Genomic DNA, 60,948 nt, shown 5'->3' with positions numbered 1-60,948 from the left:
TTGTTCCAGTTTGCAAACAGTTATCCTGTTCACCGTAGCAGAGGAAGTCTCTGTCCCTAAAGCACCACTGTTTCCATTCAGCGGACCACTAACAACCCATCCTAGCACTGTCCTGATAGCGTACGGGCCATTTCCACAGCTGTTGATGACCTCCCAAGGTTCCAATATCTTGGGAGCATCAGTTCCAATCAAAAGGTCCACGCTTGCCTTTATGCTTGGGATGTGTATTTTTGACAAATACGGCCAGTTAGTGAGTTCTTCAGGACTCACCATGTTATCAGCAGTGACTGGCATGTTCCTCTGGGTTAGAACATCTGGTAAAGTATAAAAATCATCACTGTCCAGACCAGATATCCCCAAACCACTCAAGGTGTACGCTGGAACAACCGCTTCCTGCCCCATTGTCTGTAGAAAGAAGTTGGTTCTTTTGCCTGTAATATTCAGCTTCTGCATTAGATGTTCTGAGCAGAATGTAGCTGAACTACCAGGATCCAGGAAGGCATACGTTTTGATAATGTGATTTCCTTTTGCAGATTTCACCTTTACAGGGAGAATCGATAGAACACAATGGTCCTTACCAGCCCCTGTATGTCCACATGTTTTCAGTGAAGTTGGCTGGTCAGTAGATGGTTCCTTTAACTGTTCCAAAGCTGTTATTTGCCTTTTGATATGAAGCACGGTGGGATGATTTTTACCACAAACTTCGCAAGACAAGCGCCTTTCGCAGTCCCGGCTCATGTGACCAACACACAAGCATGCAAAGCAAGCTCCCTGTTCCTTCAGAAAGTCAATTTTTTCCTTGTGCTTCCTTCCTTTGAACTGTTTTGCACTCCTCCAATGGGTGATTATGGGCACAGCACAGGCATCCAGCCTTTTCGGCCTTCCCTGTATCTGATGTTGGTTCCCTAGCTGCCTCAGGCCAGTCCATAGAGGTTACTGTAGTGGCAACAATATTTCCCCTCACTCTGTTGCTGGGCTGGGATTTAAACCTGTCATAAGTCCTTGCACCGGTTGATGGGTCCTGTATGTCACCAAACAGAGGGTCAGAAAGAATTCTGACACGACGCTCAATGAATGTGACCAGATCCATGAAGTGAGCTCTGTGGTCAGTTGTCTCTATAATGCCATGAGCTATGGTCCTCCATTGCTCCCTCATTTTGAATGGTAACTTTGATATAATGGCTCTCATGTGTACAGGCATATCCAGTTCCTGCATGTACTGGAGCTCCTCCATGACGTTGCAGCAGCCACGCAAGAACAAAGCATAGGCTTGAAGCGCTTTGCCATCCTCAGATTTTGTTGTTTGCCATGCCAAAGCCTTTTCCATGTATGCAGCTGCAATTTTATACTGATTTCCAAAGTGTTCCTGTAGAAGTCCCTTAGCCACTGCATAGCCACGCTCCGGAGCCATATGCTGGCAGCTGCGCACCAGTTCTTTTGGCTGTCCTCCTGTAAATTGTTCCAAATAGTAGGAAAAAATTGACTTCCGGGGTCAGGTGTTTGACCCCGGAAGGGCAAAAGGTTTTGACCGTGATACGCTAGTGTGGTGCATTTACTGTTGGTGGAAATAATGGTTTTTTTATACGTTGTTCCACAACCAGGAGAATAAATGGGATATATATATTTAAACAAACGTCTCTGTGATGTATCGAATGCACCACACCTCACAGATAGTTTAGCATAGCCTACAACGAGCGCGTCAACCAGTTTACTCCAGAGGGAACAACACCTCAGGAGCTTACAGCCAACGGACTGGGCTTCTTTAACATTAGTCAAAACCTTTTGGTTTGAATAGAAATACAGTTGTATTTATAATACCATTTTTGGCACCTTCTTTCACAGTTCTTATCGCTCAGGTCAATACAAAGATGTAAAGATTACCGTTCTTCACCTCCTTTTCTTTGCTTTTATTTGTTTCTTCAAGTGAACTCTCAGTTGATCTGCGTCAGTCCTCTGCCCTTTCTCCCTTCATTGTCTGGCATTCATAAGCTATTATATCCTGCTCAGCAAAAAGGCTCAAATCAAAGAGCTGAAAAGGTCAGAATGCAAAATCTTTATTGAAAGAGTAAGATGGTGATTGTGGCTCAAGCTTGGCATGGAAGCACATTCTGGATCCCATTCTCCACCACGTTCTCTGTTCCGCAGAAGAAGACGCTGGGAAAGAAAATATAGAAGACAATATGAGTTAATACTTTGGTTTAAGTACCAATTTTAATCTAGTGCATACGAGGATGTTTAAACAGCAGTCTCCTCTAACTTACTCACATTAATATTGAGGAATACATTTGCACTGATTGTTGGAAATCTGTTTGGGTCGATAAGCCAAAAAAATATTAGCATAAATAATTCCTATTCTATTGATGGATGCATCATAATGATATGAAAGTAAAACTCACAAGGAGATGTACTGTACCCCACCCCCTTAAAGAGCACTATGGCAGTCTCCTGCTGCCCTCTAGTGGCTACAGTCTGTCTATGACATGTGCTCCAGTTTGACAACAGAGACACAGCCGGGCTCTGTTCAGACCCTAATGCTCTGTTAGTGGCTCTCTTAACCACCCCTCAGAAACATACTTAATTGCTAATAAAGTGGCCACTGAGAGCATATTTGTTCATGCATACTCTGTGTAACATATAAAATATATTAAAATATGTCCTTATTTGGTGTAATTACAATGATGTATGCAGTTTGGGGGAAAGGGAAGGGTTAACACTTTCTACATATTGGCTTTTAATGAGATAAGAAGGTATTTTAAAGGGAAAATGGTTCATTTTGCAATTATTATCATTGTTATTGTTACAGATACAGTGGTGGGGGCTGACTGAGGGATCCCAAACAACTAAAGATTGACAAAACACCGGGGTCAAAAGAAGAAGGCCCCCCCCCCCATCCTGTGGCTCTTCATGAAACCACTAGTTGTATTGCCAACATCGACTTAATGATCTGAGACTCTCATCCGATCCAATGACACATACAGGCAAAGTAAATAGAAGGGCAGAGACAGAAATGACAGTGACAAGCTGCAAAGTTAAGAGTGAGAAATTAACAGCCGTCAAAATCATTTTATCATCCCAAATAATAATGTAATCTATTCTAATCCACTTCAGTGATATGTTTACCAGCAGTTGTGTTGTGTGAGACTTCTTTAGGGGAGCAGTAAACGTTGGCTGGATTCATTTACATACACTAGTTGGTAACTCTGTTAATATTATAACATAACATAAACACAGAAACATTTTCAAAGATGAAACTAACTCATGCTCATATACTGTAAATAAGGAAAAGCAGTGCATTGTTGTTGGGCGATGGATTCTTGTGGTGTTCTACCAACAGCTGACAGTTTACAGTACGAACCTACAATATACACTATTTACTGTTGACTTATTATTACCAGCATCATTTAGCATAATCATGCTGACTTTACCTAATTGTCACTGTATGTTCAATGGAAAACATCTAAAGAATGTCCAAACAATTAAACGGATATAATAATTTCAACAGAATAATGTTAGATGTATTATACTGACAGCAGTTCCTTATCATGAAACTTTATATTCTCAACTGAGCTGCTTTGAAAATAAGAAAGCCACATGCTAAGAGCATTTTTTTGAAAACCTCAGAGCACCCTGGGAATAACTTCATCAGAGTAGCAGAGATAGCCGAACAAGTACGGAAGTACACCAATTTGTCTTTTCCACCAAAGAGCATAGTGAACATGGCTGATAATTGACATTATATCACCGTGTAGATTTGCTTGATTTGAACTCTTTGCCATCTCACATTAAAGAGTGAGAGGTGGCACCTACCAGTCACTACAGAAACATCTAACTTACATCTTCTTGTCTTTTCCTCTGTGCAGCTCTACCTTGGCTGCCCCGTACTTGGGTTTCAAGGGGTTCAGGATGTGGTTGTTCCACCGAAACTTCACCTCTTTCACATCCCCAACGTCCACATCAGCGTCCATAAGCATCTCGTAGGTCCTTCCAGAAGTCATCATGCCCCTGTCACAACAGATCACAGTCAAAATTACACAGACTCATTCCACATGTTGCAGTAATATAATACTATATACAATGAAATACTTTAAAGACTTTCATTGGAATAACAATATGCACAACTATGTTCTCCTGTGTGATCAACCACACCAGAACGTATCTCTGTGTCATATTAGATGTGTTTTTTATTGGTTTCTCTTACTGTGAAATGTGATCTGTGCGAACAAAAAGCCACAAGGCAAAAGTCATGTTGTGGAGTTTTCCATTCCTGGGATGTTCAAAGTGCTTCTCCGCGAATCACCACCTAATGTGGTGGAGGAGTTTGAGTGGCTCAGTGATCCTGGGAGCTATGTTGTCAATGGTGCAATGCAGACCGGGAGGCGGGCCGGGCCGGGGCCTGGGCGAGCCGATCGCCGGCAGCATAGACTAGCTCTAGGGACGTGGAATGTCACCTCGCTAGCGGGGAAAGAGCCGGAGCTGGTGCAGGAGGTGGAGCGGTACCAGCTAGATATAGTTGGACTCACCTCCACGCCCAGCACTGGCTCTGGCTCTGGGAGGGGTCCTGAAAGGTCCTGTTAGTGTCCTCGGAGCGTGACCTCCAGCATTTACTGGGGCGGTTTGCAGCCGAGTGTGAAGCGGCGGGGGAGAGTTAGCACCTCTAAATCTGAGGCCATGGTGCTCTCCCGGAAACTGGTGGATTGCTCCCTCCAGGTGGGGAAGGAGTGCCTAGGGTCTTGTTCACGAGTGAGGGTAAGATGGAGCGGGAGAGCAACAGGCGGATCGGTGCGGCTGCAGCAGTAAAGCAGGCGCTGCACCGGACCGTCTTGGGGAAGAGGGAGCTGAGCTGGAAGGCAAAGCTCTCAATTTACCACTCGGTCTACGTTCCTACCCTCACCTATGGTCACGAACTCTGGGTCGTGACCGAAAGGACAAGGTCACGGCTACAAGCGGCTGAAATGAGTTTCCTCCGTAGGGTGGCCGGGCTCAGCCTTAGACATAGGGTAAGGAGCTCGGTCATCAGGAGGGAACTTGGAGTCGAGCCGCTACTCCTTCGCGTCGAAAGTAGTCAGTTGAGGTGGTTAGGGCATCTAATTAAGATGCCTCCTGGGCGCCTCTCACTGGAGGTTTTCCGGGCACGTCCATCTGGTAGGAGACCCCGGGGAAGACCCAGAACACGCTGGAGGGATTACATCTCCCAGCTGGCCTGGGAACGCCTCGGGATCCCCCAGAATGAGCTGGAACATGTTGCCGGTGAGAGGGAGGTCTGGGTCGGCCTGCTTGGCCTGCTGCCACCGCAACTTGACCCCGGATAAGCGGAAGACAATGGATGGATGGATGTTCAAAGTTGATTTTAACAAAAACATCCTACTTCTGACTACTTTAACATTATTCTGTTTTATGTAAACACAAGGAGCAAACCATTGCATCAGAGCCCAGCTGCTTCCTCCCATATATTACATGGACAGTGCCATGTATAGGTTTTCAGTCCTCAGCTCTTATAGATAAGTTAGATAGGACATATAATAATATCATGCATACTGTATTTCTCTTCCAGACACAGACTGGTTTACAGGTCATCCCAGGATGGTGCCCATAGATATGCTGCTATAGGGCTAGACTGCCGAGGGACTTCCTAGGATACACTGAGCTCCTCTCTCCTCTTCTCTCTCTCCTTCTGTATTAATTCATATCTCATTAATGCACATTACTAACTTTTCTTCTTCCCCGGAGTCTTTGTGCCTCGCGGGTTTCCATGGATCGTGGTTATATCTGGACCCCGGTCCTGTCTCCTGCCATGGCCCTGCCTAAATTATTAGTAGTAGTAGTCGCATTTCTATTACTATTACCGATACTATTACTGCTTTCATTATCATTATACATATATATCCACTTCTACTAGTAGTTGTAATTTTACCATCATTATTCTGCTTACTACTCATTCATTATATGAATAATTTCTGTCATATGCATTGAATGTGTTGTAACTCTGTTATGCTGTTCATTCTGTACACATGACATCTATCACACTTCTGTCCATCCTGATAGAGGGATCCTCCTCTGTTGCTCTCTAAGGTCTCCTCCTCTTTTCTCCCCGTTAAAGGTTTTTTGGGGGAGTTCTTCCTGTTCCGATGTGAGGGTCCTGGGACAGAGGATGTCGTATGTGTACAGATTATAAAGCCCTCAGATCAATTTGTGATTTGGGGCTTTAAAAAATAAATTGAATTTTATGGAATTGTATTAAATTGTATTGAATTTTGAAGAATTGTATTGAATTTAAATTGAACTTTCACTTTTCCTCCCACCTTACTCTCCATTCCTCATCCACATAGAGGAACTCTTGAAGTTTATGACCAGCAGCCACATGATCAGATGTCCCTCTCTGGATGTCTGTACATATCTACAGAAGACTGCCAGGGATCCTGGTAGATAAATGTGTGTTACCTATTGTAAAAAAATAATAATAATAGTAAAAATTGTTATATTGACTGACTGTGCTCCTGCCCTGCCAAGGAGGGATACAGTAGAAGGTGCTCCTGTGGCTGAGCTGTACAATGCTGTGTTCCGTGAGTATCATTTAGGGAGCAGGGAGTCACGTGGTCTAATAGGAGACGGTACAGTTGTTCAAGCTCCCAGGCCTGGTCAACAACGAGAAGCACAACATCCAGACAACAAGCAGAAATGTTTCATGGACTAAACCCCCTTGGTGTGTTCCACAGAACAGTGTTATAATGTTCTTACGCATGAAGCTTGACCTCCTGGGTGCAGTCAGTGTTTCCAGCCAGTGCCACATACATGAAGCCTGGGTTAGGCCAGCTGGGACCATCCAGGGTTACCATCACTCTGTAGCTGTAACCTAGAGATGGAGAGAAATAGGACGTACTAACAGTTACATTATTTCACCATAGTGTCAGAACAACTTGATACATGCATCATTTTCCATGAGTGGGGATTATCAAAGAACACAGGGAAAAGACACCTGCAGTCTACCTGCTACCTTCAGATAGTGAACACCTTTAGTGCTGGTAAAATATGAACAAATAATCTTTCAACAGACAAATTAATTGGTATGAACTATGGGTGCACCGATCGGAATCTACAGCGATAACTGGGCTCTGGGTATCTAGAGTTTAATTAATAAGCTGTTTGTTTCACTGTGTGAAAGTGAATTGGATCATCTATGTGTATGGAAACATCAGGTTGACTTGACTTGACCTGCTTTCCTAACTTCAAAAAATATATAACAAATGAAAACATCGATACTTCACACTTTCTGCTGTCTCGTAATATCAGTGTAAAGCAAGGTAATGAAGGGTAGATTATTGAGAAATGATGTACTCCATTTAACACAATATCATAATAATAATAATAAGCGAAGCAATGGTAATTCTTTAACTGTCATCTTACGATAATAAAAAATACTTTTTTATTTTGGCCCTCTTTTCAACCGGCTAAAATGTGGTTACATCAACAAAACACCACACATGAACTAGCTAGACAATCCTCTGATTAAAGGACAACCCGCTCTACTACTGAGCCACAGTATAATAATTAAGATTAGTGTATATCATGGAATATTGCCAGAGGTCAACAAATTTGGGCTTTTACGGCCAAATTTCCCCCCCTGGAGGGCTACTCCATGTCCTTGTGGAAAGCCACTTGATAACACAGCCTGCCGGTATTCGTTGGGAGATAGCTTTAGATAAAAGCACCAGACAATGCACGTTAGCTGAAGAACACTGAAATGAACACTAGTCATTGGTGACCAACCAACGTCTCTGACTGCCCCCCCATTCAAAGCAGTCTAGAACCCTATGGGCTAATATTAAGACTTAATCCTCCATACTTCACATTATTCTTGTTTACTAACGCAGCCCTAATATTCTGTCGTAGTTGACAGACAAAAATTCTGCCTTATGGCCAACTGATTCTTAGTTTTGTGGCAGATTACAAACATTGATTGTGAGCTTGCATACTGCCTCCTACTTTACCAGGTCATCATTGTACGAGTGGTGTTCTATAGGTGTCCTAAATAAAAGTCCTCCCCTATTTAATGTCATTCACGTTTATTTGAGGGGACAAATGTTCTTCCTCTATATATTGAGGGGACATGTGTCCCCCCATTGTATATTATAATTATGGCCTTGCTTTACTTTCATTCAATATCGCAGCATTATAGTCTGCCTTGCGGTCTAAACATGTACAACGCCTCCTGAAAACCCTAAAAACTTGAAAGCTTGGCAAGGACTACTCTGGGATGTAAACTTTTTAGGACGTCATTTTCAGGACGGTTTTGTTTTCATAGATGACAAGGCACATTGTTCTATGCCTAGTGGAGTGGAAAATGATGCCATTTATCCTTACACTGAGCAGAATGAAAAATACCAAAACTGGAGACGTTTTTTTTCTCTGGATAGTATTTATATGAAAATGCTTCAGTGGCTCTTCCCAGTAAAATCTTTCAGCAAGTTCTTACAAACTGTGTGTAAGTCACGGTTACAAGGAAGGGCAGGGTACTTACGGCCAAAGGGCTCTGAACTGCCCGTGTTGAGGAAGTACTTCGTCTTTGAAATGCCATCAATCACAGTGAACCTGTCAGCAAAATGGCCCATCAGAGGACATTTGTCTGCACATGGGAAACACTTTCCCTGTGGGGACAAGGACATGGTGAGGTGTGAAGAATGAGCTCACGCTGTGATAGAGTGAGTCAATGAACAGTCAGGGAAAAGTGACAACCCTAAAACATTTTTCCCTACACTTCTTTTACCATGTTGCAGATTGCCACCTTATAAATATGAAGGTGGAGAATGTAGCTGGTTGTGACAGTGTGGGAACAGGCTGTTTTTGTTACTGTCAGCTATGGCTGCAGAAATAACACCGGAGAGCGTTTACGAGGTGAACAACAAGGAGGTGCTGTCATATGAGGTCATGCTCGGCGCTCCCCCGGCCTCCTTTGATCAGGACATGTGTCCAAAGCAGGAATAAACTGTCATTAACACCAACAGCTGCAGATACAAGCTCTCCCTATGGAAGACATGAGGGAAGCCCATTTACATCGCCCCTTCAGCTGCAACAAAAAATCCAATCTTGCCGAATCAACTTCTAAAACCAAAGAAATGGTTCACAGCCATATCAGTGTCATACAGCAACAGGTGGCAGTCCCATACACATGCTGGGATGGTGGAGATATGGCCCCCTTCTCCTTCTGAGTCACTTTCTGAATGGAGGCCATAAAATGCCTCCAAGATCCCTCGTCTGTGTGCCCGTACCACCAGAAGCTTTGCTGGGATCATTAAAGCTCCTCTAGACACTATTTTTATCTACAAATCCAAGTTCATACAACTTTTCATGTACTGTTACTGTAATGAATGTCTGTTCTACACTAACAGTTTGATTCCATTGACCCTAATTCATTTCAGGAGTTTAGTTAGTTCATTCAAAAATGAACTAACTAAATGTCTGTTATCAATCATTACAGTGGAATCGCTGCAATTAGTTGAGATATTTTACAGTTTCTAAACTTTAGCGAACTTTGACAAACCAAAGACCAAACTGACAGCTTTCATATTAGCTGTGTTGAACGATCCCATTTGATGTCACCCTGTTCTGTTCTGTTATGATGTGGCATGGTTCAACGTCAGTAATGAGACAGGATCTGGTGGTACAAAATACATCTCTTAAACAAACTAACTGACTAAGATAGTTAGCAAGCAAGCTAGTTATGCTTGCTGTTGTGACTGGCTAGTGCTGGCATGTTACCAGCTACGTAGCATGTAGCTTGCTAGCCACAGTAGCTCTGGAAGTACCGGTATGTAGCCAGTACCTAACCACGCAGCACCACTGATTTCACAAGGACACCAATGAGTTTCCCCGTGCCACTTTCTGCTCTGACCAGCCACTAAGGCTTCTAACCCAGTTTCTCACCTTTGAAGAAACATGTCATGTGTTGCTGTACGTAGGCTACATGAACTCAAATACTGTACAAGTTAGAAATACTAACTGTGTACTAAAAAGTGCTTTACTTAAGAATTTGTTTAACTCTACACAACGTTTTAGAAGTATATATTGTACTTCTTACACTACCATATTTATCTGACCGAATTTGCATAATTTTGTTAAATATAGTTAGTTAAGTACTTCTGTACTAAATAGAAGTAAAATTTGGATTGCAAAGGAGTGTTTTTACATTCAACATAGATTAATGCTATATGGCAGTAGTATTAAGCATGATTCTGTGTTTCTTATCAAGGGTTATTAAGGTTTTTTAGACTATAGGAGGCAGGAAAGGAAACTTTGAAGCTATGTATCGTAGCATTGATAGAACTCTACCTGATCCTACCGTGGCCACAACTTAAATAATTACTTAAAAATGTTTGAACATGCACCAACCACAGACAATATTTAAGTCTGTAGAATGTGTAATTTACTAATGTCTCATTAAGTACAGCTTGCAAAAAGAATAACCAGTTTGACAAGCACTATTTTAACACTAGCTGTACCAAAGACTTACTGCAGCAAAACTGTCCTTGTCAGAGCAGGGGAATCCTACAAAGCCTTTGCTTTTAACCATGCTCTCGCTGTAGTACTCGTAGGCCCGGGCATGGTTGCAGGCATCAAACTTCTTGGTACCTGGTAAAAAGATTGGAACAGGAGATGACAGGGAAGAAGAGAAGTAGTAAGATGGATGTGGCATTAAAAGAGGGTAATGTAATGAGGAATATGTGAAGAGATGTGAATGTAGATTTAAATCTTAGATTTCAGATAGCTTGGTATGATCTGATGAGAATGATTTGGGTGTTTGAATCTGTCAACTGAGAGAAAGACTTTCAAATATAATGGAATTTCCTGCTATAATTTTGAAGGCAATCAGAGGTGGATGATTCAAACAAACACAGGACTTTCACCTAGGATACCGCCGTTCATGTCCCATGTGGAAGCAAAAGTTGAGTTATTGCCACTGACGTTACTGAGTCTATGTTACGTCCTTAGATTAACTTACATAAGAGAAATACTTATTTTAACCCACACCACTATGTTTCTAACCCTAACCAAGTCATTTTGTTGTCTGAACCTAACCGTGACAGTTTCACAACTTTTTACCTTGTTTTACAATGTTAGCCACGCGTAAACCTTTCATGTCAAGATTATACGCAAAAGTCAACATGGATGCCGGCCGCTTCTGCTGAAGAGAATAGGGATAAGGTCACGTTGGAATCTAGAGTCAGAGTAAGAATGTGTGACAAAGAGACAGTGTCAGGAAGAGACAGACTGTTGTTTTCTCCTCCAGTGCAGGGCAAACACCAGACTATCCAAGACCTCCAGCTATGCAGCCCTGGCTCTCACTCTCCCTCTTTTATCTATAGGATCAAAAGTAGCAGATTCAGCTGTGCCAACAACACCCCCCTTCAGACCCAGACCCAGGCATGGCACCAATGCTGCTACTTGAGCTTGCTACTCAGCGGTACATGTCAAAGGAAGGCTGTCGTCATCCATATTAGAAAATATTTGCCAAAATAGATCCAGCAGGAATTACTCTGCCTGAGGTTTCTTTATGATTTTTCCATTGGGACAACTCCAACATTCCACAGGTGGCTCTGCATTGTAGGTTGCATGGCTGAGAAGATAGGATGCATGAGTCATTTTGTTATGTATAGGAAGTGTGCCTGTGATGAACCCTGTAGACTTGAGAACACTGGAAGTGTCATATGTAGAACATATCAAAATAGTATATCAAAGGTCACATAACCTGCAATACATCCTTCCTTCATGAAGGTTGTGTTCCGTTTCTGAAACAGTTTTAGCGAAGTGTTGATTCAACTGTATGATCATTTTGTGATGCTGTGTGTCCGCTGCCTTAAAATATTAGTCGAAAAATTCCATGCCTTGGGAAAATGCAAAACTAAGTTATGTTCACTAAACTTCAGATAATAACGTCTTTTTACTTAAGATATTCTGGGGAATCAACAGCACAACTAAACAACAATGGAAGGAAAGCTAAATAGCCAACATGACGTTGTGTGAAGGAAGTGTGAAGGACTGCATTCCTTGTTTGGATCGCAGAAAAAGTGATCATTGTATTTCCATTTCGTCTATTGAAATGTGTCAATGTGTCGTTCCATCTCACCCTCCCAGATGGCATCCAGGTCAGTGGGTTTGCCTCTGTTGGCGGAGCAGCCGGGCATCAGTTCTCCTCCGTTGGGGTAGAAGTCAATGTGGCCCATAGATTGTGACATCCCCAGACCTGAGAGGATGCAAACAGAAATCACTTTTTAGACAAAGACATACGATTTTTCAGATAAGACCAACATTTTATCAAGATGATAAAGCCTCAGTTCCCTTATTTTCAACTCAACTCAACAATTATACAACTTTTGAAATCAGCAAACAGATGGTGAAATATACAATACATGGATATTTGTTTTGAAGAGCACTTAATATCGTTTTTTTGCATTTTTTCTGTAAGCATTGTCACATTGTAAAACTACAACAATACATATTACTAATTTACTAAGTGTTTCAAAAAGTAGTAGAAGAAGTGAAGACATTGAGCGAATTCTGTCAAGTTTGATCCTATTTATTATGATAATCAGTGGTATATGTACCAAGTTTGGAGTTGAAAGGAAGTCCATCGGTGTGAATGACATCCACAAAGGCGGCGTCGCTGGTGTCTAGGTGTAGAGAGTCATTAGTGTCCTGGAAGTAAGGTTCAGCTGGGTCTAGTCCTGAGAAAAGAAAGGTAATAAATCACAGAGGGATTAAAGGAAGGAAGAAACATACGTGTATCTGCCTCAGCAATCTAAATCACATGATGGACTGCAACAGAGAAGAACATCCTCAGCCCAAAATCAAGATGCTGTAGATTGCCAAAATGAAAAAGTGGTGTCAAATAGGAATGCCCTTTGCCCCTTCAGAAATAACAATTCAAAATGAGCCAAGTCCAAACTGTCTTCTAACCAGAGGCTAATGTGATAAGCTGCAGACTACATTTTGCTTTCAGCACATTCTTTCTGAGTCCCTGGGGTATTATAAATATGTGAAGTGAGTACATTGTTGGCTAGTAATACAACATTATTAACAGTTTTTTAAACATGTTGCCGATGCCAACAGAAAGAGAATCAGTCTGCTGTAATGAATGTCATCATATTTTTACATCTTACTCTGTGAATTAACGATTTATTATGACCAAACCAGAGCTGCTGATTGTTGGAATATTGGAAAGATTAACGGATTTATGGTTTTGTTGAGTTTCATTTGGTTTCTGTCCAGTTTGAATGAAGATGAGTTAACCATACAGTTAAGCTTATTCTAAGTCTTAGTTTGGTGTAAAAGAGAAACTTGAATTCAGAAGTTTTACGGTTGTATTTTCTGGTTTAAGTGTAACAATATGTCCTTTGTTGACATTTTGAGAGTTTATTTATCGGACTAAAAGAGAGCTTGTGTAACATGGCAAACTCGCCGCTTACATGCAATGCATCTTCGTACATGTAGGCAAGAGTGATCATCTCAATATAGCAGCACTGGGGAATTTATTTCTTCAGTGGACAAATGATTAGTTCAAATACTGTTTCACAAAATGTTATGACAATTGTGACAAATATTGTGATTTTAAAATTCAAAAACAAAATTATAGAATGAAAAAAACAACCAGATTCTACTGTCACAAAAACTCCTGTTTTCAAGATCATTCTCATATAAACCAGAGTCCAAGACAATGCACAATAGTGGTTTCTTGTTTCTACACAGTGAGTGACATCAGACCACGATGGAGGCCGGGTTACCTGTGATGCGTGCGAGTCCAGTGATCCGGCTACCAACGTCTCCTGCAGCGTGAGCTCCAGGGCCGTGTCCGATAATATGGAACTTATCCGCCGTTTGCTTGTAGTTACCCTGCGTCATGCAACATGCATGTTAAAGTCAAAGATACTGTGTTTACTACAACATACATACAACATAGAGTATGTCCTTCTGCCGGGGTATGTGATATCCATCCTCTCTCTCCGCTTGTGTTCCATATATACACAAATAAAGGCAAGGCAAGGCAAGGCAAGTTTATTTGTATAGCACATTTCAACAAGGTAATTCAAAGTGCTTCACATAAAACCATTAAAAGCATCAAAACAAAAGGCAAAAGAAAAGGAGATTTAAAAACAATTAAGAACATTCATTGAAACAATAAAAACAGTCATTAAAACATTAAAAAAACAGTGTAAGAAATAAAATACAGTAGTAAAATGCAGAAATGCAGGAAATTGATTAATATATTAATTGAACCTGGTTCAATTAAAGGCAGCAGCAAACAGAAAAGTCTTCAATCTTGATTTAAAGGAGCTGAGGGTCTCAGCAGACCTGCAGCTTTCTGGGACTTTGTTCCAGATATGTGGAGCAGAAAAATATATGCTTTCCCTGCACGTCCATTCTGCCTGTCTGCATGTCTCAGCAGCGCTGGGGCCATCGAGAAATGGCCCACAGGAGGCGGGTCTATGAAGCAGTTTAGCCAATTGCTGATTAAAGACATAAATGAGTGACATACATTTTAGCCAATCAGCGCCCTCAAATAGATTCAGCTCGGGGCCCCGAGCTGCGTGTTCTCGTCAGGAGAAGTCTCTACAGGCGAGCGCGAGCACTACTCCTCCAAGACCCGTTTGAGAAGAGAACTTTGGCGGAGATTCTGCAGTTAAAGAGCTGATCCCAGATCAGCCTGACCTCACAATCAGACAGCAGACTAGCGGGAAAGGGAAGCAGTACATGCGAAGCTTCTCTACTAGCTGTACACCAGACAGGTTTGGCTAGCTGGATGACGTCATGCTAATAACGTATTTAGCTTTTTAAAACAACGGGGACAGATCCAGCATGGACAGTTAGGGAGTGAGGGACATGAAACACCTGTCTGAGGAAGTAAGGAAACATGAGAACACCAGGACACACATGGAGAACTCTGTCAAGCTACATATTAGATAAAGTGAACATCTTTTCTTCTACATAGTTGTCCTCAGTCTCATCTGCTTAACTTGGTCATGGAGGCATCAACATTTTATTGAGATGGTAAATTAACAGTGAAAACTCATCATAGTTTAATTTAACACCATTATTCCTAATTACACTTCATGTTTACTTCTCCTGATCGTTACCTCCCTATAACAAGGTCCATAGGGGCATCTCAATAAATAAACATGTTATATTATATTATCTTCTCCGCGAATCGCCACCTTAACGTGGTGGAGGAGTTTGAGTGGCTCAGTGATCCTGGGAGCTATGTTGTAGCAGTAGCCCCTGGTAGGGTCTCCCAAGGCAAACAGGTCTCACTAAGGCCCTGTCCACATTACTCCGTTTCTCCTTGGATGCAGATTTGTCAAATAGAAACGATCTCCGTCCACACGGGAGTTTCAGCATCATTCTCGAGTTGATCTGCGTCCATACGGCAGCCTTCGAAGGCGGACAGCACGTGACCATTAACGTACACTGGGCATGCGCGTGACGGTGTAAACAGGAAGTGGATTGCTTGCTTAGTTAAAAAATAATAATACGACAGAGTAATAAAGTAGTCTTTAATAATGAAAGGTTGTATTTGATACTTAAGATCTTCCTCTAAAATCTCCCTCTATAAACTCAAACAGACAGTTCGTGGAAAGTTTTAGAAGTTTTATTTTTCAGACGTAGTTACAGAGCTGCGGGTCTCTCGCTCTCTCTCTCTCACATCAAATTTACTTTAACATCAACACTTACACGTAAACGTTTACTAGATTATGGGTCCATCAATGTGGTCTCTCATTAGTTTCCTCCGTGTTGTTGATGTCTGTTCTCACTAGTAGCTCTGAACATCATGTCCGCCTAGCTAGCTTCTAAGCTAATTTTAACATTACCGCCAATGGAGAAATGCTAACCGCGATTAGCATTACAGCGGTGCGGGTCTATCTCTCTCTCTCTCACATCAAATTTACTTTAAAATCAACACTTACACGTAAACGTTTACTAGAATATGGGTCCATCAATGTAGTCAACACACGTCTCTCACTCTATTCTGCTCTTGCTTCGTGCAGGAAAGCTTAGCAGATCGCTAACAGTAGATCCGTGAAATAAAGACCATGGAATCCATAGAAGAGTTTCAAGACTTCAGTGTGAATCTTTCTTATTTGTAAAACTGTGGAAACACAATATGAAATATGGCTTTACAAACTGTCCCTATACATATTACATGAATACAAAACAACAATCCATGATATAGCCAGCATGTAACATGTCCGCCTAGCTAGCTTCTAAGCTAATTTTAACATTACTGCCAATGGAGAAATGCTAACCGCGATTAGCATTTAATACAACACAAATGTTATACTAAACACGCGAATAGAATATATCTACGTACATCTTTTCATGCTTCATGAATACATACTTACAGACTAAGGTCTCTCAAGGCTACCAAACGGAAGAAGTAAAACGTTAGTGCAGCGTGTCTTCTCATTAGAATCTAAAAACAACGAGCTGCTCCATAGGGCTGATGACGGTCACGCCGCTCGCTAATCACTCCAATAACAGCTGCTACCTCCACAGAAATGCAGACTTTTACTGCACAACAGCTGCTAGCTGCTGCTAGCTGTTGTGCTAGCAACAACATCATGTAGCTGTTGTGCTAGCAGCAACGCTTGCAATTAGCTATCCATGTTGAAATGAATCGCTGGTAGCCCAGTTTGTTTTCTTCCGGGTACGGGTCACGTGATAGTGAGTGTGACGAATCAGGGACGGAGACGTCATGGTTGCCAAGAACCAATCCAGTAGCGAACACGGGTGTGGGCGTAATTTTTTCTAAGCACATCCGTATACGACCGTCCACACGCAAACGCAACCCCGGAGTTCTCAAATACCTCCAACCTCAGCGGAGTTTTCAGATTCCTCCGTTTAGGGTGCTCCAAAACTCCGGCGTAGTGTGGCCGCTCAGTGTAAACATAGCAAATACGGAGTAAAAACGGAGTAATGTGGACAGGGCCTAAGAGACTAAGAGCGGTTCAAAATGACCCTAATGATAAGCAGCCCACGGTCTTCAGCCACCTCGCCCGGACCAGGGAAACCGGGGCACCCTCCCGGAGCCAGACCCAGGAGGGGAGCTCGTCGGCGAGCGTCTGATGGCCGGGCCTTCGCCCATGGGGCCCGGTCGGGCTCAGCCCGAAGAAACAACATGGAGCAGCCACCCTGTGGACCCACCACCCGCAGGGACAAGCATCGGGGTCGGGTGCAATGCAGACCGGGCGGCGGGTCAGGCCGGAGGCCTGGGCGAGCTGATCGCCGGCAGCATAGACTAGCTGTAGGGACGTGGAACGTCACCTTGCTAGCGGGGAAAGAGCCAGAGTTGGTGCAGGAGGTGGAGCGATACCAGCTAGATATAGTTGGAATCACCTCCACACACAGCACTGGCTCTGGAACCAAGCTCCTGGAGAGGGGTTGGACTTTGTCCTTTTCCAGAGTTGCCCAGGGTGAGAGGCGCCGGCAGGAGTGGGGATACTTACGAGCCCCCGGCTGAGCACCACTGTGTTGGAGTTCTCCCCGGAGAACGAGAGGGTCGCCTCCATGCTCAAGGAGGTTCTGGCATACCATCGGACGGCTCAGGAAGGGAAAGCAGGGCTTACCCCAGGCTGTTCTCAGCGGGGGGGGGGGGGGGGGGGAACTGCTGACCCGGACGGGGGACATCGTCGGAAAGAGCACTTTGAGGAACTCCTAAACCCGACCAACATGTCCTCTGCAGAGGAGGCAGCGCCTGAAGACCTAGGGGGGGCTCACCCATATCCCCGGCAGAGGCCGCTAAGGTAGTTAAAAAGCTCTTTGGTGGCAAGGCGCCGGGGGTGGATGAGATCCGCCCTGAGATGCTGAAGGCGCTGGACACGGTTGGGCTGTCTTGGCTGAAAAAAAGGGGGACTGGAGAGTGTGCTCGAATTACCGGGGTATCACACTACTCAGCCTCCTGGAGAAGGCTTATGCCAGGGTGCTGGAAAGGAGGGTCCGACCGTTTGTTGAACCTCAGATTCAAGAGGAGCAGTGTGGATTCCGTCCCGGCCGTGGAACAGTGGACCAGCTCTTTACCCTCGCAAGACTACTGGAGGGGTTCTGGGAGTTTGCCCAACCAGTCTACATGTGCTTTGTGGACTTGGAGAAGGCTTTCGGCCAGGTCCCTCGGGGGTGCTTGTGGGGGGTGCTGCGGGAGTATGGGGTGCCGGACCCATTACAATGGGCGATCCGGTCTCTGTACGACTGCAGTAGGAGCTGTGTCCACATTCTCGGCAATAAGTCAGACAGTGTTGGCCTCCGCCAGGGCTGCCCTTTGTCACCGATCCTGTTCGTGACTTTCATGGACAGGATATCTAGGCGCAGCCTGGGGGCGGAGAACGTCAAGTTCGGGGGTCTCGGGATCGCCTCTCTGCTGTTTGCAGATGATGTGGTCCTGTTAGCTTCCTCGGATCGTGACCTCCAGCATTCACTGGGGCGGTTTGCAGCCGAGTGTGAAGCGGCGGGGATTAGAGTTAGCACCTCCAAATCAGAGGCCATGGTGCTCTGCCGGAAACCGGTGGATTGCTCCCTCCAGGTGGGGACGGAGTGCCTACCGCAAGCGAAGGAGTTCAAGTATCTCAGGGGTGATAAGTGAGGGTAAGATGGAGTGGGAGATCGACAGGCGGATCGGTGCGGCTGCAGCAGTAAAGCAGGCGCTGCACCGGACCATCTTGGTGAAGAGGGAGCTGAGCCGGAAGGCAAAGCTCTCAATTTACTGGTCGGTCTACGTTCCTACCCTCACCTATGGTCACGAACTCTGGGTCGTGACCGAAAGGACAAGGTCGCGGCTACAAGCGGCCGAAATGAGTTTCCTCCGTAGGGTGGCCGGGCTCAGCCTTAGAGATAGGGTAAGGAGCTCGGTCATCAGGAGGGAACTTGGAGTCGAGCCGCTACTCCTTCGCATCGAGAGTCAGTTGAGGTCGTTCGGATATCTAATTAGGATGCCTCCTGGACGCCTCCCACTGGAGGTTTTCCAGGCACGTCCAACTGGGAAGAGACTCCAGGGAAGACCCAGAACACGCTGGAGGGATTATATCTCCCAGCTGGCCTGGGAACGCCTCGGGATCCCCCAGAATGAGCTGGAAAATGTTGCCGGGGAGAGAGTCTGGGTCAGCCTGCTTGGCCTGCTGCCACCGCGACCCGACCGAAGCGGAGGAAAATGGATGGATATTATATTATATTATATTTTATATTTATATATATATATTATACAGAATTCTCTGAGGGGGACAAAAATATGATGTCCTGACGTGTTTATCAAAGTGTTATTTACTGCTTTTTTTTCATGTTGGAATAAATGTTAAATATTTAACTGCAAAGTAGTAATGCGTGTTTGATACCTTAATTTGTTTTGCATTAAATCATACTGGGATGTTTGCCAAAATTGATTGGATGGCCCTACCTAGAAAATGTTTCACCAGCCGCCACTGCTTTAATCTATTTACAGACACGGCCGTCATTTTTTGCCGCCACTCTCGTCAAAGCCTTTTCTCCAACTCAATGCCGGTGATATTAGTCCGCTGGCAGCTGACGTCCTCTTCAGCAAGGGGCGTAGTGCGGTTCCTGCTCGGCTGCTTCTCCGAAACTCATCTATGGAGGTCGTCCTTCGTCACAGCCGCCCCCTAATTTGTCCCAACCAATTTGCAACTCTTAGAAGGACTGACCGGATCAGTGTCTGGGATGGTAGGCAGGGTGACAAGGCGAGCGACTGGTCTGGTATAGGTCTTGCCTTTGATCTGGACAACTGCCGTCCAGACTCTTCCGTCTGTTCCTGGGATGACTTCAGTAACATGACCTAGTGGCCACTGAGCTCTTGGCAACTGGGAATCCACCACCATGACTATGGTTCCCAGTTGCAGCTGTGCAGGGTCCTTATGCCGCTTAGACCGGGTCTGAAGAGTCAGAAGGTAGTGTCGGATGAAATGTGTCCAAAACTGGTCAGCTAACACCTGAGTGTATCTGCAACGTCGGCGACTGAGAAACTCGTATTCTGCATACACAGCCTGTGGTAGTGAGGGGTCCAGCCGCCCCATGAGTAGCAAATTGGGGGTGACTGGGTCAACATCCGCCACATCTGTTGACACATAATCCAGTGGTTTGGAGTTTAAAATCCCTTCTACTTCAATCAGTACTGTCCTTAGGACCTCTTCTGGGACAGCTTGGGTCTGAATGGTGGCGTACAGCACAACTGATCTCTCTTCTTTCTCCCAGACACCTCCGAAGTGTGGTGCACCTGGGGGATTGAATTTAAACTTGATCCGGTGTTTAGCCAGAGGAGCCTGGAGTGTAGGCTGGATAGTTTTAAATGCCTCCTCGAGTTCTCTCTGTCCTCCTTTGAAATTAGTGCCCTGGTCAGAGCGAAGCTCCGCTGGTTTGCCTCTTCGTGCAATAAAGTGGCGTAGAGCCATCAAAAAGGAGTCAGTGTCCAGGCTAGACAAAACATCTAGATGCACAGCCCGTGTTGTCAGGCACTTAAACAGTATGCCCCATCTCTTTGGTGACGGCCGACCTTCACTGTGAAGGGCCCAAACAGTCTGTGCCTGTGGAGTAAAATGGGGGCTTCAGCAGCCTCAGTCTGGATTGGGAGAGGTCTGCCATCCTGGGCACAACTTGAACGGCTGTCCACCTCTGGCTGTCCGGGCAGGAGTGCTGATGGCGTTTCACAGCTTCACGGCAATGCAGAATCCAGTATTTGCGGCGCAGCTCTGCAAAGAGGCACTCTGATTCTGAATGATGGAGGCCCTTGTCTAAGTCCTGAATGATGAGCTGGGTCACTTTATGCCGAGGGTCCAGTACGACTGGAGGGATGGCATCTGGCTCTAGCTGTTTGCTGCGGCGGAGCCTTCCTCCAACTCGGATGAGATCCACAGCCTCATCATACTCTGGGGCTAGGGAGAGCAGCCTACTGGTGGCAGATACTGGCTTACAGGCACACAAGAGGTTGAACTCCTCAGCAAAACTGTCTTGCTGGGCTTGTCTCAAGACTTCTCTCGCAAATAAACCAAGACAACCAGACTTAATGACTCCTGTCAAACTTGGCAAAGGCAGCCACTCCTTCCGTTCTTACCTTTCACATTAAAAGTCCTAGAAATATAATATTTGGCAAGTATTTTACATTTTCATGTTGTTTATTCATTACGTACCCGGTGTGTACAGGCCTTTACTTGGAGTCAGATGGAATATAGGTATCTGTTTTATCTTACTGTGTCCACGAAAGAGATACAGTAAGCCTTGCTTAGGACAAAGACTGGAAGCAGCGGGAAACCATTAGCCCAACATTATCAACAGTTTAAAAACCTACCTGCCGTATCTCTGTACAAGGAATCAGACTGCAACAAAGGGTATTTCCCAAAATGTCCCTCCCCTTGAGAAGGGATGCTGATGTATAGGAATACAGACATTATGCCAGTGACGGTTAATGAGGTGCTGTATTTACCATGAGGAATGTGATCATGGATGCCACCTGGGCAGCCACCACCCTGGCGTTATTGGCAGCCTGGGCATACTGAGTCTTCACACCTTTCTTCCACTCCGCAACAATGCAGTTCACATTATCCCACTTCAGCATAACCTAAAACAGTCAACACAAGATTTAAGGTTAATGGGTCACTTCACCCAATTTCCAAAAGCATATTTTATTTCTTACACCTAGTAAGTAAATGAGTAAAAGTTTTGGTCATATAGCACTTTTCAAAATAAAAGATACAAAGTGCTTCACAGTAAAAGCATTTAGCATTAAATATCAAACAGGCAGAACAGTAACAAAATAGAACAAAATAGAATTAACGATAAATAACATCAACAAAAAAAGCAAAAGCGTCAGTTACTAAAAGCAAAGGAATACAAGCGAGTGTTGAGAGTATTTGTAAAATGTCTATTCCAATAGGGCAAAGACAGACATGGTCTTTCTTCATCCAGTTAACACTGGTTAGGCTAGCTGTTCAACTTTAAGCTACACAACCATTTCCAATTTTAGCTGTGAAGTCACCAATGCTTAGATTAATTTCACAGAACATTCAAATGACTTTCAATGCCCTTAGAGGGTAAAGGTCCAACACACTGCTGCAGGGTCTTTTGATAATCTTTGGCTGATAATAAGGACCTCTATTTTATTCACAATTACTTTGAGAATCATTCAGACTCTAGTCCATAGAGGGGTAATAGAGGTAAGGCTATGCAGATAGTTTTGAGTTTTGACTTAACGGTTTCTTATTTTTCTGTTGTCAACCCAATACAATGCAAGTGAACACCATTGTGTTGTGGTGTTCATAACATGTCCTGGTTAGACTACAGACCTCACTGTGTTTGCAAATGGACCATTTCTGAGGCAGAGAGGAGTTCCAGGAGAACTGTTGTCACCACGCTATGTGGATTATCCACAGCAACAGAGACACTCATCCACGAAAGACGTGTTGTTGTTGAAAAAAATCTTTTATCAATGTTGTGAGACCCACAAACAAAATTGCTCCCCCATTCATTGTAGTGGTGTGGAAGCAGAAATGTCAGAGACGGAAATCTGAACAAATAAAATCAAACATATTTTCATGGATCAATACAACAGGGAAGTGATTAAATTTGTCTGCCTGTATGTTTTCGTGTTGTTTTGTTTGTAACTTGGGTGAACTGACCCACTAAGGGTTTAAGAAATTAACTAACATTGTGCTCATATACTGAAGGCAACGGCAAGGAAAATCCTTTTCATGATTATCCTTCTAAATAGACAGAATTGAATACGTTTCTCTGGATCAGTTCATTGTTTTCCTGCTCCGCACAGAAGATGGCTGCCCCAGGACCACAGACCTTCACTGAGTGGCAACCAGTTTGTGGCTAGTTCAGCGCAAATAAGATCCAGGTGCGCACGTGTGTAGAGGTACCGCGCGTGCAAATTAAACAGCCGTGTGCTGTCGAGCGCCTTAACGAGCGCTTTTAAGAAAAAAACATGCTTTGAGCGCGAGGGGCGTCCCCTAGCGCGCGACTAATATCACTGCTCTTCGAGTTTGTCTGCGAGTTTGCTCACTCGCGAATAGATTTTCTTTTTGAAACTAATGAATCATTTTTCATCCACTAATTACTTGTCAGTGTTTTAAGTTTGGCAAACAGTTAATATACAAACAGTGGTTCCTAACCTTGGCTCCAAAAAACATATTTTTAATTATTGTATTTCAAAACACTAATAACATACTTTGTATTTCATCAGCCGATCTACTGTCTGAACAGTTTAAAAAAGACAAATGTAGAACATTTACTTCTGTAGTGGAGTGAATAGTGGCGGATTGATAACCACCACCTTCAACACAGACCTAGCTCTGTTTCAGAGTGATGTCCGGCCACTCTAAAGACAAGGATTGTAACCAATTCAATTTAGTTATACAATGGTGACTGGGTCCGCCCACTTAGCGTCAAAAAGAAAATTTACTCGCAAGCAGTTGAAAAACTCGCGAGCGAGCAAGTAAAAGTTTTGCGAGCAGAAGAGCAGTGATAGTAGTCGCTCAAAGCATGGTTTTCTCCTCGCAATTTTGCTCGCGCGAGCAGAGTAATTCTGCGCAGAGTAATGTAAAAGCGCTCGTCAAAGTAAAATACGCGCACGGCTGTTTAATTTGCACGCACGGGACCTCTACACGCATGCTCGTGGATCTCATTTGCGCTCTCGGATTTTGACAGTGATTTGCCTTCATAGTTCATTAGGAAAAATGCAAAATAGTTTGTTATTACTATTTTGATGACCAGAGCTAAAATAGAGCGGCAGGCCTTTATTTGTATACACTTAGTTAGTAATCTGCCACCACAGAGTTTGACTGTGTCCAGTCAGATGTGTGAGAGGACTGTCTACGTCTGAATGATGCTTTTATCTGTAGAAAGTCTTTTTTACTATTAGCTGTTATTTAGTTTAGTAGACGGAGAACAAAACGCTGTAGAATGGTCCAACCAGACTGACCAGTGAAAGACACAAAGATCCTCTGAGCAACAGTTGAATGAGAAGAGAAGAATCAGCCATTTCCTGTTTCAGTGTCAAGAGTTTCACAATAAAAGCAGCCGAGAACAAGCTGGAGTTTACAGGCAACATGTTGCTTTAGCAAAGATCTTCTTCAGACTTCACAAGAGAAATAGAAGGTTTGTCTCTAGGGTTAGCACTGCTGGAACATCAGCTGAACTAATCACAGTTTAAAACTCTTCAATCAGAGAGACTAACTCAATATTTAGAGTTCAATAATGAAACTATTCAACATCAAGTTCAACAGTTTTCTGTCATGTGACACTGTGCAGACGTTCACTGAAAGGATGTTTGAATCATGTCCTTCAAACTCTTTCACATGTAAATAAAACATTTGGTGTCTGAATGTTTTATCTCTGTTAGAATATTCATTATTAAAGTAAGGAAAGAAGAAGAAGATCAATAGAATAGTGTGTATCGGGATTTTCGTGCCTATTCTTAAACAAATGTGTGCTATATGAGATTACCGTAAACTAAACTAAAATAGTTAGAGAGACGGGGCTCGACAGACACCCCATCCTCATTTTGGGGCGTGGGCCTCCTTGTGTAAACACGGCCCCGAAGGCCAGATTAAGAGTACAAAGTTTCAGCAGCTCATTTTTTCATCGTGTGCACTTCACATCTGGTGTTTTTACCTTACACATCTCCTGTGGCCAGTCCTCGTCTCCTGTCTTCAAATAACCAGGAATGATGAATCGAGTCTTTCTCCCCCCACTGTAGTTTGTTACCTCCATAGATGTGTCAGCCTTGATCTCCTGACAGTTTCAACAGAAAAGCAAAGATAAATACACTGAAAGCTTAACAGATAGGTTTACATTTTTTAATAATTCTGTCCCAATACTTGCATGCCCATATGTACATGAAAACTATGACTGTGTATTGGCAAGGATCTGGCCATATGATACACATTATGACACAGGGATTAAGGTTCAATATATTGTGATAAGCAAGGCCATTTTTTTTAAATCAAATTTTTGAGCAGTGAGTTTAATAGTATAAAGAACACACCACCATATACATAAAATCTGATTAAAGAAAACATACTTTTTAATGCAATCAGACCAGTGGGATCTGCTTTTGGATTTATCACAGCCCCTCTAACATCCAACATCATTGCACTACCGTGAGAGGGCACAAAGTGTTGACTGAGTTCATCTTTGCAGATAAACTTTTAATCACAAATTGATTGAGTGTTTTTGAGAATGGATACAGTATCACGCACTCGATATTTTCTTACACCCCTTCTTTAACTAAGCATTAACGCTTGCTGTAATTGGTCCTTATGTCTGAAGTGGCAAAGGGGGACAAGATCCACAGCCTTGCTTTGAACATTTCAAGTACGTACTGTATATAGCTTACATAGCTTATATAGAGTTACTAAAAAGACTGTGACTGAAACACACTTGATTTGAAGCCGCATATTGAACCACACTTGGCCAGTAGGAGACATTTAAGCAAACACTAACTATATGAGTATTGTTTGAGGATAGACTTGAAAAGAAAGCCTTTTCTTGCCTGGTAGTAGCGGTTCCTCTGGGTGAAGAGGAGGAAGCGGGTGCCGATCTCCTCGGGATGCCAGGGCAGGACGGAGGCTGGTCTCTGAGGAGTGCCTCCCCAGGGAGGCAGGTCATCAAAGCAGCCCAGCTCATTAAAGCAGACCTGGGCCGCTGCGGACATGGACAGCACACCACTAAGAGAAGCCCTCATTGTTCTACGTGGAGTTTATTTCACCATGGCGCTCATGCAGTTTTGATATCTCAGATAACTAAAAAATCGTCCTTTCAAAACATCAAGTTTTCAGACTATCTAGGCTGGAAATGTGCTACACAGAGACCTTTTGGTGAGAAATGAAATGTGAAGTTGAACTGCAGGCTGCAGATGGCTGATCTCTGAGAGTGTGAGCTCAGCCAGAACATTAATATCAGCCATTCATTTTGTTTAGCTTTCTAGGAGAAATATACCAAATATGCCAGGCTGAATGTGCAAAACTCATGATAATAAAGACTGCACCCATAAAGGACATGGACTCAGGTCTGAATATTTCACTCAGTGTAAACATCATATAGCTTCAAGAAGAGCTGGAACAAGCGGATATACAGTCTGTGATTCTGTCAGACAAAGGAAAGTTTAACGAGAAAGAGAGAGGAAACCTCTAGAAGATGTAAATCCTACTAAGAAACAAAAACATACCACCTTAACTCTGTTGCTCACTTGGTTGCCATTTCAGTAAAAGTGAATCCAGAAATTAAAGTCAACTCACCATATGAAGTGCCAGTGAGGAAGCAGAGCAGAATCCACATTTGTGACATCTGTGGATGTCATGAGAATGTTTGGTTGTAAAGACGTGGACCAAGACATGAACAGGACAGTGCTGTGTACTTACCTCAAGGCCAGACAAGAAGGTGGGGAAGCGCCTGAACGCAGCATTACTTGAACACTCCAGCCATACGTCACTTTGCCACGTAGGAGTGGGAAACTCACAGGTGACAGACCAGCCGACATGTAAGAGGAGGTCAAGAACAGGTCACTCATAGTTACATGTGTGCTTCTCATACTCATACCCAGTAGATGTGGAGAAACACATTCTCCCATGTAGATATCTTCAGTCAGCAGAATTTCATTATCACAGGTCTATTCTGTAGCAGCAGCTGTTCCATAATCTTTAGTGGTATTCAACACAACTTAGTTTACACAAGCAACTCTGAATTTTCAGCAGCATGAAAGGGCTCAGAAAACTCCAACACTGTGTGCTTTGCAAAAAGCTCCCCAACACTACGCATTAACCCTGGTACGTCTTTCTAAGTAAAGGAAACAAATCAATAGCTTCTTCTTTGACTCACAGTGATTCATAATATTTATAACTCCATTACTGAAAATGAGTTGTAAAGTGGAAGAGAGCCACATGTTTGTGCTGCTGAAGTGTCCTTGAGCAACACTACAGGATTCAACATTTGATTTACTACAGCTGATTGTCCTCCTCATTGCAGGCCTTAGCTGTTGGACTCATTTTTGTTATTACACTAAAGTAACTTTAACTGTAGAAGAAACTATCCATATTTTATGACACACACTGTAAATATTAAGTAGAATACCCATGAGTCCCCATTATAGGACCATCACATCAAATGGAAATGTATTAGATATTTATGCATCACACATTTTTCTCAAATCCATCTTCAAAAGCCATGTGATGAGATGATGGCAAGAATTTGGATAGAAACAGATTATTGATCAGTGCTTGTCTACAAAGCAGGAGTTTGTAATGTTGATGGGTCTGAGTCTCTGACTGTCCCCCCAGGATCTAATAAACTACTGTACTGGGTCACACTCACCCTATCTAGCATTTATAAGCAGCATATGGACGTTTATGTTATGTTTATAACACACTATTATGTAGTTGTGAGTAAATATTTACATCTTTTAGTGTTTAATAATGTACAATATTCAATAGTCAACAACTTATCCTATGAATACATGTTTTATCTTGGTACAACTGTGTTTAAGTAAATCCTCCTCCCCCTGTGGATGTTCACAGGAAGAGTCCTCTTTTTCAATAGACACATACTGTATACAAACACTTGCTTGGAAGCTGCTTACAACTCATTTTAGTGTGTTATAAACCATCTATGACATGTTTGATGCTGCTTGTGGATGCTATATAGGGGGACTTAATTAAAGTGGTATCTTGTATGGACGTATCCGTCTCCTTTGTATACTGTATGTCCAATAGATGGCGGTAAAGAGTCGGTAAATGCACCGGTGTCATCCCAGTACCCTGCTGCTACCAATGTCTTCATCTTCATTTGTCTGGATTTATGATGACTATGCAGTTTGTAATATTATATTGTGACTATTAAAGTGCGCTGGCTGTGTGGCTGAATGCTGATTCATCAGATATTAACCATTCTGTGTGATCTCTACTTTTCTGTCTCTACTCCAAATTACACTAAATGTGCAAAACATCTGTTGAGTACATGACTGTAAAGTGTGACATTACGCTGTTTTGAAGTGTTCATAGCGTGTTCTCTGAGCAGCCAATGATACGTATGTATATTACTCCAATGATGGTGTTATGGGTGGGACAGACCTGCATACAGTTTAGAGTGTGATATCGTGCACTATTACACTTTCATAATGCATGTCTATACATGGATCTTAGAACCGTTATTGTCCATGTATAATTTCAAGTGTATAGAATGTCCTCTTTATTGTTAGAAGTTTGATATCCATTCCTGGAGCCACAGATTATGTAGAGTAAAGGTTGAGTATGTTATGAGAACATTTACATTCTCTGGCTTCAGGGTTTCCGTTCTATGAGCTCGGACAGTCAAGATATAATAATAATAACTTTATTTATATAGCAGCTTTAAAAACAGAGTTGACAAAGTGCTTTGACAGACAAAGCAGCAAAAGCAAGGCAATAATAATAATAACAGAAAGCTCAGTGAGACAGTCGATACGATAAAAATAAACTAAGAAATGAATAAAATAGAATATATATACAGTATATGACTCCTTCTATAGCCAGTCACATCCGTGTACATATTCCTTATGCAGTATAGTCCTCTGAGGTGAAATAATGACAACTATGTCGTCTTCATGCCAACTGAGCAAACATTATCCGCTGATGAAGACCATGAGATGCAGTTGAAAGCCTTGTAAAACGCTAGTAAGTATAGACAATTCATTTTTTGGCATAGTGTACAATAGGAAAGTTGAAAGAAGATCCGTATTTTCCGCTATGGCTCTTCCATAACCGATCTAAATGTATTTCAAACACTCCTGAGCACAAATGGAGTGTAGCAATGAAATACCAAAACTGTTCCTCTCTTTGACTTGGTCTCTTAGCTGTGAGATGCAGGAATACTTTTCCGGAGAACAGAAAAAGAATTGTACAAAAATGTATTTTTAGATTTTTGGGACTTTCATGGATTTTAAAAGATATTGTCCCAATCAGTCTCTCAACATGTCTGTCTTTTGAAGGACGTAAAGCCACAGTGATGTTATGTAAAATGCCGCTCGCTACATGCCGTCAGGATATTTGTCCTAAAGTTAATGTGCTATCATGTCATTTATTTTTTGTAGCATCGTCTGCCAGAAGACCGGCAGCTCAGAAACACAGAGCGGTCAGATTGGGTAAACAGACCAACAGGGGCCAATCTTTGCCAGATGATGCAGTAAGAGTGTTGAGGTTTTCTCTGTGAAGTGTGTTAGGATTTGGACCTGGGTTAATCCCATGTGAAAACAGCCCTGCATGCACTCTGCTCTCCTGGGCTCCTGGATAAATACCGGCCAATTAGAGGTGTCTGGGAGAGGTTTCAGACAAGAGCTGCAGCTACAGCTGGTGGGAGTCTGTGTGTGTGTGTGTGTGTGTGTGTGTGTGTGTGTGTGTGTGTGTGTGTGTGTGTGTGTGTGTGTGTGTGTGTGTGTGTGTGTGTGTTTGTGAAAAGTTTCTGCTCTCTTCTTTTTTATACTGTTTGGATTTAAGATCACATAAATCACAGTATGCAAACACATTTTAAATATTTAAAGAATAGTACAAAATAGTGCACATGCCTTGTGAGATAACATATATAAATACATGGACATTATAGAAATGAGGAGAGAAATCATAATTACCATAAAACCATAAAGATGATATGATGACATGTATGATCTGCATAAGTAAGAATCGACCCGTTATCTTGCTGAGTAGTGTTACAGACATTGAGAGGACAGAAAAATTGAAGCCGTTTTGAACATTTACTGGCTCTGTGACGTCGAGCTGAAGGTAGCGGTGACGGGCCGATCTGATAACAGTTCTCTTAGTGGGAAGGGACGAGTGTGGATATATTCAAAGTAAACCTGGAATGAATGATGATGAACTTTTGATTACTTTTAGCTATTCATTTTGACTTGTCTGCAATCTGACTAACTAGTTTTCACAGACTCTCCACCACATCCCCTAGCATTCAGGTGCAGGGGCGTCGTAGTGGACCCACCTGGCCAGGGACTCAGTACTACAGATGCATTTGTTTGGTCGTTGATTCAGCTATTTTCAGAATGGATGTTTAAAAAGGTGAAGGGCCCAGATATTCATGCTACAACCTTCTTCTGGTGTCGCTGGCCCACAATATCGGGACCGCGTTGTCGTGGAAGCATAACCCCCCCCCCTCTGGTTCCTCCCCAGGTTAAACCTGTTAGCTCTGTCAGCCCTGTTGCCATTGTTAGCGCTGTTTGCGCCCTTAGCCCTGTTAGCTGCAGGTTCAGACATTATGTACTAAGGTCTGTTTGCACGCAGGCAATCCCTGCTGTATGGGTGGTAGCTGCTATGAGTGGTAATTGGTTGTTAGCAAAACCATAATTCGTTTTTTTATGACTCCGCGCCGGTGACAGTTGTGGTCGGAGGCAGTATGTTATTGGGTTGTCCGTCTAGTCCATCCTCCTAAACATCTGAAGGGAATTTCTTCAAATGTTTGCCCAAACATTCACTTGGACTTAAGCATCAGAATCAGAAACAGCTTATTGCCAAGTACGTTACACATACAAGGAATTTGGCTAGGTGAATTGATGTGTAACAAACAGTGCAATAGTATAAGACATCATTTAAAGACAGAAAATATGAAAATTTACAATGAAATATGGTCAACAAACAAAGAAATAAGAGTACGTTAAAACGAGTATATTATTAAAGTGTCAAGTGTATATTAACAGAGAAAAAATATGCAAGGGTGTGTAACTGTAAGAAATTGTCCTGGGGATGTAAGTGTCTGAGTCAGTGGGGGTCCCACTTTATTACCTTTTAAACACTAGCCCTATTTGTAGGTCTCTGCTTGAAAATTGCATGCCCATACTAAAGAGAGTGTAGATCTCTAACTACAAGGTCTATTTTAATAATTTTGATGGTATAGTACAGGTAACACTTGTGATACACTTGTTCAGATGTGTAAATATTGTGTATATGTTACTGGTTAATAGTGAATTGAAAAGTTTCAGGTTCACCTGAAAAAAAAAGCACTTGTATTGAAAATATTTATTTGAAATAATGCAGATACCAGCCTAAAAATATGCCACAGTCATAGCACAACATGTGTTACATGTCTCCACAAACAAAATTTACTTCGATTGAGTGAAGCAGGCCAGCATAATAGAGGTTTGAGTACGGACAGTCAAGCCAAATTCTCATTTTTGGAGTGGAGCAGAGGGACTATACCACTGGAACGGATTACAATCATTTTCCAGCTTTTTTGTCACGAAAATCATCTAAAGGTACGATACGTTTCAATTTATTTGCTGGGGAGCGGCTTGTTGTTCGTTGGCTTTATGTATGTAACTTTTGAATGGTTTGACGGAGAGGAATTTGGAAGATGTGAGTCGACTGGTGGTCGAATCCTCGTGCTTTCTCATGTATCCATGATAGTGGACAGCGTTGTGTTGGGAGATGAAAACGGAGTGCATAGGTCGCCGATTCGTGGCGAAAAATACGTGATATTGTGGTAAATCTTCTAGTTGCTTATATTAGTTGGTATAATTGTGTTTGGAGTGTGTAAAAAGTGACTTACATGATAGTGTTGCCCAGCTGTTGCTGTTTAATCTGGTATACAACATATGTATACATGCAAAATATTCGCTCTCGATATGTACATTTTTTCGACGATTTTTGCTACGCCACTTGAGCACAAAGCCCCCAAATTCGGGGGCGTCGTGTTTAACCCAACTGTAGATGGAAAGAAACTGAGAAAGAACAAGAATGAACTGATTAGAATTAAGTGGTCAAAGGCCACTGTGACTCAAGAATATATATTCAAGAATTCATGTGCTAATTATGACAACTTCACTAAAAAATCTTAAAGGATGAAATGATGAAGGGATGACATTTTATACAAACATGGATTCAAACTGCATCAATACTGGTTGGTTTTAAACTGTGAAGCAATAATTCTAGTTTCTAACCCTGGGGGCAAAAATGATTGATTGCGGGTATTGTTTGACTGGTCTATATTTTATTTAATGATAACAAGTAACGATATTCAGCCATAGTTGGTGGGAGGTACATCCTATAGTTGGCCTGTGGTGGCAGTTAGTTTACTCGTTTTTCTATCAATAATAAATATGCTAATAATGATCTGCCTCACATTTCTATTTGTATGATTGTTAAAAGTCAAATTTCTACTTTTTCAATCCAGTTGAGCTACTTCCATATTTCTATGCAGGCAAACGAAAATGTTCCTCCTAGAGCTCAAGTAACCTGGTTAAGAATCACCTGATGTAGTTTGAAGATAGTCCCCAACTAATGATTTTTCCTCTACTGTTTGAGTAACGTTTACCGTAAACTACAGTGACCAGCTGTGTTTGGACCAACGGGTTTGGGTCTGAGAGCCACAGACAGGGTGGGGAAGTGAGACAGACCAACACATTGTTGGTCTGGGTGTTTTTATGAGATTTTAAGACAATTAGAAAAATATAGAACAACACCAGTCTTACATTTGAAGTTATGACAACAGGATAAAAGACAAATATAAAAATGACCCTAAATATCAGGCAAAAGATTAGTTCTTTGCTTTTCTCACATAAAGAAATAGAAAGCAGTCGGTGTGTCTGCTTGTATACGTACCTGCAGTAGAGACTCTCAAATAGAGCTAGGATCTGTTTGCGTGGCATGTATTTTGGGGTCCACTATTAGGATGATGGAGGAGTTCTAAGGCAAACGGGAAATTACATGCAAGACAGCACAAGCTGGAGGGGCTGGGGAAGAGGACAGAAAAGCTCGTTAGGTTGGGTCTGCGCTGCAGCGGCTTACTGTAGGAATGTTAATCCTCCTAATGTATTACAGTTGGAGGAAGAGCAGGACCACAGGCTGAACCGGGCCTTCAGGGCACACGGAGGAGGAGGAGGGAGAGAACGTGGAAAAGAAGATGAGAAGGTGAGGGAAGGTACAGGAAGGGACAGAAGTATAGATGAAAAGGAGAGAGATGGAGAAAAGAAGTACACAATAGAAACAATCGAAAGTGTGGTTACTGATTGTCACAATGTGTGTATGTGTGTGTGTGTGTGTGTGTGTGTGTGTGTGTGTAGGTGTGGTAGTGTGTGTGTATGTGTGTATTTTCTGCCACCTGGCATATAGACCATACTTTTTCACAAATCCCTAAAACAACACTGAGTTTAAGAACCTTTTGAAAGACTCCGGGTCCTGTTTCACTGGAGTCTAAATTAGGATTTGATTATTCAGGTTCACCACTGTGTGTGTGTGTGTGTGTGTGTGTGTGTGTGTGTGTGTGTGTGTGTGTGTGTGTGTGTGTGTGTGTGTGTGTGTGTGTGTTTCTGTGTGTGTGTGTGTGTGTGTGTGTGTTGTCTCACATAGACTCAGCATCAGCCTCAGATGCTTGCGTTTGTGGCTTGTGTTGCTTTGTTGGTGTATCATACTGATACAAGTGATTTAAAAACCAGGTAAGTTTAAAGGGTCGGTTCACCCAAAATACAAAAATATGTTATATTGTTATATTTTCTTGCATACCTCTAATAGTACTTATACATAGTACCAATACAATGGAGCTGAATGGATACATTTTATGGTGATCATATCATTGAAAAGCAACATTATTTAATCAACATTTTGGGAAACTCAATTCACTTTCTTTCCAAAGGTGAGAAGATTGATATACATATACAGGGAAGATTGATCTTATGTGTTATTATATATTATTTTGGCTGGTGCTAATTTCCAACCCTGAATCAAAGCTAGAGCCTGGCTTAGTATGAAGAGTGGAAGCAGGGAGAAGAAGCTAGACTGTCCAAAGTTCAAAACACCAACCAGCTCCTCTATAGATTACTAATGTCTCATGTTGATCGTTCAATCTGACGAATGAGAAATATAACAATATTTATTTATGTTTTTAGGAAGAGTTATGTGTTGGAAACCACATCCTGATTCTGTAGTTTTATACTTAACACAAAGAACAAAAGTACAAAAAAAAAAAAAAAAAAGTAAATGTGCCTATTTCCCCAATATGTTGAACTATTGCATTCAAAAATCAACAGCAATGTCTTGTGGTGTCTCTGCCAAAACATTGTTGTTTTTTTACTGTTACTCAAAAATAATCTACTTAGCTCCTGTTGGTGGTTTCATTTCGACTATTTCTTCGGTAAAAGTGGTTCCTTAAAAAAGGTTTATCCAGCGCAACAGGGGAGACACATTGCTGTCAAATTCTTATAAATGCACACAAAGTGTATTCTAAGAGTTGCAGTTTTTGCAATACAATTAGTATTAGTAGCAACTGCAGCAACACTGATTTCAAATGTGAAATCAGTGTGATCAAATGTCTTGACATTTGTACCAAAATATGTTGCAGACCACAGCTTTAGTTCTAATCAGAGGCTTCAGTCCAAAAGTATTCGAATGATGAGTCATTTTTTTTAGTTGACCGCATGTCTTCTGTTCTGTTGCTGATAAAAGAAGGCTTTGTTCTAGATCAAACCCTAAACAAGGTGTGCTCCTCATGTCGCGTACAGGTGTGCCACCTCTGGCTGTTCGCCGCAGGGCAGGGTTCATTGTTTAGCTGCTCACACCTGCTGTAAGTTGAAGGCCATTGTTTAAATACAGTTAGACTGATATACTGGATCAATATAGAGAAGCACTGTTAACTTTTACTACAGTACTATTACAATTGGAATCCTTTATGGCCTTAACAAAGTTGAATAATGATCCCTTTCATAGCATTCAAAAATAAAACAGCTCCCATGAAGTCAGTGCAAATATCAGCCATGTTGGTTTCCAGACTGTCATAAGGAAAATCACATCAGCATTTGTTAGAATGCTAAGATCTGTGATTTTGTTGAACTGACAAAGACCTCCAGTGACCACGTGATTTATGACGGTTGTCTGTCGGGAGCAGATGTAGTTTGACGCTCTTATAAAGGGTGGAGTTTGGATCACCAGAGTGTTTGACTTTATTACTGGAGACCACCGTTTCCTAGTAGAGTAAATAAATGTTTTTATAATGTCCAATGTAATTTCCTAATAGTTATCAAGTAGATCATCATTGCTCCTGTAGCTGTGCCTATGGTGTGCCTATGGTGTAGAATATGGTGTAGAATTGAATAGAATCTGAATTGTAAGTCGCTTTGGATAAAAGCATCTGCAAAATGACTGTAATGTAATGTAATCATCATTCCATGAACAAGTAGTAAAGTCTTAACCATGAGTTAAGATTTTATTCATTTACTATCATTGGACTGGTCATGACCCCTCATTAGCTGGTGCCATTTGTGGGGAATTGATCAGTTTGTTGTTAGAGGATAGATTATTAATATTGTTTATAGATTGAGTATTCCAGTCCATCCAAACTCCTTTATCACTAATTGTCACGGGATCAGGACCCAACAGCAACCACAGGATACATAATCCGGTACAACAGATTTTATTTTTACCGGACAGATGACAATAACGGCTGTGTGGAACCCGTGGTCCGACACAGGACTGCAGGCCGGATCGCCGGTGTCATTCCCGTGGATCGACACCGGAGGGCAGGCAGATCGACAGGCACTCTACACCCGTAGCAGAGAGGAGAGAGATTAGCACAGGAATTGTCAACGGGACTTTACGGACGGCGGTAGCCGAATACCGAGCCAGAATATGGCACGGACTGACAACCCAGGTCTGCAGGACCAGGGTTGAAATACTGCCAAGATGTGATTAGTGGAACCCGGTTCTGGTGTGTCAGCTGCAGGAGGTGATCGGCTGGATTGTCTGCAGCTGTGCCCCAATCAAGGATGTGGCCATGGGAGGTGTCTGGAGGCAGACAGAGGACAACACAGACACATGGCACACAATAACAAACAGGGAAATGACAGAACACATGAGGAGAGGAGATCCGGGAGGTAAACACTCAATGGGTCAGACAGGGATCCTGACACTAATATTAGAATTGGAGAGACACTATTGTCTATCATGGTCCCCGTCAGTACCCGATCAGTCCTTAATTTGGTCTTGACTTAGTTGGTCTTGACTACAGCCCTGCAACTTTTCTTCATTTCAGAGAAACATGTCATAAGCATCTGATTCAACGAGTGTTTCCCAACCTCTTGGCTTCTGACCCCCACCAAAAAAAAGTGGCTTCTAGTTTGGGTCCTTGTCATGTTCAAGACCTAAAAAGGTTAAATCCAATATCCCCCCAAATAGCAAAGATTAGAAAAAACTAAAACATAATGGAACAAATTTGTTTTTCAGAACTTGTTTTTTTCTTGCTACCAATCCCATTAATCATTTGGCAATCCTTCAGATTCATCTTGGGACCATTTAGAAGGGCCCGACCCCCCAGCCTAAACTCCCTATAGTATGCAAAGAAGTTCAAACTAGACCTCAACTAGGTGCAACAGTAAAGTGCTACTGACGGATTATCAGTCACAGGGGCCATTTATCTGCAGATTAAGTACTTTTGCTATTGATACTTAGTGATAATACTTTCTGTATTTCTGTACATAAATGTATCGTTACTTTTACTTAAAGGAGCGGAATTCTTCTTCCACAACTGACCAAACTTTGACCTGCAAGTCCACCCGAGATGGCCAGGAGATCGCAGTAAAACAGAAATGCTGGAATCTGTCAGTCAGAAAGGTTTCAACTGAATGAGAGACAGACCACAATGTTGTAAAAAACAACAACTCCTCTCTTTTGTCCTTTCAGCGATTAGCGTTTGTGCCCTGGACCAACTATCTTTTAACATGATGGATGTTTGTTCTTGACCACATCAGCTACATGAAAACATTCGTGATGAACATCCATTGTGGCAATAAGATGAATTTGTTTATCTTTTTCCTAAATAAGAGATGTATCCCACTTTAAATAGGCTGAGCAAACAGCTCATTAAAAGTATCACCAAAAGTCACTTTGTTTAGTTAATAACTTTGAAAAGCTTGTATCAGCCAGGTCTATTTTTTTCTAATCCTCTACCAGGAACAAACAGTAAGACGAGTCTGCTGAATTACTCCGTCACTCTGTATTTTCAACAGTAATTACCATGAAGGTGTTTTCTGCTGGAGCCCAAATTATATTTATCACATTCCTCGCTTTCATTTAGTCCGCTTCCTGTGAGACAATAATCTACCATATCAATGAGGAATAATGAAATGCAAATAGACTACCTCCTCAAATTATAACCAGGTACTTGAGGCAACTATCACATTTATGGGCACAGGTGACCCCTTGGATCGGAAACGCCTAATAGTTTTGAATAATACACACATCATCAGCATTTACATTTTAGATTTAACAAGGACAATCCTGCATAATCAGATATTGAGTTAAATCACTTCAACATCCATGTGATTATTGTACCTGCAGAGATTACAATGGATGTGTTCACAAATGGCTGGTCAACGCTGCTTTGTCACCGCTTCATGACATTTTATTTGCAGCTTAATTTAAGTAAATAAATATGGGCCATCACCTTTATGTATTATGCTGATTTGATGTTGCTGGGTAATAACTGAAAAATAGTTTGTTGCAGGATTGTAGGAGCATTGAAGTATGTGTGAAACACTGCATATTGTGTTCCAGGTTCAGGACTGTCACCTCTGAGTAGTTTTGTAAATCTGCTAGTGCTACTGTAGTCCATGTAGAAATTGTATTAATCATTTTGTTTTCTTAGAATGAGATCTTCAGATGGAAATCAATCTCATGTCTTCCTGTAGAGTTAGGGTTGGGGATGTTGAGAAACTAGCAATAGTATGCTAGATTCCTTTAAATGATCAGACCTAAAAAACAGCCCAGTGTTGCTAACTCTTTTCTAATGACAGTAGCTAGCAGCATTCGCTCCAACAGTCTCTAAATCTAGTGAGAAAGTCTCCAAGTCACCAACACTGACAGCCCTTTTCTGCAGGCATCCTTCCAAAGCCCCTCCCCCAAAATGATCATAATGAATGTTATAAACATGGCTGTTCATACGTGTTTTTTTTCTAAAGAAGATTGCCAGTCTTGCCCTTTATTATCCATCCATCCATCCATTTTCCTCCGCTTATCCGGGGTCGGGTCGCGGTGGCAGCAGGCCAAGCAGGCTGACCCAGACTTCCCTCTCCCCCGCAACATTTTCTAGCTCATTCTGGGGGATCCCGAGGCGTTCCCAAACCAGCTGGGAGATGTAATCCCTCCAGCTTGTTCTGGGTCTTCCCCGGGGTCACCTACCAGATGGGCGTGCCCGGAAAACCTCCAGTGGGAGGCGCACAGGAGGCATCCTGATTAGATGCCCTAACCACCTCAGCTGACTCCTTTTCGACGCAAAGGAGTAGCGTAGAGGAGTACCTCTCAGCTACTTCAGGAGAACCCTGAGCCAAGCAGGCCCGAAAAACCTCCTTCTTCAGCTTGATGGCTTCCCTCACCTCAGGTGTCCACTTTGAACATGGTCCACTCGGATTCCATGTCCCCAACCTCCCTCGGGATGTGTGAGAAGTTCTTCCGGAGGAGGGAGTTAAAGACCTCCCGGACAGGGTCCTCTGTCAGACTTCCCAGTTCACCCTCACTACACGTTTGGGCTTGCCGGGTCTTTCCAGCCGGCTCCCCCGCCATCTGATCCAACTCACCACCAGGTGGTGATCAGTTGACAGCTCTGCTCCTCACTTCACCCGAGTGTCCAAGACATACGGTCGCAGATCGGATGATACGATTACAAAGTCGATCATAGATCTCCGGCTTAAGGTGTTCTTGTACCAGGTACACTTATGAGCCACCTTATGTTCGAACATGGTGTTCGTTATGGCCAAACCATGGCTAGCACAGAAGTCCAATAACGAGACACCACTCGGGTTCAGATCGGGTAAGCCGTTCCTCCCAATCACCCCCCGCCAGGTTTCTCCATCATTCCCCACGTGAGCGTTGAAGTCCCCCAGGAGAACTATGGAGTCGGCAGGCGGCGCCCTTTCCAGGACCCCTCCCACCGACTCCAAGAAGGCCGGATACTCCGAACTGCTGTTTGGTGCATAAGCACAAACAACAGTCAGAGCCTTGCTCCCCGCAACCCGTAGGCGCATGGAGGCGACCCTCTCGTTCTCCGGGGAGAACTCCAACACAGCGGCTCTGCCGGGGGCTCGTGAGTATCCCCCCTCTCGCCCGGCACCTCTCACCCTGGGAACTCCAAAATCCAACCCCTCTCCAGGAGCTTGGTTCCAGAGCCAGTGCTGTGTGTGGAGGTGATTCCAACTATATCTAGCTGGTATCGCTCTACCTCTTGCACTAGCTCTGGCTCTTTCCCCGCTAGCGAGGTGACGTTCCACATCCCTAGAGCTAGTCTATGCTGCCGGCGATCGGCTCGCCCAGGCCCCCGGCCCGGCCTGCCGCCCGGTCTGTATTGCACCCGACCCCGATGCATGTCCCTGCGGGTGGTGGGTCCACAGGGTGGCTGCTCCATGTTGTTTCTTCGGGCTGAGCCTGACCGGGCCCCATTATTATGAGAAAATGAATTCAAACTTCTGTACATTAGTGTTAGACTAGCTTTACTGTATTGCACATACATATACAGTGCTGATAGCCCCAAGGTTTACATTAATTGCATCTAAAAAATTTTAGCATTTTAAGCGGCATGTCATTTTATAGAGAGGATGTAAACATTTATTCATAAGGGATTGTCACCTCTACCTTTAGAGTATTTCTCTATGTCTATAATGCTTTGTCTCTATATTTCTATGTGTTTTTTTCCCTTTCAGCACAGACACAAAGAAAACTGTAAAAATTGCACACATGCCTAACATTACACAATGAATTATCATGTTGTTTTGCATGTAGCATTACTTTTATTAAATTGAATGACATGATGTCATGTTAATGATCTACAGCTCACATGTACCTAATACTACAAATCATCTACTATTTAACATATTCCTGGTGTTTGCATTTTTGTACAGAAAAAAACAAGAAAAGACTAATTCCTGAACTATGAGGTCCAATTAAAACCCTTTTGACAGACCTGGTGTCCTATAAAACCATGTATGTTCCTTGAAATATTCCCACCTCTAATTCCTTCTCCTGTTCTTTTGTCTTTTCTCCTTCCTATTCTCTGAGGTAATCGTTAGAACTTTCCATGTCTCCGTATTATTTTCCAGTGCTCTCTCCTCGCTTGCTCTTACTCTTATTCTTTGCGCTGTGAGTAAACATCAGGGACCGGCACACATCTCCCCTCCGGTGGAATATTGATTCTTTAGTGTGATGTGGCAGTGAAGAGCACATACTGTGACCGCTTCACTTCACTCCACAAAATAGGTTTGGGTCTGGTCCGCCAGGAGACTGGCTGCTGTCGGATCAGCAAGTTGATTTAGAGAGCTCCTCGCTGCCTGTCGTACAGTTGGAAAAGGCTCTCTCTCTCTCTCTCTGATACAAACAGTACCACATTGTTACTCTGTGTCGAACCAAGAAGTGATACATTTCATCTAAAGCCTGAAAATATTTGAACTGGAATTTCTTGATTTATGTGACTTGGCCTTTTCAGATTATTCACGTTTTTGGTCAGTAGCATCTATCTTGGATATGACATGGATCATTCTTCAATGCCCTAAACTGAATTTTTAATGAGACATTTTCATCAGTCTCCACACATGCTGTTTCTGCAGTATACAAGAAATGAACATACTTAATAGCAACATGTGCACCAGCAGACCTCGATCAAACCGAACATTAGGAGAGCAGTGGCCATGAAAGATCAGCCAGACTGTTTCAAACTGTTCGCTGTACCTTTTGGAGCTGTCTCACCAACATTTAATGAAGCAGCCTGCTGTCTGTGAGTACTGCCACTCAAAGTGTTTCTTAGTAGGACTATACTGACTGACACTTCTCCCGTGTGAACACATGCCAGACAAGCAGAACATTAATGTAGTATTTGGAACAGGCCACTCTGATTCAATGCTCAGTCTCTCTGGGTTTGTGTGTCAGCACGGTCATAGCTGACGACACTGAGGTCATCTCTTCCATTTCCTCCTAGAAATGTGTCGGCGTTAGCAACTGTGAGGATGTTTACATTATGAAAATACAATTTGCGACTTTTTTAAGCTGATTTAAATATTTTTAGTCCTATAGTGTTTTGTAATTCTCAACCAGAAGCAGGACGGAGAGGGCTTTGAGACAGCCATAAGACTTTGATGCTGGGTAATTTAATAATAATTTCTTGGAAAGAGAACTGTCTATTTATAAAGTAATTATAAGAAAAATAGAGACAATTACAAGATTTTCATTTTAATGCAGAATATTTTGTCTTTTTAATCTGTTTAATTTCAAAATTTGAATGAAAATGCTATCAGCTCTTTTCATGCCAACGCCACGGTTACGTTAGTTGTTAGCTGGAGACCAAACAAAGGAAGGACCAGAGGCAAACAATCACCTTCATCTTGTTCTGTTGTTAGGGGGCCAGAATCACATGTTTATGGTTCCAACTTTAAAATATTCTCCCATACATTTGAGATGATGAACTGTGATTCGAGGCTCTAGCGAGCTACAATATCGGTGAAGCGCTTCAGAGATGGAGAGCAAATGTTACAGATTGAGCTCAGCCTCCTGCTGACTGTAGTCGTCTCGTCTGCTGCAGCTCACCGCTCATCAGAACACTCATGTATTAAAGAGATGGAGAGAAGATTATGCTAATAGTTTAGTCTACTGCTAAGTGTAGCCATGAGCTAACAGCAACATTTTCTCTCCAATCTGAAAAGCTTTGCCGATACTGTAAGGTTCGTATTCTTTTTCACATTTGGCCATAGTCTTTTACAATAGCTTAGTAAACATGTTGCTCTTTTATGACATTGTGGAAGACTGAGGCCTCATAATAATAAAGAAAACAGACCTTTTTCTGTTGCCTCTTTACTGCACTTCTTGGTCGCTCTGTGGTTGAAAGTCAAGCTGTTCCACTTCGCTCCCCCTTGAGGCCTGGAGAACTTCGGCTGTGCTGACTGGATATGCAGCGTTTACCTGTTCCATCTGTTTTGGGGGTTTGCGTGTTTATGACATTGTTTCTGTATTTGCAACTTGTTTGCTGTTGATGGGTTTGTTCTGGCTTCCTGCATTCATTTGTTTTCATTTGCAGCATGTTTCTACTGTTGTATTTGTTTGGGATTTCCGTGTGTGTTCTTGAATTGGTATCGTTTCTGAAGCTGCAGCACATTTCTCCAAATGGAAAATGTTTTAGGTCGTTTGTAGGCCACAGTATTTGCCTTTTGATTTACCACCTTACAGTTTGAACTCAAGATCCTCTTTCTTACTTTTGCAGAGCAAACTCCATTCAGCGATAAATTCCATGAAATATAGCTGAAACATTGGGTAAATAGCGTGTAAGTGGACTTTGAGTTCGGATATTCCATGTCGACAATGTACGTAGTTGGAAGTTTAAAAAAATGTTTTTGTGTGTGTTATTCAAACATGAAATTGTATTCACACAGTACTGCTGGTAAGTGAAACTGGAGTTATCAGATTCTTATGTGAAACCGCTAATTGCCAAGTCAAAAATAAACATTATTAGACAATCTATTGTTTGTTTCAATTTTATGTTTTATACACCTTTTACTTTTTAAACTTACTTTTGAAAATCAGTTTGTTTTGTCCTCTCTTTCCATGTCCTCTTTAAAACAGCAATGTACAATTTGTTAATATGTGTCACTTGTTTACTATAAGAACACTTTAATAACATTTTAATCAGCAGTAGTTATACTACTTCAAGCGGAAGTAGTAGAATTGATGTGGTATTATGAGCCCAGAATGTCAGCGTTGAGTGCTCTACATATTGAGAGATTTGCACCCTCATGATGAGATTTTAAAATGTGATTTAAAGTGTGACTTTGTGAATTTACCCAGGAATCGGCATAAAGGAAAAACAGGGGAAATTTCAGAGCAGTAAACAGTTGCATGGGATGATGGGATCGATGGGCTGCAGGGTTTGTGACCCTGCTGGGACACCTCGCTCCTTGAGGCCCTTATGTCATCCTGGCCCTGCTTCAGACTCAGCCTCTGTGAATTCCTGCTGTGTTACTGGATAGCCTGCGGTTAGCAGTCGGAGTGTAGGTCAAACATATCAGTGAGCAGCCATCAGGAACATCTACATCTCCCCACCTGTCTCCCTCCAGCCTACTCCTCTCTTTCAGAGTTGCATAAGGGTTGCCATGGAAGTGAGTCAGGGTTTCCATGGCGTTGTGCTTATTGTTGTGAGAACTTTGTTTTTTTGCCTGTGTTACCCAACTGTATAATGCCATAGGCTATATATGAGATATGAAAAGACATGTTCTGTTCAATGTCAAAGTCCATTTGTAGTTGATAGAAATGGATCCTTTAATTGGTTCTTTAATGAGACAAAGCAGGCTACACCAGGAAAAAAAGCTTGTTTTTTGTTATGACAACTGCACTCTTACATACATTTTTACAGTCATGGACTCCCTTTGTATAACACCACACAAATCTATATACTCAATGGCTTTTCAGAGTTTTACTTGACAAATCTGATATTCTGTATGTGTTCTGAATGCTTGAGGTTGTGGTCAGGACTGCCCACCCAAGCTGACCTTTGACCTATGACCTTCCAAGGGGAGAAGAATTCACAACAAAGTTTAAAGTTCCTAAAGGATGTGCTCATAGTACATAAACCTAGGGCCTTTGCATTTGAAAAACATGCTTTTCTCATCTTAAAAGTACGTTTTCATATATTTTTTTGTCACATACAAAACAAAAAAGTCCGTTATATACATCCTCCATTTCTCCCACTTTGCAACCACAGGTCCCTTTTCCTGCAACAGCAGCAAAGATCGCATTTGATGATTTTGGGCCAAGATGTTGACCACCAGTCCAGTTGAAGCATCCATGTTTTCTTTACTCTTGGTTTCTACGTTTATTCTAATCATGCAGTTCAAAAGAAGGAAAAAATGATAATGGTTATAATCTTTAGAAATCCTTTGAAGCAGTTGGTCAGTTCAGCAACAAAGTCTCACAAACTGGAAAGAATTCCTTTGAAATGCAGTGGTCCATCTGGGCATGTCTATTTGTTGTGTCAGTTTTGAAGATTATTCTCATTGTGTACCATCAAAACATGATGTGCCAGTCTGCCGCACGTCTGGCAGTAAGAGATGAGCTGAAGAGATGTGAAGTGGGGTAATAAAGGACTTACAGCTGGTCAGTTGGGTCAGGGGTCGTCATCGGAGCTTCTTCTTCATACCGGCCGGTCAACAGCATATTGGCAGGGGCTCAGGTTGGACACGGGGTTCTGCACTGCCGGATAAGCGAAGTTGGTGTGCTGCTTGGCCTTGAGCCGCAGGCTGGCCAGGCTGGAGTTGCAGGTGTCTCTGTACATGTAGGGACTGGCTGTGGTGGCATAGGGGCATGTGGCCGCGGTCACCGCTACCGAGTTGAGCGCTGTGGGGCTGTTGAGGTTGTTAAGGTTGCCCAGGTTATTGAGCCCCGTAGTGGGAACACCGGCCACCGCTGAGGGCACCATGCTCGAGGCCATGTTCATGGAGGGGATGGAGCTGGCGGGAGAGAACATGGGCTGGGATGATAGGGGGCTTACATTCATTGAGTTAAAGAATGGGAAGCTCTTGGCGGAGAGCGGGCTGCTTGCTAGGCTCTTGGTGGCCCAGTTGTTGTAGGAGTAGCCCGTGTACATGTCATCATAGGGCTGCATGAGTCCATTGAACTGGGCACCAAAGCCATTTTTGCATAACTCTGCCTGCTGGTTCCTCTCCCGCTTTCTCCACTTAGCACGGCGGTTCTTGAACCATACCTACGGAAGGCAAAATAAGTAAATCACTTGAGTGTACAGTCTATTTGTTGAACCCTGATACAGCCACTACAAAAATAGGAAAAAAAAACATTAAATATGCAAGACCAAAAACGCCTCTTTAGATATCTTTTATTAAAAGTGCCAAACTCTTACTCTGCTTCATCAGGACAGTGTGGGTGTGTGTTGGGTAGAAGTGTAATAGACATTTTCTTTTTCAAACTGAGCCACGTCCACCTCGAACCAGGGAAAAGCAGCTCTGATGTGAAATAACCAAAAACTACTTTTCAACTTTTTTCTCATAATAAGAAGCGTATTATTAAAATGTGTTTCAGGACCTTGAACTTTTTTATTGAGCCGCTTTGAATTTGTAAAAAAAAAAAAAAAAAAAAAAAACATTATTCTTATTGGAGACTAAAGATAATACAGAATAATACTAAGTATTCAGTAGTCAGTAATGCTTCAGTAGGTGAAGTGAATAATTTAGTCAATTATCGCATGTTTTCAGAGCTTCACCTATAATAAAGATGAATGTTAGTTTTGCACACAAGAACAAAATAGGGTGACTGATTAAGTTATTTTGAAATGACTTTTTTCTTAACTATCAGAAAGTGTCGCGAGTCAATAAAGTCTAATTCTAAAACACATCTAGAGTATCCTAACCCCTCTCAAATACTTTCAGTAATATGTGTGCATATATCCAGAATCTTTGAAAGACATAATGATCCCAGAAAGTAAGTTGAAGTGTATCATCAAACAGTCGTATTAGGCAAAGCTTATTAAAACTAATCATTGAATTATTTGAATAGTGGGATCCCAATGAAAGAAATGTCAGGGAAGGGCAATCTTCACATTTGTCATTTTATGGTCCTATATTTGGAGGATATGAATTGGATTAATGCTTCAGTGAAAAATCGAAATTGAGGGTTTTTAGAAATGAAAACTGTGCTGAAAACTGAGTTCCTCTTTGTGTAAAGTTGTGGACAAACTTTTGCTTTGAATTAGACAGAAACCTTTCATTTGTGGATACAAAACTATATGAATACAGTATCTGACAGAAGTCTCATCTCATCTGTCTGTGTTTGTATTACATTCTAATAATTTACTATCAAATGTTTTTCTCTTAAATCCTCGTAAAACTTGAACAGGCCTTTCCTGTGTTGATACTTAGCTGTCTCTCGGCTCCCTTGGCATACATGCTGTGTATCATCCAATCCCCTGTTATTATAGTAACAGAATGTTGTTGACCATTAATATGAGTATAAAGTGCATGACAGAGTTTTCCATCCCACTCAGTGACAGCAGGGGAAACCCCACGCCAGAGGACAGAAGCTACCCAATCTTTACCGTGACTCGGAGGCAATGCTGTTAGACTGTTTGTGGAAAAGGCTGAATGTCAAGGTTATTCAGTGGCTCGACTGCAGATACATTTATATACAGTACGTCAGAAAATCAAGCCATCAAAGATCTCCGATGTGGATTGAAAAATTGGAAAGTTCCCCAACAGGCTGATCATGATCTGAATTGAGTTATTAATGGACAATAATATAACTCTCTGATTCTGGGGGCTTCAGCCCTGAATGTTTCCTCAAAAGCCCTGAATCTGTAAGGTTTTTAAAATTACTTCAACTTTGTGTCATTTCCCCGCAGCCTCTGGACCGGGAAATACATGGAGCACAAGTTCTATAAGGATAGAGACAGAATACTGTAACAAAAGTATAGCTTTCAAAATAATTGATGATGTTTACGATTAATTCCTACCCCTATCTATGCCTATGTATGTTATGAAACCTTTAAAAAAATGTCAGACATTTGTTTGCCTCATTTTGGGAGGCAGGATTGAAAATGAGTGATCCTCAACATTTGTTGTGTTATGGTTTCAAAATGATGAATAAAGTCGGAGCAAAATTAAATACAAAATAGGAGTATTTTCTTTCCTTGGCAACTATCATGTTTTCCCCAAACGATGTACAGATTTTAAGAGGTTCTATAATCAAATGGCTTGAAAAATTGTTTATATAGCTGCAGTAAATTCATGCTGTCTGGCTCCCACCCTTTGCTTCACTATTAGCTGCTAACTTTGTTATTTTTTATTTGAGTCATTGTTATTTGTGAAATTGTATTAATTTGTGCGGCTTTAAACATAAATGAACCTTACTTTAACCTTACTGGATGTTTGTAATTATTTATGAAATGTTAGTGCGGAAAAATTGCAGTTGAACATATTGTGTTTCTGCGGGCAAGTAGGTAACTTAATATACCATAATGGGTTAATTTTATAATCATGTTTCCTATGTAACAGATGATGACTTGAATGGATTGTGTTGAAAAATACGTTACTTGCTAAACATCAGCATGTTAACAATTGTGATCATGTTAGCATGCTGACGTTAACAGTTAGCTCAAAGCGTCACTGTGCAGTGACCAGAGCACATATAGCATATGAGATAGTCTGAAGGTCCCATGCATGATATTGACGACAATGCAGTAGTCAAGTTAAGTGAAGCAAGTTGTATCTATGTGGTCTGATATCACAAATCACACACATTTGCTTCGAAGGTCTTTACAGTGTGTAAAGGATCAAACACTGTCTATCACTTCACCCTCGACCCTCACAATGAGTTCTTCGACTTTGAAGATTAACAACAGCTCTCTGACAAATCTCATGAATCAAGCTGACGGGTGTTTGGGCATGTGTCGGGGTTAGAAAGGCCACTGAAAGACATCAGTGACGAGACCATGTGTAGTCTGTTGGCCTTTCAAAACAACAACCGAGAGTGTGTGCTATGTGACCTTTCATCCAGCCAACATTAATTTGATCCATTACTTGTAAAGCAGGCCGGGGATTGTATTGTCATCCATCAGAATGTGTGTCCTCCTGCTTCATATAGCTACAATGACCAAACCCCTGGGTGTGGGCACACTTTGCTGCACCTTTGACATTTAGGTTTTGTATGTGAACTGAAGCTTTGGTAGAAAGGGAATTCTACCAAAGCTGTATTTACTAACCATTTAGGTATCCTATATTTTCTCCTGCAGCTACATGACTGGTTTATAAAATATGACTGAGCCTACGTTACAAAATGGTTAGGGTTGGACCAGTAAAGGTTAGGGTTAGATTGTTTAATTGTACTTTAAGCTGGACACTGAAGAACCTCCGACTGAACAACTTTGAAAACTATGTCCTGTTGTTAGTTGTTGTCAATTAGGGTTCTGTGTTGTGTATGAGACATGGCTTCAAACCAATTTTCCTGTAAGGGACAATAAAGATACTTTGAACTTTGAGTATATGTCTTTGGAAATGATAATAGTCATAGCTTTGAGTGGTCGGAAAGACTAGAGAAGCGCTATACAAGTAGTTTATTTACCATTTATTTCAAAAACCGTATAGAACTAAGTAGTCACTGAAACATTTTGGAAATAACATAACACTGGATTCCAAGGGATGACCTAACCTAATATTTTACTTATATGTGATTTTCTTCATCATTTTGTAAGGTAAAAGCCAGATTTAAATGTTTTGAACATTTCTAAATGTTTATCAACACAGTTTCAATCAAACATAACACAAATTCTAAATGCACATTATCTTGAAGAACCTACGAGGCTTTAAACCTGTGTGAAAGATTTTTGACAGTGGCAAGCTAACTAATTTTTAGTTGACATAGCAAACTCGTGACCAGACAGTTGTTTTTTCACACATACAACAGGCAAAAAGCAATATTATCATTAATTTTACAGCAGCTTTTAAGTTGACCATGGAATGTGATTCTCAACTTTAAAACCAGTAGCTTGACAAAGAAGATACATGTCACTGTCTTCATCAGGTGATAGAGCAAGATCATGAGATGGGAGAGAAATCCCTGGAAAAGCTATTAAGACGACCATCAGTTTTTTTATTTATTTGTCATTTACAGTTCATTCAAATTCAATAATGTTTAAAAGAAGTAACAGCATACCAAAAATGTTGAAGACGTCACAGATGACAATGTACTGGTGACACAATGTACTGGTGGCACAATGTACAGGTGGCACAATGTACTGGTGACACAATGTACTGGTGGCACAATGTACAGGTGACACAATGTACTGGTGGCACAATGTACTGGTGGCACAATGTACTGGTGACACAATGTACTGGTGGCACAATGTACTGGTGGCACAATGTACAGGTGGCACAATGTACTGGTGGCACAATGTACTGGTGGCACAATGTACAGGTGACACAATGTACTGGTGGCACAATGTACAGGTGGCACAATGTACTGGTGGCACAATGTACTGGTGGCACAATGTACAGGTGACACAATGTACAGGTGGCACAATGTACTGGTGACACAATGTACTGGTGGCACAATGTACAGGTGGCACAATGTACTGGTGGCACAATGTACAGGTGGCACAATGTACTGGTGGCACAATGTACTGGTGGCACAATGTACAGGTGACACAATGTACTGGTGGCACAATGTACTGGTGGCACAATGTACTGGTGGCACAATGTACAGGTGGCACAATGTACTGGTGGCACAATGTACTGGTGGCACAATGTACTGGTGGCACAATGTACCGGTGACACAATGTACAGGTGGCACAATGTACCGGTGGCACAATGTACCGGTGACACAATGTACAGGTGACACAATGTACCGGTGGCACAATGTACCGGTGACACAATGTACCGGTGGCACAATGTACCGGTGACACAATGTACCAGTGACACAATGTACCTGTTACACAATGTACCCGTGGCACAATGTACCGGTGGCACAATGTACCGGTGGCACAATGTACCGGTGACACAATGTACCGGTGGCACAATGTACCGGTGACACAATGTACCAGTGACACAATGTACCTGTTACACAATGTACCAGTGACACAATGTACCCATTACACAATGTACCAGTGACTGAATGGACTACTGGTGAGACAATGAAGAACTACTGCTGAGACAATGTACCAGTGCGACAATGTACCAGTGAGACAATATACTGGGGAGACAATGTAGGACTACTGGGGAGAAAATTTACCAGTGAGACAATGACGGACTACTGCTGAGACAATGTACCGTATTTTCCGCACTATAAGGCGCACTTAAAAGCCTTTAATTTTCTCAAAAAACGACAGTGCGCCTTGTAATCCGGAGCGCCTTATATATGGATCAATTGGTTAATTGGTTGATCCATACTGGTTGTACACGGCGCTCTGTCAAAATGTTTCAGTACGACTGGTAAACTACAAAGCCGCACCGCGGTAAACACCGGTACTGTGCTTACTCCTAGTCCAACACCACTTGAGTGTATAAAGACCCCAAAATGGCACCTTTCAAGAGACACGCTTACGACGCTATTCTATTCTATGCGCCTTATAATCCGGTGCGCCCTATATATAAAAACAGTTCTAAAATAGGCCATTCATTGAAGGTGCGCCTTATAATCCGGTGCGCTTTATAGTGCGGAAAATACGGTACTAGTGAGACAATATAAGACTACTGCTGAGACAATGTAGGACTACTGGGGAGAAAATTTACCAGTGAGACAATGACGGACTGCTGCTGAGACAATGAAGGACTACTGGTGAGACAATATACCAGTCAGACAATGTAAGACTACTTCTGTGACAATGACCTCCTGAGACAATGTGCCATGAAATCCCAGACTGGATTGTACATCTTAAATGAATGAGAGGGCTATCTTTTATCAGGGCTCAGGTTTGAATGTGGCTAATCACTGGTGGGTCTAGAAATGTAAACCTTTGAGGGGTGTCATTAGAATTCATTCAAATCTAAGGGTCAACTGCTTTGGGAGCTTTAATGGGCTCTATGCTCTACAAATGTGTCCCCTTTGCCGACAAGATTATGCAAGAGAAAAGCTCACAATGTGTTCTTATAAAATACTACATTTCACTGATAAGATCATCTTTCATCACTAAAATCACATGCTGTAATAAAAAGCACAGTTCTCTGTTCCAGAGGGACCAGGGCAGAGTATGTGTACTCACCCTGACCCGTGCTTCAGTGAGGTTGGTCCACACTGCGATCTCCTCTCTGGTGCTCATGTCGGGGTAGCGGTTCCTTTGAAAGGTGGCCTCCAGCTCCTGGAGCTGCTGGCTCGTGAAGTGAGTCCTCTGCCGCCGCTGCTTCTTCTTCAGAGAGCTGTCCTCAGCGCTGGACTCATCCAGCTGGTTCTGGTGGGATTTCTCAGTGTCTGCAGACACACAGAGAGACTACAGATTTCAAAAGGACACTGGGAGGAGTGGCTTAGTTGGGAAGATAGATGAGGGTCGACAGCATAACATGACACACCAATGAGAAGAGGACAATGCATCACTGGATCATTAAAAGATTGAACACTGTAGACGTGGAATATTTCACAAGTGTTTCAGAATGTGGAGGATGTGCAGGAGAAACTGAAATGATCATTATCATTATCAAAGCTACTTGTCATGAGAGAGAGAAATATGTTGTTGCAAATACAGACTGATGCTTACATTGTTCATCAGTTCATTGTCACTTTACTACACTCAGGGTTGTGCTAACCCTTCGGGGGTAAAAAGCAGCTGTGGGTCCATATTGACCCTCACACATGTATGTAACTTGATTATGCACAAATTAGCATGCACCATGTATGCACAGGATAAACAGAATTTTACATAAAAGGCATTCAAATAAAAAAACATAGTTTTCCCTACAAAAGCCGTAATATGATCTTAAAACTAATAAAGTAACATATTTAGTATTTTTCCCACATACATGTGTTACACTTCATTTTACCATAACTTAATTGTGTGTTTACTTAAAGTAAAAGTACCTCAATGTAAAAAAAAGAAGTCCATAGAAGTAAAAGTCTTGCATTCAACTTCTTATGCAGTACAGTAGTAAAAGGTGTATATTATGCAGATTGTCATGTTTTATAGTGGTATTTTGTTATATATATTAAATCATTGGATTATAATTACTAATATTTTGATGTGTATGTGCAGCAATTCAATGTCATCGCTGGTTGAGATGGAGCTGATTGGAAAATATTCTATGTTATACAAATATATAATTGTTGACTTGATCATACACAGTGTTTGGTATGTAAACTATAGTTACTATTGCTGTCAATATTTCACTCTGAAATGTATGAAGTACTTAATTAAATGACCTCATTATTTTTACTTAACTGTGGTATTTAAATGTACTTGGTAGGTTCCACTCTGTGCAGAAAATAGAATAGATGACGTTGGGCTGAAATTAGAGCTGTTGTTCTAGAAAGAAGTGCTAAAGGTTAATCATTTAAAAAAATAATCAGTTTAAACCAAATAAATTAAAATGAACAATGTTGAATATTATCTTATAACTTTATTATAAACAATTCTTGAACTCTATGACTTTGGATTTTCACCTGATTTTCACTTTGAGGGCAGGATAGAGATGAATTGGACTTAATTAGATGGACATGTTCCAAGATTGTATCTATTTTCCCTAATTAGTAATAGATTTCATATCAGTTCCTCTCTCGGGAATTATTAGGATACTATGGGACCTGTAAAATAAAGTGTTAGCAGTGGTAAAAGGTTGAAAGCCTTTAATGCATCTCACTAAGTATAGCACATGCACACACTTTTCTAAAATGTAGGAGGAGGCCCCTAAACACAGAGCTCTGGTGCAGATCAGTTGAACCCTGTAGAGTCTAATTGGCTGAATTCTGCAGAGAGAAGCAGAACTATTAAGTTAACACATTGAGTTTTGTGTGAAACAGCACTTTATTCTGTCACTTTTCAGCCTGGATGGCATCGGCATCATCTCTGCTCAAACCCACTGGATATTATTTTCAGATCAAACCTCATCTGAAATCCCTCCATCCCACAAGCTGGAAAATGACAAGCATGAGTGTGTGACACAGCCAAGAGAGAATGATTCCAAACACTGCATTACATTCAAAGATGAGTAGGGGCAGTGAGTGATTACATTTGGCCCCCAGCGCAGTTTAAAGGACCACACATCCATGTTATGTCTGCCAGGGCTTCTCTGTGCCAGATCTGACTGCCGCAATTTGAGGACCTCACAGAAAGAAGTGAAATTAGTTGGCCAGCTAATCCTGCGGATCAGGCTTTTGTGACTGGGGCAAGTTGGGCTCTGTTTGGCGAGGGCTTAGCTCTCGGAGCAGTTCGAAATAATCAGCGGGGTTTAAAAAGAGGCTCCACAGGGCCGCCGGCAAAACCAATAAGGGCCAGGCAGAGGCTGTTATCTGGCAGTAAACTGACACTGGGTAAGCTGTCACTTAAGGCCAAAGTCTATAACACAATACTGAGGAAAGGGCAGACCTTTTTAGAGTGGGGCACTGACCAACAATAGAAGCAATCTGACTGATAATGTGAAGACATGACAGAGCCGTTCTAGGTCAGCCATTCAGAGAGCTTTAATCTGGGAAATGATTGCAACAGGCTTTTAGCTTCTGGAAAACAGCTAAATTCAGATCATATTCACAGAATTAAAAAGCTCCACGAGTGAGCGGCTGCATATGGACGATCACATACATACAGGACCTTCCAGGTCAGAGCTTTTATAAAATCACAGCCACTTTTTACAGGAGCAGCACCTTTTATCAAGAGAGAAAGCTCCTCATAAAGAGCCACCCTCTGGTCACTCAGCCATGGGTGTGAGATAGTCCACCGTGTCCGTGCCTGTGGCATGGCCGTCTGCTTGGAGCACGGATGTGTAGAGAGAATACAGCGTTGGAGGCCGCTCCCCGGAACGTTGTACAGTGGCGCAAAAAATATTCGACAGTAAAAAAATACCTGGATGATCTTCTTCATCGAGGGCCCATAAAGCTAAACAACACTAACGTTTCCTTCACAGCCTCGTTCACTTTCACATGAACAGAAGAGATAACTTTTACCAATAAGACCAATAACTCTGGATTCAGCTACTAGTGCATTGTACAACTTTTAGGACCTGATGACTTAAATAAGGCCTATTCAAGTGTTCATACTCTGAAGTTGATTAATCTAAAATAAATATCTCCTGAGTTAGAAACATCTCTTTCTCAATGTAAGTCTATGGGAAAACGTCTTGTGATGACATGTCCCATGACATCACGTGATCGATCCAGAAATTCCACAGATTGGCCACAAAGTACAATTTTCCTCAAAACCCATTGTTCTTCCTGGGGACTTGGCTTGGTGCGTGTTAAACCAGTCCAGATGTAACGTTGTATTTTGTGTTTATTACAAAGGAGAACAAACGGCAACAATTAACTTTAAGAAATATATTTTAATGTTAACTTTAAAAAGCATCCATCATGCACAATTCAGGACTAGTGTTCCCTCTAGAACAATACTGGAGAATATGTAGTAATAGCTCATTATGCAACGACCAGGACATGACTATTTGCTGGAATCCTCTGTGTGAAAGAGCTTGATAGCCCTTCACCACTCTCAGACAACTGTAAACACAGTAGAAACCTCTGTAACAAATAAACCTACATTTGTACATTTTATTTACAACACTGACAGCTGTATACATTTTAGGAGGACAAATCCTCAAAGGATAAATTAGGGTTAGGGCTACATATGAAGTCTCAAAATACAAATTGTATAACCATATTATAAGATGAATTTGGCATCATAGTGTATTGATCTATCTGATTATTTCATTATAAAAATATAGATCTGATTATTAAAACATGTAAACTATTTTTTAGAAAATAATAATTGCATTATTTTAAATAATTATAGGTCAATAAGGGATTCATGTCGGTGCCAACATGCACCATCTGGGCCTTGTTTCCTTTCATCAATTCAACATTTAGGCCCTGTATGTAAGTGTCAGGTTCCATTCGAGAAAGGTTTACAGGCAGCACATGAGTTTTACTTGAGAATAAATTCTTCAGGGTGAAATGAGAGAGGCCTCCTTAAGAAGGTGGCTGCAGCAGGAGACACACCGAAGCATTTTACACCACATTTCTGTCCAAAATAGTTTGTGTTTGACAGTTTGTTAGGACTACATTTCAAACCACACACAGTTCAGCAATTAGATTGGGTTACACACACATAAACACACACGCACGCACACACACGCACACCACGAGATAGAGAGACAGATGGCTGGGTTAAGATGTTTTTCACTATATGGAGAAGTTAGAGAGATCCAGCAGATTATTTAACATAATAATATTTGATCATGTGACATATGACAAGCTAAAACATGAAGCCTAACTAGGTTTTAAAAACCACAGTATAGTTTACAGGCAGAGCGGAAGTAAAGTATAATATCTGTCCTCGCGTGACCTACGCATAGATCACGTGAGGACAATTTAAACCACCGATCACAGCGAAGCAAAAAAAAGCCTGATGAAAGCTAATAAGTGGACGTTAAGTTATTATTTTGTCTCATCATGAATATTGTTGAGTTCCTCTCTCGGTCCTGGGAGCAGCAGGCCTGTCACTCACATCGTCCTCTCGTTGGGCTGCTGGAGGATTCATTCCTGCTAATTCAATCCGCCCATAGAGCACCACAGAGAGGTTATTACATCTTGATTTGAAAGTGGGCTGAAGCGCTCTGGCTCTGATGCTCTCTGGAGAAATAGCTTTCGCTCTTTTGCAATTCATTTTATTATTCAAAGTCAAATGCGTTTATGTGACCACAGCCCGCCAGCAGAGAACGTGACTCTCAGAGAGCCTCTGGCTTCCGGACCACAGACTCCTGCAGACTCACGGACGTCGGGCCGTTTACAAGCTCGACACTGCATAGTTGATCACATCTTTTCTCTTTATCAGTTGGCTCTGATTAAACTGTGCTCCAGATATAAAATGAGAATGAATCGGCGCATCGGGTTGTCTTCTGGTTCCTCGCTGTGATCCAGCATGCAGAAATAATTACTATCTGTTTGTTCTGCAGCCAATTTGTATCCATAATTTATTGAAGCGATTGTGCAGAAATAAGCAGGCTTCTCCCAATATGATGATGATGATTATTGTTATTATTTAATTATAATTATTATCATTATACTTATTATTATATTATTATTGTATCTATTTTGTATTATTATCGTTATTATTATTATTATATAATTATTACTGTTATTATTATTATTATATAATTATTACTGTTATTATTATTGTTATCATCATTATTCTCATTATTGTAGAATAGTCCTTTCTATTGCATGATGTGCCGAAACCTGTAGTGTATCTGTAACTCTCATGATTTTAAGCATTTTCTTTTCTTTCATTCTTTTCTTGAAATTGAAACCGGTGGCGCGCTGGAAGCTACGTGTGTGTGTGTGTGTGTGTGTGTGTGTGTGTGTGTGTGTGTGTGTGTGTGTGTGTGTGTGTGTGTGTGTGTGTGTGTGTGTGTGTGTGTGTGTGTGTGTGTGACATGGTGCCCAGACAGACGTGAAGGTGCTCCGGTGATAACTGACCGCTGTTGTCCTGGCCTTTACATCCCTGCTCGTGCTGCGGGGTCCCGGAGTCGGAGAGCGACAGCGCCGGGCTGCGGGCTTCACTGTCCGTCAGCAGGTTGAAATCCATAACCAGGTTCTGCAGACAGACACACAGACAGACAGCAACGTGTCAGGCTTCATCCTCCCACACTGACTCACAGCTGTGCAGCTACAAGCCCCCCATGAGCAGCGAGTCATCATGGAAATGTCGGGCCGAGATGTTCCTCAAATTCAATACCTTTCATTTTCATTGATCATAATTAATTATGATGTCACAACATTCCTATAGCTTAACTCCAACGTTCCCCTGTCACCACTAAAGTAATATTCTAACTGCAATGTGCACAATATAAAGTTAACATTGTCATGTTGTAGTTTGTGGGGGGGGGGGGGGGGGGGACAAAATAGTGGAATATTTAAACTTTCAGTTTGTATTCTAAAAGGAAGGACATACAACAAAATATATCATGAAGTCTTTATCAAAGAAAAAAAGTGAGGGTTAGTGTATTCATTTCTGATCCTTTTGTTTCGTCATGATCAGTTTCATCGTAGTGTGTTTATTGCCGGAGTGATGTAAATACATTTCTTTGAAGAACACCTGAACTCATCGTGTCCCTCCCAAACACACAGCTACTCTCTCTGGGGACTCCGTATCCGTTTAGTTTCCTATTAGGGGAAAAAATCTGTGTATTTAAATCGGCGGACGCTCCATTTGATGTGGGTTTGTGAGTATTTGTTTAATTTAGCAGTGCGTTCTGTTTCTATTTTCTCTTTGATCTTTCCATTCACCCCTGGTTGGTTGTAATCCCGATCCCTTTACATAAGCCTGACATAAGCGGCTATAACAAGAGCTGCCCCGAACTGACTCTATTTTGAGCTACGTGGAGAGCAATAGAGTTATTGCTGTAAAATACACGATGACATTTCCAAGCCAGATTCTAGCCGAAGAGATAGAACTGTTGCCCGATGGAGCCCAAAAATAGCAGCTGGTTGATTTATCGAGAGCAGTTGACACCTTGAAGATATTTGGACTCCGTCCAAGCTGAGGGAGGTTTGGGATGATTTACTTGTAAAGTCAAAATAATTTGAATATTTCCATTACATTTCACACGTTTGATCAAAACAAGCATCCAAAGTGTTGCTCTAAAAAAGTCCGTTCTCAGGAGGTGCTCATGTGACTTACTTCTTATAGGCCTACCTGTGAAGTCACATTTAAGTTATTCAGCTGACAAAGTATTTGACTTAGTAAAAGAAAAGAGAAACAAAATGTCAAACCAGCACATGTAATGTGGGAGTGGAGGAATAAAAGAGTGAAGCCGGCGTGCTCTTTCTCTTTACCCTCCTTCTCTATGTAACTTGCATTTCCCAGGATATTAGTGAGTAAAACCTAAAGTTGACAGGTTTGAGAGGAGGCTGCTGAAGACTACAATGAATCCATGTCATCCAAGATTTAAAAAGGCGATAAACCTCCTGAGAATTGAGCTGGGGTTTAACAGTAACAGTCTGTGTGTGTCGTCAGCGTTGTGGCTTCCAGCTTTAGAAGCAGCACATTTAGCTTTTCTGGGGAAGACGTATTTATGTCCCCCCCCCTCACCTCTCCTGGCCTCTGGAGAGTGAGTGAGTTTCCCTGCCGCCTGTTTTCCACCATGCCAGTCCTTTGTGTGCCAGTCACATGTGACCTCTGCTGAGGTTAAGTATGAAGCCTGGGGGGGGCAGAGCATGGCATGGCACCACCAACAACACGCTATATAACTCTTGTTGAACTCTTGAACCAGACTCACTGTCACCATTTGAAACAGTTGATATGACTTTATTTCCCTCGGTGCTCTTTGAACCTCAGTGGAGACTTTATTTCAGCTGCTCTGCTGTCACAGAGACGAGGCTGAATCCTCCTCCTCTAAGTCCTGAACACACTTAGGATGAATAAAAGGTTTTCGTCAGCGGGATACATCTTATCTTTCTGAAATATTCTCTATTAATCTCAGGGTTGTTAGAAGAGATAAAGCAGGCAGTATTGTTTGGAGAGAGCTGGTTTGTGATATCAGCCTTTGTAGACCACTCAGAATACACATCAGAAAGATCTATTGGTCAGGACAAGTACCATGTCGCTATATACCCCTTCAAAAAGACAAACGCATCTCTGTCATACTTGTATTTTTTAAATAGTCAGTAGCTATCTATAACAAATATTATCTTCGCTATTTTTGTCATCTACAGATATGCAATGATGACTGCTGGGTAATATGTATGTTGACATTGACGAGACAATACACGCTATGGGCACAATATGTCAAGACTGAAGAGCTGAGCACACCTGAAAGCCCAGTGAGCCATCGAGCCTTTCAAACTAAAAGCACGGCAAGGCCCCGCCACAACAGCGTGCATGGGGCCCGTTGTAATTACCTCACTGATTCATCTGAATGATTCATTAATATGATTGACTGCTGTTGTCTAAATGCAGATGCAGGTTTTTAGTCCAACGGTATCAGAATCAATGTGTTGTTTGTGTACAACTGCAGGTGAACTCCTCTTCAGGTCATTAAAACACTCAAATATCCAAACACAGTACTGAGGATCACGAGTCTCAACTCAGATCAACTTTACAACAAAGTCATTATTGAAGATTGAGATAGATATGAAAACAGATGTGAAAAGTCCAGTTCTTATGGGAAATTCAGACCGAACGCAAGACATGCATTGAAAAGTCTGAGGAACTCATCAGAGGTTGCTTTGTCATTTTGTTCCCATTTTTCCGGTTCCAAAGACTACGATTTCAGTTTGGCACACGGAAATGAACAACGTCATCGCTGCTTTCTCTTAAACTCTTCCTCACCCTCTCTTAACATTGTGTCAGTCACTGACAAAGCAACATAATGCTTCTCTAAAGCTGACCTGCATATTCTGATTAAAGGTTTATCACCTTGTTACCACTGAATACCTGTGACATCTGATAGGTGGGTCCACATCTTCTTCCATGGAACCCGTCTGCCGTCTTATTCCGGCCAGACAAACAACGCCTCGGCCCATCAACATGTTGCCTAATGCACGTTTTTATATTTGTCACTGCTAACGCAAGTGACATTTTCCAGAGACTTTAAAGAAAGACTTGCATCTGTTTTTTATTTAGCGTGCATGAGAACGATCCGTGCATTTCACAAAAGATTAGGAGACAGGAAAATGGGTATTCTGCTGTCGGCCAGAGGCCATCGCTGCATCCCTGGGAAAAAAGATGCGAGACTAAGGATAAGGTCAAGTCTCCCAGAAGAGAGATTACCTCCATAAGTACACTGCTTCTGTGTTGTGGCTTCAGATTAATGAGCCTCTCATATGGATTTGTGGGTCAGAAAGATCACGTTCCCCCTCGTTCACGGCCGCGCAAATATCCTTTCTTTTCTTCCTCTTTTGATGAGTTGAATGACTCAATTACAGCAAATAATCTGTTTTTGGATTTCTAATGGATACCATGTCAAATGTGACCAACCATTTGATTTCACTTCATTTGTTGGCTTTTCTGTAAGCACTTGTATTTTACGAGAATGGCTGATGTTACATTTGTCTCATTTTGTGTTTTTCCAACAACCGTGATCTGACATTTGGGCGAGCCTCATCTGATAGAGCACCATGTTCATAAAATGTTACAGGCCAATTACAGATTTGGCAAACATAACCAGCCGTCATGCTATCATCTTCGCTGTAGGATTATTTTGATTTCTCTGAAGAAAGGTCAACATGCTCTCTGTCCTTTTGAACAAGCTCAAACTGAAAAAAGCCTTCACTTTGTTCAAAGTCAAACAACTCAGCACAAATACAGCAAGTAAACACGCGAGCAACATTTAACTCTTTAAAATGAAGAGGCGGAACATGTCATGTTTGTTTGAAGCAGCGTTACCTTTGCTATAGCTGTGCGTTGAGCCATTTCTGTTTATAAAATCGAAGACCGTCCACAAACAGGTCCCATGCGTCTGGTGGAACAGCTCAGTCGGGTGCTCTCTGACAGAGCAACAGCTGTCCCTTTGTGAGAGCAGAGCCCAGATCTAGTATTAGCCAGGTCCAGTATTTTAGTCAGAATTGTAAATGGGAGTCAGTCCGGAGGGCTAAATCCGCCGTGGCAGTGATGGATAGATAGACGGCCTGGTGTCAATGTGGTGCTGAGAGGCCGGCTGGCTTGGCAGCGAGGGGGCGTGCAGGTGATACAAGCAAGTCATTTTGTCTAGAGCAAGGTGTCAGTACCCCCACCCAGCTACACACACACATACAATCAGGGTTGCCACATGATTATATTTCCAAAATCAAGAGCCCTTCTCCCCCTCCCCATGAGCTCAATATGGCCAACAAGCTATCACTGAGCTAACGAGCTCAGTAGCTGACAGTCAGATGGATGCTATGATGGTGGCTGTGCTGATGTTCACTTCCCTCTGTGGGAACACATCCCACCTCCTGAGTCAAGTTCATGGAAATCTAAAATAAACCTGATACCGACGGACCCAGTCTATTTCCTGGTGCACTTGTGGCACTGCAGCAGCAGCAGCCCCATCCACCTGACATGCTGTACCGCCGGCCTCCACGCTCAGATCAAACACTGCCAGGACGCCGGGGCCTCCTGTTCAGAAATGGACGCCAATCAACAGCAAGATGAGAGTTTGCATAAGCAGCAGCGCTTTGCATAAGCAGTCGCCCGGTGACACCGATCTCATTAAAATATATATATGGTGCTGATAATAAAAAAAATAATAATGGAGCAAAAATCCTCTCATTTTTCGGGATGTTGCCGGGTCCATCTGGCAGTGCGCGCGGC

The 60,948-nt window shown here is 42.1% G+C and overlaps 2 protein-coding genes across 2 annotated transcripts in view; both read right to left on the bottom strand.

Moving 5' to 3' along the window:
- Nucleotides 1-2,084: 2,084 nt before the first annotated feature.
- LOC142932850 (inactive pancreatic lipase-related protein 1-like) lies at nucleotides 2,085-26,325 on the bottom strand. Its single transcript, XM_076076939.1, has 12 exons — nucleotides 26,277-26,325; nucleotides 25,532-25,683; nucleotides 24,652-24,771; nucleotides 21,461-21,595; nucleotides 13,773-13,881; nucleotides 12,597-12,716; nucleotides 12,119-12,235; nucleotides 10,505-10,623; nucleotides 8,516-8,642; nucleotides 6,736-6,850; nucleotides 3,835-4,002; nucleotides 2,085-2,154 (listed from the first exon to the last, which is right to left on the bottom strand). Exons 1-12 carry the CDS (start codon nucleotides 26,323-26,325, stop codon nucleotides 2,085-2,087), a joined length of 1,401 nt encoding a protein of 466 aa, XP_075933054.1.
- Nucleotides 26,326-43,260: 16,935 nt separating this feature from the next.
- The window catches only part of pitx3 (paired-like homeodomain 3), a 20,222-nt gene continuing 2,534 nt past the window's right edge, over nucleotides 43,261-60,948 (bottom strand). The window contains exons 2-4 of the mRNA XM_076077025.1: nucleotides 56,133-56,250; nucleotides 50,725-50,930; nucleotides 43,261-44,724 (exon numbers count right to left, since the gene is read on the bottom strand). Of these exons, the coding sequence (XP_075933140.1) occupies nucleotides 44,155-44,724; nucleotides 50,725-50,930; nucleotides 56,133-56,241 (885 nt within the window). The 5' untranslated portion in view covers nucleotides 56,242-56,250 and the 3' untranslated portion in view covers nucleotides 43,261-44,154. The remainder of the gene's footprint in view (nucleotides 44,725-50,724; nucleotides 50,931-56,132; nucleotides 56,251-60,948) is intronic.

This window comes from Anarhichas minor, unplaced genomic scaffold (genome assembly GCF_050575085.1).
Source record: "Anarhichas minor isolate MPS153535 unplaced genomic scaffold, ASM5057508v1 ptg000058l, whole genome shotgun sequence".
NCBI lineage: Eukaryota > Metazoa > Chordata > Actinopteri > Perciformes > Anarhichadidae > Anarhichas > Anarhichas minor.
Note: the sequence above shows the minus strand (reverse complement) of the source record. Positions and strands in the feature narration are given on the sequence as shown.

Coding starts and splice junctions, on each gene's coding strand:
- LOC142932850 (XM_076076939.1), bottom strand. CDS start 26,325: ATGTCACAAATGTGGATTCTGCTCTGCTTCCTCACTGGCACTTCATAT. Junction 13,882..21,460: donor CCATGATCACATTCCTCATG/GTAAATACAGCA, acceptor TGCATGACGCAG/GGTAACTACAAGCAAACGGC. Junction 2,155..3,834: donor AGAGGAAAAGACAAGAAGAT/GTAAGTTAGATG, acceptor TTTCTTTCCCAG/CGTCTTCTTCTGCGGAACAG.